Genomic DNA, 71,071 nt, shown 5'->3' with positions numbered 1-71,071 from the left:
AACAAATTATTTCAAATGGAAGGGGCCCTAAGAGTCATTCAGTCAACCCACAGACACTTTTCACACATGGAGACGCTGAAGGCCAGCAAGGGAACCACCCTCAACTCAAAGTCTCACCAGAAACAAGGAGCCAAAGCCCGAGAAACCCCAGAGAGCCAAAGAAGCTGGGGCCACAGGACTCCTGGGAGACAAGGACGCCCATGGGCAGTGCAGTCAGGAAGGCTTCCTGGAGGAGGGCATGGGAACTGAACTTTGAGTGAAAGAGCGGGGTCACATCTGGGCAAACCCAAAACAGAGAGGAGGAGCCATTGCTTACAAAGCCCCCTACATGGGCTCCCCAAGGGCCGTGATGTGGGTGGACTCTCCCCCAGGTCCTGGGCCGTTGACCGTGGCGCTTACTCTCAGGTGCCCCCCCTCCCCTCCTCCCCTCCTCCCCTCCATCTGCCTGTCTTCTTGGGGTCAGCCTCTGTCTTTGCTGAGGTCTGTGGTCTCATTCTCTGACCTGGGGCAAGGGGCCGGGCGGGGGGTCTCCTCCCTGGATCTGCACTGTGGGTCCTTGTCTCACTGGGCCTCTCAACCTCCTCAGTTTCTCTGCCGCACAGCATGCCTGTGGGTTGACTTGACTGTCTGTTTGGGCCTGTTTCTCCAAGTCTCTGTCTCTCTCTGCATCTGAGTATGTAAGAATGGGGGCAATACACACCTGGGTTTCTTCATCTCAGAGTCTGTCTGTCCATCGGTCTGTCTGCCTGACTTCTCTCTAGACCTCTCTTTAAGCTGGTGATTCTCAGTCAGGAGACCAGAAGCATTTCTTGGAAATTTGATAGATATACATATTTTCAGCGCCTCCTCCCCACGAAGATTCTTTCTTTGACCAAACTCTATTCACATTCCTTTGAGCTCGTACAACTGAGCTCTTTCCCAGTGGTTTCCACGTTCATCTCTGCATTGTCTGATTTTAGCAAGAATCCTGCTAAATCAGTTTAACCAGAAGCCCCTACTCTCTCAATAGATACCTGATCTGTTTCCTCATCCTCCACCATCCCCCACGGGATGTCTGATCACCCTGGCCTGCCACCAGCAAGAAGTCCTGCTAAGTTGATTTAGCCAAAATCTCCGCTCACCCCTGATGTTTCCACTTAGCAATTTTTCACTCACTGACCCCGCCCACTCTGCTCTTTGGCTGTAAATTCCCACTAGCCCAGTCTCCGTCCTTCAATGCAGAATCCCATGCAGCACACTTGGTACCTATCCGGGTATCACCCCCACACCACATCCCAAATAAAGTCTTCCTTACTGTGCTCTAACAAGCAGCATTGAATGTTTTTTGCCTTTAACACCCCAGACAGACTGAATCTGAACGCTGGAGATGGGTCCAAGCAATCTCTGTTTCTATAAGCTCCCCCACCCCCAGCCCCAGGTAGCTGGGGGTGTCAGATGAGTTTAAGCATCAAGTCAATCTTTCTGGCTCTGTTCAGAGTGGGGATTGGAGGCGGGCTCCTCACTCTCGGCCTTGTCTTTCACCGTGTCACTGTCCCTCTAGGTCTGTGTCTGTCACATCAGAGGCCACAACAGGAAGCAGCTGCATCCCCAGGGTGTCCCTCCCTTGCTGCCCCCTGTCCCCAGCGGCTCAGATGCAGACAAAGAGCAGACAGCTGAGAAAAGGAGAGCTGCCCAATTAGAAGCGCACAGCAGCTTGTTGACTGACCACAAAGCCTGGGAAGTCTGCTCTGGATTAACTGGGAGAAACATCCACTGCTCCTTCTGCTGGAGAGATTCACACGCCTCTCTCTGGTCAGATTACCTATTCCAGCTGCAGCACAAAATCACCTGGTGCTTTAAAAAAAACTGCCGGTGTAGCAACATGGACGGACCTAGAGACCGTCATACCGAGCGAAGTAAATCCGACAGAGAAGGAGAAATATCTTGTGACATCCCTTATATGGGGAATCTAAAAAGAAATGATACAAAGGAACTTATTTACCAAACAGAAACTGACTCACAGACTTAGTTGCCAGAGGGGAAGAGACAGTTAGGGAGTCTGAGATCAACATGTACACACTGCTGTATTTAAAAATGAGTAACCAGCAAGGTCCTACTGTATGGCACAGGGAATTCTGCTCAATGTGAAGTGGCAGCCTGGATGGGAGGGGAGTTTGGTGGAGAAGGGGGCCATATATATGTATGGCTGAGTCCCTTTGCTGACCACCTGAAACTTTCACAAAATTGTTAATCAGGCATACTCCAACATAAAATAAAATTTTAAAAATAAATAAATAAAGCTGCCAGGAAAGACTGCTGGAGATTCTGATACAGTTGGTCTGGGCGAAAGGCTGGGCATCAGCATTTTTAAGCACTACCTGGGTGATTCTAACGTGCAGAGAGCAAAGTCCTAATGTAACCCTCATTACCCCCCTTAGAGATGGACATGGGGATCCCCCTTTTACAGATGGAGAAACTGAGGCTCACAGAGGGAGTGCTTGAGCAAAGTCAGGTAACTAAAGTGGCACAGCTGAAGTTTGAACCCAGAGCTGTGGTCCATGGTCTTTATTCCACTCTGTGCTTGCATTTGGCAGGTAAACACTGTCATTCTTTGTGACTCACTCACTTCTGGTCTCCCAGAGTGGCTGTATGTTCTCTTTCCAGCCAAGACAATGGCACCCCCCCACACACACACCCCACCACAGTTCTCTGCCCTGGCCCTGGACAACCAGCTCTGCATCTCCGAAACAGCTAACCCCTCCCAGCAAGTGAACTCTCCTCGCTGGGCTGTTTGCAAGATTATTATTTCCCCACCAGGGAGATTTCCTTCCTGATAACTCCTGGAGTACCTTCCTATAGCCCTACTCAAGTAAACACTCTTCCCCAGGCCCAAGCCCCAGAATCTGGCTGGCAGATTTCACTTTATAAAAGGCTGGTGTTTGCTTTCTCTTGGAGTCCAGCACCCCAAGCTTTGCAGCTACAGTACTGACAGCAGCGTGATTCCCTGACAACGATGTCTTAGACCTACCGCAGAAGTGCCCCAACCCACAGGAGCGACCCCAGACCTGCGAGGGGGTTGGACCACAGGCCCTCTTAAGCTCAAAATGTCTTTCAAACCTCATATTTTCTCTTTAAAGCCTTGTCAACTTTGCATTCTACTCCATCATGCATCACAGTTTGTTTCAATATAAAAATCATGCCAATTGATTGAATTCTGACAAGGAACATGTATTACTTTTGTAATGTAAAATATTCCTTACCATCAAGTAAAAGTGATGATCCAGGGAGATGCCAGGTTTACTCTGTGGCTTTATGAATTCCCAACACACCTGGGGTGTACCCAGGGGCATCCCATAATATATTTATTCTTTCTTTCATTGACTCATTCAACAAATATTCTTAGGGTAACTACAGGGCCCCAGGTATGGGGCTCAAGTCTGAGGATATGATGGTGCCTAAAAGAGAAATGCTCTCTGCCTCCAGGGAGCTTCCAGTCCACTCAGGGGACCAAGATGTTACAAAACACACATACACACAAATAAAAGTATAATTAATAACATAATAAATGCACTGTAAAAAAAAAAAAAAAGGAAAGGATGCACTGAGCAAGAATAATGGAGGGAACTAAACTTATTTCCAAAGGAGTGACATTTAAACTGAGACATAAAAGACGGACAGGAGTTTGGCAGGTAAAAGGGAGTAGTGGGAGAATGTTCCAGACATAGGTAATAGCCCAGGAGAAGAAGGAAAAAGAGACAAACCCAAACCTTTCAAGAGGCTCAGAGATGACTCCTTCATCATCTGCAGCCAGAGCTCCGAGGCTAGAAGCAGGAGCAGGCCCCTTCACGAGCCCTGGGAGACAGCCAGGCACTCTGCCAGCCACAATCCAGCTGCAGTCTCTGGGCACAAGGCCACCTGTGATCACACAGCTAGCTTCCAGCGCCACACCGGCCCTGCAGGAGAACCTCGAACCAGGTGGGGTGAGGTCTGGTGAGACCCATGGATTAAGCCCTTGATGGCAAAGCACAGGACTGTATCAACTCTAGATCAGGACCAAACCCAAAAGAATCCTAGGGGCTTCCCCACATCTTATCTGAAGTCTGACAACAGTATCTCCAGGGCACATGGATGTAGGTAAACAACCTTTAGGAACCATAGGACCAGCTGCCCTCTGAGCCCAGGTCTGGTCGGAGGTTCCGTCTGTGGCCAAAGTCATCACCTCACCTTGTGTTCCAAGTGTGGACCTTTGGCCCCTGGTCCTGATTTGCAGCCCTAATGAATGAATGAAAGTCATTTAGTCGTGTCCGACTCTTTGCGACCTCGTGGACTATACAGTCCATGGAATTCTCCAGGCCAGAATACTAGAGTGGGTAGCCTTTCCCTTCTCCAGGGGATCTTCCCAGCCCAGGGATTGAACCCAAATCTCCCACATTGCAGGTAGATTCTTTGCCAGCTGAGCCACAAGGGAAGCCCAAGAATCCTGGAGCGGGTAGCCTATCCTTTCTCCAGTGGATCTTCCCAACCCAGGAATCAAACTGGGGTCTCCTGCATTGCAGGCGGATTCTTTACCAACTGAGCTATCAGGGAAGCAGCCCTGATACACTCCCGGCAAACCTGCCCAAGTAGGATTGGGGGCTGCCCCCGTCCTGTCTGGGCCAGACCTGTGTCCTGAGCGCTCAGAAACCACAGCAGTGATGGGGTCCTTCGGGGGGTCGGAGCTGAGTCCAGTTGCTCAGGGTGACTCCCACAGCTACCCAGAGGCCTGGCTGGTTCCCCTCCAGGACCCTGGCCGCCTACCCGCTGGACTACTGCCCCAGCTTCCTGCCTGGATTTCAGTTTCCATCATGCTGCCTCCCGGAGCCAGAGTGACCTTTCTAAAAACACACATCTGATAGTGTTACTTCCCTGCTTCAAACATTTCTGTGAGCTTTACATCACCTTAGGATAAAGTCCAAGCTCCTTGGCAAAACTTAGGCAAATTCTGCACCCCCAGCCCACCCCTCTGCTCCCATCTTCCACAAAAAAAAAAAAAAAAAAAAAAAAAAAACAGACTTGTAAAGGAGGAGAGGACACAGGAGAAGGCTGAGGGGAGCATGTAGGAAAGCATTCAGAGGCAGGAGCACAGGCTGGAACGTCCCAAATCTTGGGCCTGAGAGCCCCTCCACCCACCCAGCTGGCAGCCAAGAATGGCTCCTCTGCCGGCTCTGATGGCGACCAACCTGGGCCTCTGCTGCCACCCAGAGGCTGAACGGATCATCTCATGCAGGTGAGCTGGTCACAGCGACCCAGAGGGGAGCCCCTCTCCCCAGGACTCAGCGGTGAACAAGGTCAGGTCAAGAGGGCAGGGGAGGAGGCGGAGGGCAAAAGCAATGGTCTCAGTCAAAGGTGACAGTGTCAGGATCCAGCTTAAAGGTCCTAAGCACAGTTCTATTATGCATCTGCCATAATGCTTTGTAATATACCTGTTTCCACATCAGAAAGAGAAGGGGACGACAGAGCATGAGATGAGTGGATGGCATTACCGACTCGATGGACATGAGTCTACACAAGCTCCGGAAGTTGGTGATGGACAGGGAAGCCTGGCGTGCTGCAGTCCATGGGGTCGCAAAGAGTCAGACACGATGGAGCCACTGAACTGTTCCCACATTTGACTCCCCCACTAGACCCTATAATTTGAGGTCTCTGCTCACAAAATAATCCCCTGCCCTCTCATCATCCAGCCTCCCCAGCCTCTCCTGCCCTTACCACTCTGCCTTTTTCTTTCCAAACCCGAGGATCCTGGGGAACCGTCTCAGGACAACTAACTCCAGTCTAGCTTCAGGCTGTCCACACACCACCCCACCACCACCACCCGCCTGCCTGAAGTGGTTCCTGCCTCTCTCACCACCACCTGTGGTCCTGTAATTTATTCATTCGGAGTGACCATGGTGAGCAGATAGACAAGGCGCCCCTCTTGTGGAGCTTACCTTCCAGCTGGGGCAGACAGACAAATGAACAAGGTAATTTCACGTGGTGATACATCGAGTGATGAGTCAGAGTACTAGGAGAGTGCCCTTGAGGAGATCAACTGTGGTTAGGGAAGACCTCTCTGAAGCCGGGTGTAATTTTTTTTGGGGGGGGAGTATAATTGCTTGGTAATATTGTGTTAGTTCTACTGGACAACAAAGTGAATCAGCTATATGTAAACATATATCCTCTCTTTCTTGGACCTCTCTTCAAACCCCCCATCCCACCCTCTAGGTCATCCCAGAGCACCAAGCAGTTTCCCACTAGCTACCTGTATACACATGGTAGTATATATATGTCAATCCTATCTCCCAATTAATCCCACCCTCCCCTTCCTCCCCTAGGTATACATGTTCATTCTCTATTCCTGCCCTGCAAATAGGTTCATTTGCACCATTTTTATAGACAAATATCACATGTTAACACATATATGTGGAATCCAGGTGTCATGGTTTTACAGTATGTCCACAAAGCCTATGAAATATTTCCACTGCTTTCAAAAAGTAGAATCTCTTTGATGGCTCATTTCTAACACAAAGAATATGGCAGAAGAATGTGCTGACCACGTATGACTTCCAAGACAGGGCATAAAAGGCACTGTGGATTCCTCCTGACATGACTCTGTCCTGCTCTTGTTTTCATCCTAGGGGACCAGCCAGTCGTGAAGATGCTCAGGGAGGCCTGTGGAGAGGCCCAGATGGCTGGGACCGGAGGCCTCCTGCCAACAACCGTGTGAGTGCACCATCTTGGAAGCATATCCTTCAGGTTCAGTCAAGCCTTTGGATGGCTGAAGCCAGTGCCAATATCCTCACTGCAGCCGCGTGGGAGACCCTGAGCCAAAACTACCTGGCTAAGCCACCCTGGGCCAATTCCACCCCTTGACACAGCAGGCACAGTGCCCGGGGCCCACAGTACTTTCTAGGACCCACAAACATGTTTTCATTTCCATTCAAGTGAGGAGGAAGAAAGAAATTTTAGGCCAAAAAAAAAATGCTTTGATATATAATATGAAGGTAGCTATCTTTACATCAACACAGTCATAAAATGTAATTTTTAATATTCTTTGAAGAAGGACAGGGTCAACAAAGACAAACATCATAATGTGGTGCTGAAGCTGCCCTCGAATTCCTGACCACAGAAACTTTGAGATAACAAATATTTGCTATTTTAGGCTACTAATTGGGAGTAATTAGGCTACCAATTACTAACATGTAATTTGTTACATGTCAAGAGAGCACTAATATACTAGCCTCTGGAAGAGCACTGCAAACAGGAAAGAGCAAACATAAAGGCCCCTGGGGTAGATGCAATCTTGCTCAAAATGAGTTACTTAACCCCTATTGGCCTCAGTTTTCTCGTCTGTAAAATGGGGATGATATCATCACAGCTCCCCATTAGGTTGTTGTTGGGGATTGAATGAACAGGATCTGGCACAAAGTAAGTGCTCTATGTTTGCTGTTATTATTCAGCCTCCTCCTGGCCTCTTTTCCTCTTTTCATGTCCTGCTTGCCCCCGATATCTGAAGGCCTGAGTCATCCTCTTACCTCCCACCTAGCCTTCTCCCATCCTGATCTCCACCAACAAACACATCCAGCAAAGAGGTTTCCAGATGGGATTTTGAGCTAGGAGAAGTAGCTGTTCCACAGATGGGGATGGGAGACATTCAAGTTTTGCAGTTCAGTCCTTAAATCACTGCCTTCTTTGCCCATTACCCACTTCTTTATTAACTTTTTTAAAAGTAATTTTATGTATTTATTTATGGCGGTGCTGGGTTTTCATTGCTGCAACTGCTCTTCTCTAGTTGCCGTGAGCAGAGACTACTCTCTGGTTGCAGTGCATAGGCTTCTCACTGCAGCAGTTTTTCTCGTTGCAGAGCAGGGGCCCTAGCTCATGGGCTTCAGCAGGATCAGCTCCCAGGCTCCAGAGCACAGGCTAGGTAGTCATGGTGCATGGGCTTAGTTGCTCCGCAGCTTGTGGGGTCTTCTGGATCAGGGATCGAACCCGTGTCTCCGGCATTGGTAGACAGATTCTTTACCACTGAACCATCAGGGAAGACCCCACTTGCTAACTTACCCAGATCCACTGAAAGTCTCCTACAATCCTAGAAAATTCCTGACTCTCAGGCAAAGCCCCTACTTTCACTAAAACCCCACTGTTCCCCCACACATCCCCCTGTGATTCTTCCACCACTGTGACAGCGTAAAGGCCAAAGCAGGGCCACAGTCCAAGGTCCCAGACACAGTGGTGGAGAGTGGGTCAAAATTAATTTACAGGGACTTCCCTGGTGGTCCAGTGGTTAAGACTCCACACTCCCAATGCAGAGGACCTGGGTTCAATCCCTGGTCAGAGAGCTAGATTCCACATGCCGCCACTAACACTTGGATAAATGGATAAATAGCAGCCAAATAAGTTTTTTTTTTAAATAAGATAACATAAAAAAAAAAAGTTTACATATATCCACACACACTCCTGTAACCAGAAAGAAGGCTGAACTCCCCCTTTGCTTAGGACGAGTCCTTCACACAGGATCACAAACAGGTTAGATGGGAGGGTACTGTCCCTGGTGGACTGCCTGGGTGTGACAGATGGTGCATCAAGGTTTGCCCCACTTACTGCCCCTGCTCAGTAAACACACCATATTCTATCACAGTAATAACAACAGTAATAATAATCAGTAGTCTGAGAGTGCTGCTTCTACACCAGGCACCATTGTAAGGCCTTTCTATGCCCTCAGTCCTCACAGCAGCCACTTGGGGAATGGACCATTATTACCTCCAATGATAAACTCAGAGTACAGAAAGGAGAAGTAACTTGCCCAGCGTCACACAGGGGCCAAGTTGGGATTCACAGCCAAGCACTCCATCAGCAGAGTGCAGCCTGAGCCGTACCGCCTGCGTGCCCTGCCGGTCTAGTCCTCAGTTGCTTGGGCCCCAGGGTGGCCAGTCCACAGGAGGAGGAGCCGAGTCCACCAGTCGCTCTGTTAGCTCAACTGGCAGCAGGGGGCACAGAGGTCACGGGAGAAGCTGAGCCTCCAGGATGTGGCGGGGACAGATGACCTCTGGGGCCTGGTGTCAGAGGACTGAGCAGCAATGCAGACAAGAGCCAAGATGGGATGATGCAGGAGCTAGCGGGAGAGGAGCCTGAGACGACCTCAGTTCTGCAGCCCCCAAGTTCCAGGCCGCTGGAGGCCTGGTGCTCAAGTGCTTCTGCACTCGGAGACCTAGAAACAGGAGGGAAGGAGACAGGGCACGACTTTTGAAAGAATGAAACAGCTCACGGACACAGCATAAACCAGTTAGAATCAAATGGGTCCAAGATGGCAGACAGGCCAACTTCAACTAGACCTTGATCCTCAATCAGCCAGCTGAGTGACACATCCAGAGATGCCGAGACAGTTCCAAGGCACCCTCAAAAGACCAAAAAGTGGGCTGGCCCAATTACGGAAATTCTCGTCTCCCCAAAACAGTTGAAATAATCCTCCCACTCATTGGCCTGTGAAATTACTTCACTTCAGTTCAGTTCAGCTGCTCAGTCGTGTCTGACTCTTTGCAACCCCATGGACTGCAGCACACCAGGCCTCCCTGTCCATCACCAACTGCTGGAGCTTACTCAAATTCACGTCCATTGAGTTGGTGATGCCATCCAGCCATCTCATCCTCTGTCGTCCCCTTCTCCTCCCGCCTTCAATCTTTCCCAGCATCAGGGTCTTTTCAAATTGAAATAACTTAGCCCTTAAAAACTAACTACCCCACATTTTGGGGGCTGCCGCTCTCAACCTCTACAATGGCCCACACTCTGTCTGCGGAGTATGTTTGTCTCCAAATAAATCTGCTTCTTACCTATCACTTTGTCTCTCACTGAATACTTTCTGCAATGAGACATCAAGAACCTTAGCTTCATTAAGTCCTAAAACCAGGTACTGTGAAGTTTTGGCTGGATTTGAGTCCCAGCCTGGGGTAAACAGTTTCACATCTACAGGAAATCCCCTTTGTGAGGCGAGCTAGGGAAAGTCTCCCATCCTGGCTCTCCGAAGAGCTCTGGCCAGAACATACTGTGTGACCTTGGGCAAGTTACCTAAACTGTCTGAGCCTCAGACTACTGTGTGGGATGGAATTTTGTGAGAACTCAGATACTGTGTGTGGAGCAGCTTAGGAGGTGGCCGGCATCTGGTAGGTGTGAAGTAAATGGTAGAGACTTTCAGATTTCTGGTGTTTCTCCCCCACCCACTCCCTTTTAGGTCTTCCCTGGTAGTTCAGACAGTAAAGAATCTGCCTGCAATGCGGGAGACTCGGGTTCGATCCCTGGGTTGGGAAGATCCCCTGGAGGAGGGCATGGCAACCCACTCCAGTATTCTTGCCTGGAAAATTCCATGGACTGAGGAGCCTGGTGGGCTACAGTCTATGGGGTCGCAAAGAGTTGGACACGACTGAGCAACTTCACTTTCTTCCTTTACCATCTCCAGAAACCAAAAGCCCTTCCCCAGGTAGTGGCCTGGGGGTTCCTGCAGACCCGTTTCCCAGTTACTTCCCAGTGAAGACAAAGGCTGAGCCACAGAGGGACCAAGACTGGGCGCTCAGGAAGCAGACAGACCGGCCAAAGGCCAGCTCTCCCTCACTGCTGCGTGACTCTGATCAGGTGACTCAGCCTCTCTGGGCTTCAGTTCCCTTGCTCTTTCCTTCCCTCTCTCTCCATCCATCTCTCTTTCTGACCCTACTTTCGCGAACTCTGTCAGACTCAGCGGCTTCCTGTCTCTAGTTCCTCTCCCCTCAGTCGCCCCCAGCCTTGGCCCTCCCCCCATCTCAAACCCCTTGGAGTCCCATTAATTTTGAGAGGCTGTCTGTATGGATTGCTGCCTGGCCCAGTCCTGGGGCTCGGAGAACTGTGTAATTATCCACTTGGAGCCGAGGGGAAGCGATAACCAGTTCTTCCTCCCTCCTTCCCCGCCCGCCTTATGCTCATCCATTTCCCCGCAAACATCCCCAGGGAAGCTGATTACAGAGAAGCCGGAAGCTGATTACGGGAGAAGCCCACTGGGCCAGGCGGGGTGGGGTCCTCATTAGGTTGTAGAAGGTCAGAGGAAGTAAACAGGGGCATCCCTCCCACCTCCACCTGGACCACGGTCCTGTGTCCCTCACCCTCCACCCCACCCGCTCCACCCCCTGCCCTACCCCGTCCCCCCCCGAGCCCCCACCACACCCCACCCCACTGCCCCCCCGACCCCCAGCCTGGGCCATTTGTCCACCTGATCATCACAGCTTAATCTCTAGACCATTGTCTCCAGCCTGGAGCTTTCCTGGGTTCCAGCCTCACTCAGCCAGCCCTCCCTGGAACATCTCCGCGTGTACATTCCACTGGCCCTTAACTCTCCAAACCTGGACACCCTGTCCCCCCTGCTTCCCCCACACTGCTCCCTCCTGATGTCCCGAAGCACCAGCCGGCGGTTCTCAGTAACGCATCCGACGTCATTCTTGCCCCCCTCCCCTCCGCTAACCCTCAATAAGCACCCATTTCTGTTTACCACAGACACCAGCACCAGTTTCCATGTCCTAAAAGTCCCCTGGGAACAGACCCCTTTGTCTGGACAGCCTGGGGTCCCTTCAAACTGGCAATGCCCAAGTCTGACCAGATCATCTTCCCCCCTGATCTCTCTGCCTCTATCCAGGGCACCCGTTCTTCCCAGTCATTGATCCCAAACCTCTCTGCCGCCGCCTCCTCCTCCTCCCTACCTGCAGCCAAACATTCCCTGTGTTTTGACAGGAGAATGAACTTTGGGGTCGGTAAGAACTGAGCTACCATCCCAGCTCCATCATTTCTTAACTGTCTGACCTGGAGCAGATGGTTTCACCTCTGAGCCTCCGTTTGCTCAGCTGTAAAATGGGACCAGGGGTACCCACCTTGCAAAATTGTTGGGAAGATGAGTTGTAAATGTCCAAAATTACCATCTCAAATGACTGTAGAGCCGGGCAAGTCCCATACAGGAGTGAAGAGGCCTGTGGGGTCAGTTCAAACTGGAGAGCAGAGGCCTTGTCAGAAGGGGGCTGTGCGGTGCAGTCTGTCAGCTGCGTCTGCCTCTTTGGGCCCCATGGACTGCAGCCCACCAGGCTCCTCTGTCCACGGGATTCTCCAGGCAAGAACACTGGAGTGGGTTGCCACACCCTCCTCCAGGACTTTAAACCCAGGCACAATGAAAATATTATGCTTAATGTTAATGACTCTTAGACATGTCTATATTAGATTAGCAAACAAACATTAATACTAGATATTTAATATTGAATATTTCCCAGTTCACATGAACCTGGAATTCATTTAGGTTAATTTCTCTTGTATTCAGAATACAGAAGGAGGCAGCCATTCGTAACTCCAGCTACTGATGCCACAGGGGATATGGACCCCGTGTTGCTAAACTTCTAGTTTTTCAAGAGCATCCCCCAACCATCTTTTCACGTGGTATCTCCAGATTTGTATACATTGGCAATTAGTGAAATGTTTCTTTAAGGTCTGGGAAGGCCAAACAAAACATTTGCCTCCAGGTCACCAGTTGGTATTCTCTGATGTGTGCAAGGAGTTGGACCCAGTGCACGTCCATAAGTAAGAGTCAATAAACATTAATTCCCTTCCCCACCCTGCTTATTGATTCTCTCAAAAGGAAAAAAAAAAATCATTCCCAGCTGCTCTTCCCACTCTGCTCCCATCAGCATCATTACCTCCGAGCAGTTCTCACTGGCCGGCAGGCGCTGTCCAGTCACAGACAAAGCAGGACTCTGAACCCTCGCCCAAGATGCCTCCTGTACCCAGCTCTTCCCTCCTAACCCTCGCCTCCCCACACCCCTACCCCCAACCCTCACCACCCCCACTCCACCACCCCCACTCCACCCCTGCCAGTCTTCTGGGCAGAAGGGAGCTCTTTGCTTCTTTGCTTAGGTCTGATCCTTCAAAGCTCTCTCCCTTTCGTTGTCTCAGTTATCCTTTCAACAATTTATAAAGTAATTATTATTGACCCCAATATGCAAATGTGGAAAATGGGTTCCGGAGAGTGTCTGTCAGTCAAAGAACACTAATCGAACACCTACAATCCACCAAACTCTGTTAAATGGCAAACCCAAGGTCACACAGAGTATTCTTGGTTGCAAATGTTGTTGTTATTGTTCAGTTGCTAAGTTAGGTCAACTGTCTATGACCCCTATGGACTACAGCACGCCAGGCTCCTCTGTCCTCCACTATCTTCCAAAGTTTGTTCAAATTCATGTCTGTTGAGTCAGTGATGCTATCTAATCATATCGTCTTCTGCTGCCCTCTTCTCCTTTTGCCTTCAATCTTTCCCAGCATCAGGGTCTTTTCCAATGAGTCAGCTCTTTGCATCAGATGGCCAAAGTATTGGAGTTTCAGCTTCAGCGTTTCCTTTAGGACTGACTGGTTTGAGCTCCTTGCAGTCCAAGAGTCTCAAGATTCTTCTCTAGCACCACAATTCAAAAACATCAATTCTTTGGCATTCAGCCTTCTTTATAGTCCAGTTCTCACATCCATTCATGACTACTGGAAAAAAGGAACTCTAAATTAAACAGACTTGGGCAAAGGAACACAACACTGGGTTCCAAAGACAAATGCAGCCAGGGACACAAGTGCCTTCCGAGCACTCTCTTGCTCTACTTTTGTTTCTGCTTTCCCCTCTGTCCCGGGATTATCATCTCACCCAGCAGAGCAGCATTTCCAAACAACAGCCCGTCAGCAGGTCCAGAGCCTCACTTCTCAATGAGCATCCTTGGATGGACACGTTCCCTGCCCATGTTCAAGCATCTCAGGGAAGGACCCTTGGTAGATCGGCGTGGGTGATTGTCACACTGGGCTGACCCACTGAGCAAGGTTAAGTGTGACTCATGAGCTCAGTTTCAGGTCAGTTTCACCCTGAGCCAGTCCACAGTCCACAGAAGAGCAAGCTTATGAGGCTTGCTGGTGAGTGTAAGGATGGCAGAATCGAATCGGGCAGGAATGAGGCTGCTGCTTGTTAAACAACAGATCTCTTAGTTTGAGCCCCCCAAAAGGCAAGTCTGAGATACAGATTTGCAAGCAAGTTGCTTTTTAGGGAGGTGATCCCAGGAAATATGGGCATGGGAATGGGGAGTAAGGCCGAGAAGGGTAGGAAGCTGGTGAAGGGTATGTAATTGAGTGAGCTTCTGTGAGCAACTGGACTCGGTCATGCTGGGGATTGAACTCAGCCTGGGGAAGACTAGGATGTGGTTGAGCTAGCACTCTCAACCCATGGGGGAAGAGGCTGGAAGAATCATTCCCTGACTTCCATCCATCATTATTTGAGGGCTGTGCCTGGGGAGGCATCAACCCCCTGGTACTTCCAGGTTGCCCCATATGCAGGCAGAGGGATCCCAGAAGCCAAGAGAGCCTCAGCCAAGAGGTGGATGCTGGCCACTGGGCGCTGGGGGTCCTCCTGCTATAAATCACCAGGCTTTACAAAGGTCCCCTCAACCATCAAAACAAAGCATGTGAAGGAGAAGTGGCCTGGTTTCTGACAGCACTCACTACCTGCACTGACCACTGGATGGAACAAAATTTAAATTCAAATCTGTCCAATTGTTTGCAATAAGCCATATGGTCCCCACACCAGGCTGTGACTGCGCAGAGGTGCTCAGCATCCAGGCCAGAGCCCAAAGGGAGGTCCTTGGCCCTGGGATGCCAGCACTGGGGAATGTGGTGACCAGTGGCCAAAACGGCAAGAACTGTACATCGGCCTCCCCACCCTCTGCGAAGGAAGTCACACAAGCCGCTCAAAGACAGCAGGGCACCCGGTGATTGGGGCCATTAGTTCAGTCCTACTGTGGGCCTGGCTGGAGGGATGAGGAGCCGTGGAAGCCTTGGGCCCCCAGCTTCAGCTATTGCGGGTCTCACTGCTGCCAAGATTCAATCTTCCCAGAGTCACAGAAATAGTAGAGAGAGGCCAAGGGGCAAAACCAGCTCCAGCCCCCTTAGCTGAGAATGGGACCATAGGGAGAACTGTCAGAGGGGCCTTCCGCCAGCAGTCCAGTGGTTAGGACTCTGCTCTTCCAATGGAAGAAGTGCAGGTTCAATCCCTGGCCCAGGAACTAAGATCCCCCAAGCTGTGCAGCGTGGCCAAAAAGTAAAAGTTTTTTTTTTTCTCTCTCTCTATTAAAGAAGGTGAAGAACCGGCAATGGGTCTAGGGCCCCAGGGGAAGAGCATAGCTATGTGCCCACCTGGGGCCAGAAGAAAATAAGAATATCCACCCAACCAACCAGATAGCCAGAGTCTACAGAGCAGGAAGAAGGATTGCTGGGGTGGGAATTAAGGCAACTGAGTTTCATAGCCTGAGCTCTCAAAACTGTATCACTTCAGCACCCTCGTGCCCAAGGATTTGGCAGTGTTCTTGGCTTTTTTACTTTCAATAACCAGAATCATTCATCCATTCATCTTCAAATGTCCATAAAGCACTTACTGTGTGCCAGGTGGTGGAGATGGACCAATGAGCATGGTTCCCATGGCCCAACCTCTGGGCCTGGGCCTTGTGAAGATCATAGTCTAAAGGAGAAAAGGACATGAAACCCACAAGCACACCGATAACTCCAGGGATGCAGCTGTGATAGGGACACAAGGGAGAAGCACATGCAAAGAGAATAAAAAGCAAAGAACCTGCCCTAGTTACAAGGATTGAGGATGGCTTTTCTGAGAGTGACGCTTATGTCTGGAACTTGATGGTAACTAGCTTGTTCAGCCACTCAGTCGTTTCTGACTCTTTGAGACCCCATGGACTGCAGCACGCCAGGCTTCCCTATCCTCCACTGTCTCCCAGGGGAGACTCATGTCTCAAACTCATGCTCAAACTCATGTCCGCTGAGTCGGTGATGCCATCCAACCACATCATCCCCTCCTGCCTTCATCTTTCCCAGCCGTCAGGGTCTTTTCCAATAGGTTGACTCTTCACATCAGGTGGCCAAAGTATTGAAGCTTCAGCTTCAGTATCAGTCCTTCCAATGAATATTCAAGGTTCATTTCCTTTCAGATTGATTGGTTTGATCTTCTTGCTGTGCTAGGGACTGTCAAGAATCCAGCACCACAATTCAAAAGCATCCGTTCTTCAGCACTCAGCCTTCTTTATGGTCCAACTCTCACATCTGAACATGACTACTGGAAAAACCATAGCTTTGACTATATGGACTTTTGTCAGCCAAGTGATGATGTTTCTGCTTTTTTTAAGATAGTGTCTAGGTTTGACATGGCTTTTCTTCTAAGGAGCAAGCATCTTTTAATTTCAGGCCTGCAGTCACCATCCTCGGTGATTTTGGAGCTCAAGAAGATAAAAATCTGTCATTCTTTCCACATTTTCCCTATCTATTTGCCATGAAGTGATGGGATCAGTTGCTACGATCTTAGTTTTTTGAATGTTGAGTTTTAAGCCAGCTTTTTCACTCTCCTCTTTCACTTTTATCAAGAGACTCTTTAGTTCCTCTTCACTTTCTGCCATTCGAATGGTTTCTTCATATATCTGAGGTTGTTGGTATTTCTCCCAGCACTCTTGATTCCATCTTGGGGTTCATCCAGCCTGGCATTTCACATGATGTACTCTGCATAGACGTTAAATAAGCAGGGGGACAGTATACAGCCTTGATGTACTCCTTTCCCAATATTGAACCAGTCCGTTGTTTCATATCTGGTTCTAACTGTTGCTTTTTGACCTGCATACAGGCCTCTCAGGAGACAGGTAAGGTGGTGTGGTATTCGCATGTCTTTAAGAATTTTCCAGTTTGTTGTGACCCACACAGTCAAAGGCTTTAGCATAGTCTAAATTAAGCAGAAGTAGATGTTTTTATGGAACTCTCTTGCTTTCTCTATGATTCAGCAGATGTTGATAATTTGATCTCTGGTTCCTTGCCTTTCCTAAAACCAGCTTGTACATCTGGAAGTTCTAAGTTCACATACTGCTGAAGCCCAGATTGAAGGATTTTGAGCATTACCTTGCTAGCATGTGAAATGAGCACAATTGTACAGTAGTTTGACATTCTTTGACATTGCCTTTCTTTGGGATTGGAATGAAAGCTGACCTTTTCCAGTCCAAAATTTGCTGAGTTTTCCAAATTTGCTGACATATTGAGTCCAGCACTTCAATAGCACGATCTTTGGATTTGAAGTAGGTCAACTGGCATTCCATCACCTCCACTAGCTTTGTTCTTAGTAATGCTTCCTAAGACCCACTTGACTTCACACTCCAGGATGTCTGGCTCTAGTTGAGGGCCCACACCATCATCATTATCTGGGTCATTAAAACCTTTTTTGTATAGTTGTTCTGTGTATTCTTGCCACCTTTTCTTAATATTTTCTGCTTCTGTTAGGTCCCTACCATTTCTGTCCTTTATTGTGCCCATCTTTGCATGAAGTGTTCCCTTGGTATCTCCAATCTAGTCTTTCCCATTCTCTTGTTTCCCTCTATTTCTTTGCATTGTTCTCTTAAGAAGTCTTTCTTCTCTCTCCTTGCTATTCTTTGGAACTCTGCATTCTGTTGGGTATGTCTTTTTCCTTTGCCTTTCACTTCTCTTCTTTTCTCAGCTATTTTAAAGTCTCCTCAGACAATCATTTTGCCTTCTTGCATTTTTTTTTTTACTTTGGAATGGTTTTGGTCACCGCCTCCTGTACAGTGTTATGAAGCTCCATCCATAGTTCTTCAGGCACTCTGTCTACTAGATCTGATCCCTTAAATCTATTGGTCACTTACACTGTATAATCATAAGGGAATTTGATTTAGGTCATGCCTGAATGCTCCAGTGGTTTCCCCTACTTTCTTCAATAAGTCTGAATTTTTCAGTGAAGAGTTCATGTTCTGAGCCACAGTCAGCTCCAGGTCTTGTTTTTGCTAACTGTATAGAGCTTCTCCATCTTTAGCTGCAAAGAATATAATCAGTCTGATTTGTGTGTTCTAGAAGTTCTTATAGGTCTTCATAGAACCATTCAACTTCAGCTTCTTCAGCATTAGTGGTTGAGGCATAGACTTGGATTACTGTGATACTGAATGATTTACCTTGAAAACGAACACAGATCATTCTGTCGTTTTTGAGATCGCACCCAAGTACTGCACTTCAGACTCTTTTGGTGACTATGAGGGCTACTCTATTTCTTCCAAGGGATTCTTGTCCACAGTAGTAGATAAAATGGTAATGTGAATTAAATTCACCCATTCCCCTTCCATGTTAGTTCACTGTTTCATAAAATGTAAATGTGCAAAATCTAACACATTCATAAAATTTCACTGTTCACTCTTACCATCTCCTGCTCGACCACATCCAATTTACCTTGACTCATGGATCTAATTTTCCAGGTTCCTATGCAGCATTGTTCTTTACAACATCAGGCTCGGTTCTTGAGGTACCAGCCTGCTCTGTTCCCCTTTGCCTGGCAAAGTAATAAAGCCACTCTTTACTTCTCCTCCATAACTCTGTTTCTGTGTTTCTGTTTGACATGGATGCACAGAAAGCCAAGATTTTGGCAACAAACCTGGAGGCTCGTCCTGGATCTGATCATTGGCAGGCGGCCCCTCAGGGCCACTCAGCTTGATTGGATGCTTGGGGATTTCTCTCCGCACCAGCTTCCTCCGGTGGAGTAGAAGGTTGGAGGATTTCTCTGAGGTCAGATTGTCAGGGTTCCCCTGCTGTAGGGCTGGGCCTTGATCACACCCCATCCACCATCTTGGCAGCGGAACCCCGAGGCTGCCGTGGAGAATAGGGGAGAGGCTGCTCTAGCAGCTGCCCTGGCTTTCTTTGTCTTGAGGACACCTTCGTTTTCTCTTCTCCGCACTGGCCCAGACGTCCACTCCGAGGAGACATTACTTTTGGAGGATCAGAAAGAGGGTATTTGGTACCTCGCAACACACCCGCCAGCAACTTGGTAAGTCTCCTGGAGTGCTCACCAGGGCCTCTTTGACCTTACCTGATTGGGGGAACTTTGATTCCAGTTCGGGGAGTTCTCCCTGTGAAAGGCAGCTCCATTTGTAAGGTGCGCGTTGGACAAGGTCGCATGTCTAGTAGGTCTGGGAAGTCACATTTGGGGGCATTTGTGCCATTTGGCTTTTGATTTCTGGGCATCTCTTTGCCATCCATTTTATTTCTCGTGACTTCCAGCTGGTGAGGTTTTGGTTTGGTTTGGTTGGCTTGGTTTGGTTACTTCGGTTTGAGCCTGCAGGTTGGTTTGAGCACACCGACATCTGGTACAAGCTGCTTGAGCTAAAACGGGAAGCACTTCCTCTAAGGTCCCACTCCCCAACGTGAGAACCCCTTTGGAAAAATTTTAAATGACAGGTAGACGTATAGCTATGATCCAATGCCAAAAAAAAGGCCTAAAAAGACCCTCTTACAATTAGATCTTTATTGCCACAGTATGAGAAAATAGACTGAAGTTCCCTTAGGTTCAGGACTCTTCTCCTATAATTAACAGTCTGGGGCTGGTCATACCAAGATCCCACCTCCCCAGAGGAAAAATCCCTTCTGGGACAAGTCTGCTCTTGTTATCAGGGCCAATCTGAGCACTATCTGGTCTAAATTTGGGCTGTGAAACTATGACCACAGAAAAAGATGATTTTTTTTTTTTTTTTACTGTGTTGCCACAATATTCTGTAGACTCCAGAGAAAATTGGTTAGAATTTTTATGAAATTGTCCTACTAGGAGAAGATACTTTTCTCTCCTTGTGTCTTGAGACCATGGATCTCAGGGACATTCATCTAAACCATCTTTAATTCCTAAAAATGAAAAGAAAAAAAGAAAAAAACAGGAAAAGAAGCCTTTAAAATTTTTTCTTATTCCAATTGCTATTTATAAACTATTGTTTTATATTATGATATCTGATTCATGACTAAGTTTAGAAAACAAAGTTATGAGATCTCTTGTTGTGTCTATTTGGATATATGTATATCTCAGTATGTATCATTGTCTCTGATTATTACTTCTGAGATTAATTTGTAAATGAGCTCTTTAATTGACTTAAAGAAAAGTACATGCATGCTCAGGTGCTCAGTTGTGTCCAATTAAATGGGATCCCATGGACTGTAGCCCGTTAGGCTTCTCTGCCCATGGGATTTTCCAGGCAAGAATACTGGAGTGGGTTGCCATTCCTTTCTCCGGGAGATCTTCCTGACCCAGGGATCGAACCTGTGTCTCTTGAGTCTCCTGCATTGGCAGGCAGATTCTTTACCACTGGGAGGTAGGCACTTAAAAATCAAACAATTCTAAGTGCAAGGGAAATTAAGCTAAAGAATTTCAGGTTCATGTGAACTGGGAAATATTCAGTATCAGACTTGATATTACTGTTTGTTTGTTGATGTATGTGTCAGCACTTACAATGACTTTGGTAAATATTAGTAACAAGACAGGGCTCACATGTGACAATGCCATGAAATCCTTCCCTGTTGCTTCAGGCTCTGCCTGTGGTGAAAAGGTGGTTGGTATTTTCCCTCTTTGACCAGCCTTGTTATGGGTAAGCTTTATCCCATCTTGCAGCCACCACCCCTTCTGGGTATTTTTTTAAGACTAGGAGATCTTCAACTATGCCCCATGAAAAGCAATTGGTATTTCTCTCCCTGTGCCCAGGCCCTCAGGAGAAAAAAATAAATAGAGTGGGGAGCGGGGAAAAGCCTTCTGAATTCAAAAGGGAAAAAATTGAGATTTCTCATTCAGTCTTTATGTAAAAGTTATCTTGTAAATGGACTGTTTTAATTGACTTGAAAGTAAGCACTTAAAATTAAATCTATAGAAAATTGGCCAAGATAAATTTTGGGACCCATGATCTGGGAAATATCTGCTATTGAAGGTGGCTTAAACTTGTTGGTTTGATTAATATAGAAATGTCCTTAGAGTTATCAATGTTAAGTATAGTATTATTATTGTACCCAGGTGTACTAGAGGTCAAATAAAACCTTATTCCATCTTTTACAGATTTGTCAACAAGAAAAGTAACTCAATGTAAAAAAACAAAAAGAAAAACTTTTAAGAAAAGTAAGATATGTGTTTTCAGTAGAAGATGTAAGAAATAAGATATTGAATTAGGCATGATCAGGATTCTCTGAGATTGTCCCAAGTTTAGTTGGATAAATGGACTTTTTGTTAGAAATGGACTAGAACGAGACTGGATTTGGTTTCTCCCTCAAGTATTCTTGAAACACTGCTTTTGATGACAGACCAAGTGAGTTTCTTTGCCTTTACGTGATTTGTATTATTCGCCTTTGAGATCTGTGGTTACTTTGGTTATGGACTGAGTATTGTCTCACAGTGACTGACGATCTTAACCAAGTGTTTTAAAACTTTTTGACAAGCGTCCCAATATCAATTTTTAATTAAAGTTCTTTTGGTTTCCAGCCAGCTTTAGGATACATTAGATGGCCCCCAAGTTGTCTTAAAGAGAAACATTTAGCTAGAATTATTTTGTATGTTAAATGTGATCATTCATAATTCTGGCTACTGTAACCAGGTTTCTTTATCAATTAATCAGATGTTTAACCATACCTTTTTGTACTCTGATGCTGTTACAAAAAGTGTTTCATTATCAAGGAAAGTGAAAGTGTTAATCACTCAGTCATGTTTGACTCTTTGTGATCTCATGGCCTGTAGCTTGCCAGGCTCATCTGTCCATGGGAGTTCTCCAGTCAAGAATACTGAAGTGGGTTGCCATTCCCTTCTCCAGGGGATCTTCCCAACCCAGGAATCAAACCCAGGTCTCTAACATCACAGGCAGATTCTTTACCATCTGAGCCACCAGAGAAGCCCTTCATTATCAAAACAATTCATAGAAAGGCATAGAAGCAGTTACAATAGCTCCCATCAAGGTGATGGCTATGTAAGGATTCTAGCCCATACTGACTAAAAGCAAGAGCCTGTCCTGCCCTTGGGGCCCCTAGATCACAGTCCAGAGATTTTTACTCCCTGACAAGTAGAGTCGACACCCCTGCTCAGCCTTGAAGCAGTTACATAAGATGGACATCACCCCTCTGCTTCCAATAAGAGTATGGGAGTAAAATCTCTGTGTGTGGGGGACAGGGGATAAAACAGGAGGGAAGGGTCAGGGCACAGACTTTGAAGGAATGAGGGAGCCTGAGGACATGAAATGGATTAATTAGAAGCAAATCAGTCCAAGATGGTGGACTAGTCCTTGAGCCGCAGCATACATTCTTTATAACACCTCAGCAAGCTAAGTAAAGGAAGTCATTTAGTTTTTGAAGGAGGTTGCCATTATCTTCCTTACCTCCACCATAGCTTGGCCTCAGGTCAAACAACAGGGAGGGAACACAGCTCCACCCATCAACAGAAAACTGGATTAAAGATTTACTGAGCACGGCCCCGCCCATCAGAACAAGACCCAGTTTTCCCCTCAGTCAGTCTTTCCCATCAGGAAGCTTCCATAAGCCCCTTATCCTTCTCCATCAGAGGGCAGACAGAATGAAAACCACAATCACAAAAACTAACCAAACTGATCACATGGACCACAGCCTTGACTAACTCAATGAAACTATGAGCCATGCCATGTAGGGCCACCCAAGACAGACGGGTCATGGTGGAGAGTTCTGACAAAACGTGGTCCACTGGAGAAGGGAATGGCAAACCACTTCAGTATTCTTGCCTTGAGAACCCCATGAACAGTATGAAAAGGCAAAATGATAGGACACTGAAAGATGAAATCCCCAGGTCGGTAGGCACCCAATATGCTACTGGAGATCAGTGGAGAAATAACTCCAGAAAAATGAAGAGACGGAGCCAAAGCAAAAACAACACCCAGTTGTGGATGTGACTGGTGACAGAAGCAAAGTCCGATGCCGTAAAGAGCAATATTGCATAGGAACCTGGAATGTTAGGTCCATGAATCAAGGCAAATTAGAAGTGGTCAAACAGGAGGTGGCAAGAGTGAACATCAACATTTTAGGAATCAGTGAAACTAACACCCAAAAAAGATGTCCTTTTCATGATAGGAGACAAGAATGCAAAAGTAGGAAGTCAGGCGATACTGGGAATAACAGGCAAACTTGGCCTTGGAGTACAAAACGAAGCAGGGCAAAGGCTAACAGTTTTTCCAAGAGAACAAACTGGTCATAGCAAACACCCTCTTCCAACAATACAAGAGAAGACTCTACACATGGACATCACCAGATGGTGATAATCAGATTGATTATATTCTTTGCAGCTAAAGATGGAGAAGCTCTATACAGTCAGCAAAAACACAACTTGGAGCTGATTGTGGATCAGATCATGAACTTCTTATTGCCAAATTCAGACCTAAATTGAAGAAAATAGGGAAAACCACTAGACCACTCAGGTATGACCTAAATCAAATCCCTTACAATTATACAGTGTAAGTGACAAATAGATTCAAGGGATTAGATCTGATAGACAGAGTGCCTGAAGAACTATGGACAGAGGTTCATGACATTATACAGGAGGCAGTGATCAAGATCATCCCCAAGAAAAAGAAATGCAAAAAGGCAAAAATGGTTGTCTGAAGAGGGGTTACAGATAGCTGAGACAACAAGAGAAGCTAAAGGCAAAGAAGAAAAGGAAAGATATACCCATTTGAGTGCAGAGTTCCAAAGAATAGGAAGGAGAGGTAAGTAAGCCTTCCTCAGTGATCAATGAAAAGAAATAGAGGAAAATAATAGAATGGGAAAGAAGAACTATACAAAAAAGATCTTCATGACCCAGATAACCATGATGGTGTGATCACTCACCTAGAGCCAGACATCCTGGAATACAAAGTCAAGTGGACCTTAGGAAGCATCACTAGGAACAAAGCTAGTGGAGGTGATGGAATTCCAGTTGAGCTATTTGAAATAGCTCAAGATGATGCTGTGAAAGTGTCAATATGACTCATATGTGACTCAATATGTCAGCAAATCTGGAAAACTCAGCAGTGGCCACAAGACTGAAAAAGGTCAGTTTTCATTCCAATCCCAAAGAAAGGCAATGCCAAAGAATGTTCAAACTACCACACAATTGCACGCATCTCACACGAGACCAAGTAATGCTCAAAATTCTCCAAGCCAGGCTTCCGCAATACGTGAACCGTGAACTTCCAGATATTCAAGCTGGATTTAGAAAAGGCAGAGGAACCAGAGATCAAATTGCCAACACCCACTGGATCATCGAAAAAGCAAGAACATTCCAGAAAAACATCTACTTCTGCTTTATTGACAATGCCAAAGCCTTTGACTGTGTGGATCACAACAAACTGTGGAAAATTCTTCAAGAGATGGGAATACCAGACCACCTGACCTGCCTCCTGAGAAATCTGTAGGCAGATCAAGAAACAACAGTTAGAACTGGACATGGAACATCGGACTTGTTCCATATCAGGAAAGGAGTACATCAAGGCTGTATATTGTTACCCTGCTTATTTAACTTATATGCAGAGCACATCATGCGAAATGCCAGACTGGATGAAACACAAGCTGGAATCAAGATTGCTGGGAGAAATATCAATAACTTCAGATATGCAGATGACACCACACTTATGGCAGAAAGCAAAGAACTAAAGAACCTCTTGATGAAACTGAAAGAGGAGAGTGAAAAAATTGGCTTAAAACTCAACATTCAGAAAACTAAGATCATGGCATCTGGTCCCATCACTTCATGGCAAATAGATGGGGAAACAGTGGAAACAGTGACAGACTTTATTTTGGGGTGGCTCTAAAATCCCTGCAGATGGTGACTGCAGCCACGAAATTAAAAGACGCTTGCTGCTTGGAAGAAAAGCCATGACCAACCTAGACAGCATATGAAAAAGCAGAGACATTACTTTTCCAACAAAGGTCCATCTTGTCAAAGCTACAGTTTTTCCAGTAGTCATGTATAGATGTGAGAGTTAGACTATAAAGAAAGCTGAGCACTGAAGAATTGATGCTTTTGAACTGTGGTGTTGGATAAGACTCTTGAGAGTCCCTTGGACTGCAAAGAGATCCAACCAGTCCGTCCTAAAGGAAATCAATCTTGAATATTCATTGGAAGAACTGATGCTGAAGCTGAAACTCCAATACTTTGGCCACCTGATGGGAAGAACTGACTCATTGGAAAAGACTCTGATGCTGGGAAAGATTGAAGGCAGGAGGAGAAGGGGGCGACAGAGGATGAGATGGTTGGATGGCATCACCGACTCAATGGACATGAGTTTGAGTAAGCTCCGGGAGTTGGTGATGGACAGGGAAGACTGGCATGTTGCAATCCATGGGGTTGCAGAATCAGACACTGAACTGAACTGAAACTGAAAGCTAAATGACACACCCACCAGTGGGTGGTGGCCCAATTCCATATAAAGAAACTTTTAAGGAAAGAAAATATAAATGAGAAAGCTTTTAGATAAACTGTTAAGAATGATTATGGTTTAGAAATACTTGTCTAAAATAGTCTCTCCAGATTTTTGTAACTTGAAATTCTAGAGTTACACCAAATTAAGTGAGGGAAGTTTATTGAATAGCTGGGTCATTCCCAAATAAGACACTGAAACATTAATTACTGAATATTGGCTTCCTCTTACAGAGAAACTAAAGGTATTTGGGCATCCCTGTTGGCTCAGTGGTAAGGAATCTGGCTACAATGCAGGAACCACAGGAGAGGCAATTTCGATCCCTGGGTCAGGAAGGTCCCCTGGAGGAAGTCATGGCAACCCACTCCTGTATTCTTGCCTGGAGAATCTCATGGACAGAGGAGCCTGAAGGGCTACAGTCCACAGGTCGCAAAGAGTTAGACACAACTGAAGTGACTTAGCACAGATGCAATATTGTTCTTTACATTATCAGACTTTACTTTTACCACCAGGCATATCGTTTGTGCTTTTACCCAGCCCCTTCATTCTTTCTGGAGCTATTTCTCTGTTCTTCCCCAGGAGCATATTGGACACCTACCAACCTGGGGTGTTCATCTTCCAGTGTCATATCTTTTAACCTTTTCATACTGTTCATGGGACTCTCGAGGCAAGAATACTGGAGTGGTTTGTCATCCCTTCTCCAGTGACCTGTCCATCTTGGGTGCCCTGTATGGCATGGCTCATAGCTTCTAGGGTTGCACAAGGCTGTGATCCATATGATCATTTTGATTAGCTTTCTGTGTTCATAGTTTTCATTCCGGAGTCTGTGGATTGTAGTTCTTGCTTCTTCTGTCTGATAGATGAGAATAAGAGGCTTGTGCAAGCTTCCTGATGGGAGGGACTACTAAGGGGAAAACTGGGTCTTGCTCTGGCAGGGCCATGCTCAGTAAACTTTTAATCCAGTTGTCTGCTGTGCTCCCTCCCTGTTAATTGTTTGACCTGAAGCAACCCAATCCTAGGGTCTACGAGCTCTTATTTTGTTATTGTTTAGACTCTTTTCGACCCCATGGACGGCAGCACACCAGGATTCCCTGTCCTTCACTATCTTTCAGAGTTTGCTCAGATTCATGCCTGCAGACTCTATGGTAGGGCTGTTGGCAACCTCCAAGAGGACTTACGCCAGCCTCCCAAGACTGCTGCTGCTGGCGCCCCTGTCCCGGCAGCAGGTGACAGCTGACCCATGGGTCTGGGTCTGGCTCAGTCTGCTGTGGGTCACTGCACCTTTCATTTTTGGTTGTGCTTCATTGCTGCACGAGGGCTTTCTCTAGTTGTGGTGCACAGGCTTCTCATCTCAGTGGCTTCTCTTTTTGCAGAGTACAGGCTCTAGAGTATTTGGGCTTCAGAAGTTACAGAGCACGGATTTGGTTACCCCGCCACATGTGATCTCCCCAGGCCAGGCTTGAACCCATGTCCCCTGTTTTGGCAGGCAGATTCGTAACCACTGGACCACCATGGAAGTCCTGCAATAAGAGATTTTATTTCAAGACAACAGGCGGGAGACTCTGAAAGACCTGGAACATTTTAAGACCTGTTTTACCATGTTTTGCATTTTCCAAAGATGACTGCTGCAAGTGGGCAACATCTTAGAGATCGGTGAGGGAAGAGTGGGCAGTATTACACAGCTGATACATTTAGAGCGTTTGACCCAAGGAGGCATCCAGTGATGAAATTGACATTATTACCCCATCACCCAAGCTCCCCACCTCCTGAGTGAAAAGTGAAAAGACACCACCTTGGCCCCACAGGCCAACCTAGCTTGTTATCCAGGACCCAAAGTATGCCCCTGTTAGGAATAGCAGTTTTAATAGGTAACTGGTGGGGTGTCAGGTCCTGGTGCCTGTGCATTCAGAAGGGAGCCTGGGGGGATAACTGGCCCCCAGAAAAGACTCCTGCTCTCACCTACCCCACACCCATTAACTGGGAGAACAGGTAGGGGTCAGTCCAAGCCAGAAGAACATGTCAGGTGATGACCAGAGTCAGGAATGCCTGGGCTAAGGACTGGGGGGACACAGAGGGCAGAGTAGGAGCCAGGGAACCGAGAAAGAGCAGAGTGGGGAGGGGAAAGGAGGGCAGGTCTATTTGCAGGTCAAGTGGCTCTGCAGCAGCTCCTTTGACATGTCTATCCCATCTCCCCAGAAGAAGCAAACCCTTCTCCAGCCCTTATTCCCCCACCTTTCTCCCTCACTTGCCAGCTTCCTGAACATGTGCAGTCTGCACTTTCCCCACCCACTGCTCTCTGGCTTCCGTCCCCATCACTCTGCAGAAGTCCCTAGGGACCTGACCAGCCTCTCTGACCCTAGGTTGCCTCCTCTGTCTGCCCTGGCTGTGCTTTCTCCTCCAAGAGCATCTTTCTGACCTGCTTCCTGTCAGTGCTCCTGACAGTCACGTGGACTGGACCATTGTCCCTTCTCACTCCACCCCTTCTCCCAAAGTCACCTGGTCCACTCCAGTGGCTCCCACCACCTCCTTGGGGCTCGGAACCCCCAAAGAACCCCCCCCAGCTATTGCTGCCAGCTGCTGGCTATGAACAGCACATGTGACCGTTCTCCACACTCTCTCATCCAGCACGTGGAACACTGAACTCACTAACTCCCGAACATCCGGGAAGAACCTCCCCATCATCTTCCCCTCCCCACCTCTAACAACCTGCTTTCCTCCTGTAAACTGTTTTTTTTTTTTTTTTTAAACGGGTCTCACATGCCTCTTTTCTTGCACAGAGGGAGCTTTCTAAACATACAAGCATCATTGTTTACAGATTCCATATGGGTGAGTTCATCGAGTCACTAAAATTTACTTGTTTAACCCCAAAATCAATACTCGTGATGCTTTCGCTGTCATCTGTGGACAGGCACAGAGCAGTGAAATATTTGAGTCACCTGATGCCCAAGTTCCCAACTGAGGTTGAACAAGCAGATTCTTTGTCTTCTAGTTTCAGCTGATACCGTAAACAAACGTCCCATGGGAGGTCAATTGGTTGGTATTTTTTCACATTTTTGTGCTTGTGGAAGGTGATTCTGCTGTTTAAACTAGCCCCCAAGTGTGGCACTGAAGTGTTGTCTGATACTCCCAAGCACAGGAAAGTTGTGACAGGCCTTGGGGAGAAAAATACCAGTGTTAGATGAGTTTTGTCCGGGGATATTTGGGTCCAGTGGTTAAGATGCTGTGCTTCCACTGCAGGGGGGCACAGGTTCAATCCCTGGTTGGGGAAATAAAATTCCACTTGCCAAGGCCAAAAACAAAAAAAAAGGATAGAAGGATGAGCTTTGTTTAGGAGGGAGCTACAGTGCTGTTGGCTGTGAGTTCAACATTAATGATTCAACACTATATATAAGTAAGGTATCTTTCAAGAGAAACACACATCAAACATGGTTATATATTGATCAATTGATGAAAATGTCCATGGTCAGAGGCTCATAGGAACCATACCCTATATTTCCCCTACTGGCAAACTGTCTGGATTTGCTAATTCAGTGTTTGTGGTGACTTACAGAAGATAACTACCACAAAGAATGAGAACTGACCATACTAATCTGATCATGTAGCCTCCTGCCTTCCCCGAGGCCTCCCTCTGCACATGAGATAATCCAGACCCCTTAGCACAGTGCTCCAGATCTTTCCTGGTCCAGAACATCCTTGGTTTTTAGTTCCCCCATTGATAGGGCCCACATGGGGTCTCATTAATAGGATGGCTTGTTATGTCAACTTCGCAAACAAAGAATAAATCACAGTGATCTGTGAGACTGATCAAATTGCTCAAATGGTATCCTGTTATCTCACTGGCGCCTATCTTCTCAAAGTTGCACCAGATTCCATACCTCTGGCTACATGACATCCTTTCAGAGAGCTTTTCACGGGTGGGGTATAAGAAGGACTCCCTCAGAAAGGGAGGACGCTGGTTCTCCTTAAGAGCTCGTCACCCTCTCCTTTCCCTGTAATAAATTTCCTTTTCTTGCCTGACTGCCCGGCTCGCTCTCTTTTTCTCTGAGCTCCCCTGACACCCACCACTCCCTCCTCCAACCCACTCTCCAAAGCTTTTCCATCATCTTTCACTGCAGGCTCCAAGCCCTCTGCCTCAAAGGCCTTTCCTCCTTGTCGCCTCTTGATGGACTCCTGCACATCCTTCAAGACCCAGCTTAAATGTCACCTCGTCCGGGTCTTCCTCTGGCAGAACTTGGCACTGCCCTCTCTGTTACACGTCTCTCATAGCTCTGCTCACAGTGCCACACCCAACCTATCCATGTGTCTCCTCTCTCCTGCACTTGGTAATAGCTTGGAGGAAGAATGCAGAGGAGGGTAGTTGTGTGTGTCTCCCTTTGCAGAGTGCATGCGCTTCTCACACCATTCATTCCATAAACGTAAACAGAGGCCTAACAGGGTACCTAGCAGGCCGCATACTAGGCATCCAGGATCCAGCGCTGCCCCACACGTGTGTAGCCCTGGGCCCACAGTGTGGCCTGTGTGTGAGAGCGTGAGCGTGGGCTATGCCATGCTCGCTGCGGACCCGCGGTGTTTGTGGCTCTCGGACACATTGTTCATTGAATTCAGGCCCATGTGACCTGCTGATAAAGGACATCTTAGAAGCTAACCCAACTGCATCCAGGCACTAATGAGATACCCTCCAGGGTGCGCCCTGCCTACCCCCCCCCCACTCCCCGACAGTCACTGTCTGATCCACGTTTTGTCTTTTTATCCCTAAGACATCATCCATCCCATGAGATTTTCTCTGGTGAGTCATCTGCCTCCCATCCTTTTTCTGCCTTCCTTCTTCTCAGGGGGAAGAGGTGAGGAATAGGGAAAGGGGGAGGACGCCATATGGGGACCCACCACAGGCCAGGCGTGTACAGACGGCTCACACATGTCAGAGGCAGTGGTGGGAAGGGCCTCCTCTGCGCCGGGCACTGTCTGGCACTGTGCCTCTGTTGGCTGGGCTAATCCTCGGGCCAACCCTCCAAGGTGGGTGGTGCTACCGTCCACTGCACAGACAGGGAACCGACGCCCAGCACGGAGATGCAGCGAGATGCAGCGACCAAGCCGGATTCAGGCCACAAAGCCACCGCCTTGCACTGCACTTACCGTCCTCACACGGCACACCTCACGGGCACAAGATGTCTCATAGTACACCCGAGAAACAGACCTGAACGTACCAGAGGAGAGATTCAAATCCAGGGCTGTGAGATTCCAGATGCAGGGCTGTGGGCCCATATGTAGGGGTGTTTGAGCTCCAGGTGTAGGGGAGTGAGACCCAGATGCAGATGTCACCTGCCGTCAGGCACTTCCTTCGTCTGCCTGCCCCATTAGACAGGGAGGCACCTGCTCTGGACAGGACTTGTCCACCCCGGGTCCTTTCTGCTGGAGCTCACCTTCAAGGCCATTCTTATATCCGTGTGTCTCTGGGCCCCGAGCTGTGTGCCAGGTGGCGCTAGTGGTAAAAAACCCGCCTGCCAACGCAGGAGACACAAGAGACCTTTGTTCAATCCCTGCGTCGGGAAGATCCCCTGGAGGAGAAGGGCGTGGCAACCCACTCCAGTGTTCTTGCCTGGAGAATCCCGTGGACAGAGGAGCCTGACGGGCTGCAGTCCATGGGGGTCACAGAGAGTCAGACACGACTGAAGAGACTTGGCCCACACCCAGGTAGGGAGACCCTGCCAACCTCTCCTGATCCTCTCTTTATCCGTGTAACCTCGCGCCAAGCACAGCACCTGGCACAGAGCCAGATCTCAGGAATGATTCTTACATTTAAAGAATGGGATAGGGAGTAGCTCCTCGGGGCCAGGGGTGGAGGGTGAAGGACAGGCAGCTGTGCAGGGGTCGGGGAGGGGCTCCGTGTACATATTTTGGGGAGAGATGGGGCTGCGTATGTAGGGGACAGGTTGACTTTCTGTGTAACCCTTCATGCGCTCCGTGTCAGGGTGCAAAGACGGAACTAGATTCCGGCAGCAGTGGGAGCCTGGGCCCAGCGACTGTTCCCGGCCTTCTGTGCGGTCGTGAGAGGCTGTGCAGATGATGCTGGACTTAGCAGCTGGTAATTAAGGCCAAGTGGGTGAGTTCCTGAGGGTCTGGGGCTGATCTGTGTTGCATCTTGCTAACAACAAGCTCCTAAAAATGTCCACTGGTGGGGAGTGATTTGCTCATTCAACAGGTGAGTCCCACCTGGAGCAAGTTCAAAAAAAATCAACTATTTCGATGGCATCCGATGATAATGTGAAAGCTCAGGGCCATGGAAAGTTTAGGCCGAGATGAGGCCCTAAGCCATCTGGGGCTGCACAATCAGGGAAAGCTTCCTGGAAGAGTAGGCCAGGCAAGGAGAAAGGTGAGGGAAAGGCATTCAGGTGGGGGCTATTGATAGGCAAGAGCGTGTGGGCTGGAGACAGAATCTGGGACTCAGTTCCACAGGTCACTGAAGCCGTGAGAACGAAAGGTACTGAGGAGTAACTGGAGAGGGAGGACAGTCTGGAGCAGCCCAGAGTCCCAGGAAGTATCAGAAGGACTTTCTGGAGAGGACAGGCCTTGGCTCCTCCCACACAAGGCCAGGGATGGGAAGACAAGCCGGGGGTCAGAGTGGACCTGTGGTTGTCCCCAAAAGGATGCCAGGAGTTTTAGGCTCAGCGCCCTGAAAGGAAGGCAACCTGAGTTTCCTGGGCCTCATGAGAGGCAGTCCTGGGAGGCTGGGGCCCAGCCAAAGGCAGTTCCCCGCCCAGCTGCTCCTCCTCCTGGCCCGGGGCACACCCAGGCTGCCTGCCGAAATTTGCAGGCTCTGTCTAGGTTTCCCCAAACACCCTCCCTGGTTCTGGCATGAGTGCCGGCTGCCGGCCGAGTTGGAGTGCTGGCGGCCAGGACCCGGCGCCCAGAGAGCCCTGAGGAGTTGCTGCTCAGGTAAGGCCAAAGGCCATCTGTGTCCAGAGGTACACCCAGCTGCGGGAAGACTTCGCTGGCTGCGAGTCGGGGGAGTGGCCGGGGCGCATGGCCATCCTGCCGGTGGAGAAGGGAAGGGCCCCTCCCGCCCCTGCTCTGGGTTTTCCCCTTTCTCCTCAGCTGTGAGCAGAGGTGGGAGCCAGGACGAGGGGGAGAGGGGCTCACAGGGGGGCCAGGAGCTGAGCAGGTGGGGCATCCCTGCCTGGGCCTGCGAAACCCCGCCCCCGCTCTGGGTTGGGCTGGGCAGGGAGCCCCTGGGCTGCTGCCTCCTCAGATGCTGCCTGAGAAGCAGCCGGGGGTTCCGCCCACCTAGGCAGGACTGAGCAGAGACCAGCGGGTGAGCAGAGCAAGTTGTAGGTGGTACAGACAGGACGGCAGAGAGACAGGGTCGGGGGCAGAGTCACCCCGGCCTCCCTCCCTGGGGCTCTGTGGGGCTGGGGCAGGGAGTGGGCACATGGGCGGCTTCCCAAAACCTGAGGAAAGGGGCCCAGGCCTGGAGTGTGGGCCATGAAGCTAGGCTGCCTGGGTTCAAACCCCAGCTCTGCAGCTCACCGCCTGTGTTACTGTGGGCAAAGGAACTTTGTGCTCCACTTTCCTCATCTGTCAATGGGGATCAAACATGTGCCCTTCTGTACAGTTGCTGTGTTGATTCATGCCAAATGCTCAGATAACATGAGAGGAGGCAGAGGGGAGGACAGCATGGTGACATTTGACCTGGAGCAGACCTGGAAATAGCAGCAGGAACCCCTTAAAGCAGGAGGCTGTGCAGACAGGCTCCCTCAGGTTCTGGGGAGCCCAGGAGGGTAAGACCATGCTGCATGCATCAGTGGACCCCCCGGAACCAGACAGAGAGTTTCCAAGAGCACACACAGGCACTCCTCATGCTGAACCATAGTCACGTTGCCTAATTGGAGGTAAATCGGATTCCTGTGTGTTCACAAACTGACCAGAGTGGCATTTCTCATTTTGGTGTCTTGACAAGGCTGTCCCACAAGATGACAAAAAGAAAAGGTTCTGTGATCAGAAGAGTTGGTGCAGCGCTACTCTTATTCATGTGAATGTATTCACAGGGTCAAGCAAAGGGACCTGTTTAACTTTGCACTGAACACAGTGCGTGCCTACTTTTCTTAAACATGGAATCCTCTTTGCTTCTGTTGCCAGGCCACTGAGCAGGGTTCCACGGAATGCCAGGTTGGGAAGCACAGAACATGAGGCTCCTCTATGAAGCCTAACATACAAAGAGAATCAATGTTCCCTCCCTTTTGTTTCAGCTGGTTTGCCATTGGCCTTGCTTCAGATGAGTCACACATGAGCAGGACAACTGTCTGGATATTTCTAATGTTAGGCCAGATGGGAGTTTGGGGACAAGGTTCCAACCTTCTCTTTAGCCCTATCTCCCAAGCCAAGTAAAAGGCACAGAACAGGTTCCCCTTGGGAGGAGGCTGTCTAAGGGGAGAGAGCCGTGCTCAGAAAGGAAAAAATGTCATTCCAAAATCTGGACCACTGAGGAGGAGGAAAGGTCAGGGTTAAGACAGAGAGGGAAGGCGGCATTAGCCACCCCCTTAAGCCCTCGGAGGAGCAGGTAGCTTCGCTCACTTTTATGGGGGAGAGTTGGTGCTGGGCTGAATTACCTGTGCTCCAGGCCCACCTCTGCACCTGACCAGGTGTGACCCTGCATAACCCCTCTGAACCTTAGATCCCCCGTCTGTAAAGGCGACAAGGATAGAGCCCAGCTCTGCCATGGCCGTGAGGATCAAAGCTAATGACCCAGTTCTATAAAATAGGGAGAGGCAGTGCTCTCTAAACCTGGGAAATGACCATCATCCTCTCTCTGCAGCAGCCGCCGACGCCGGGGGCCGCCATGAACTGGGGGATCTTCGAGGGGCTCCTGAGCGGGGCCAACAAGTACTCCACAGCCTTCGGGCGCATCTGGCTGTCCCTGGTCTTCATCTTCCGCGTGCTGGTGTACCTGGTGACGGCCGAGCGAGTGTGGAGCGACGACCACAAGGACTTCGACTGCGACACTCGCCAGCCGGGCTGCTCCAACGTCTGCTTCGACGAGTTCTTCCCCGTGTCCCACGTGCGCCTCTGGGCCCTGCAGCTCATCCTGGTCACGTGCCCCTCGCTGCTCGTGGTCATGCACGTGGCCTACCGCCAGGCCCGGGAGAAGAAGCACCAAGAGGCCCTCGGGAAGGACGGCGGGCGTCTCTACCTCGACCCCAGCAAGAAGCGGGGAGGGCTGTGGTGGACATACGTCTGCAGCCTGGTGTTCAAGGCGGGCGTGGATGCCACCTTCCTCTACGTGTTCCACTCCATCTACCCCAGGTACACCCTCCCTCGCGTGGTCAAGTGCCACGCGGACCCATGTCCCAATGTGGTGGACTGCTTCATCTCCAAGCCCGAGGAGAAGAACATCTTCACTCTCTTCATGGTGATCACAGCCCTCATCTGCATCGCCCTCAACCTGGTGGAGCTGGCCTACCTAGTGAGCAAGAGATGCCGGGAGTGCCTGGCGGCCAGGAAAGCCCGGTCTGAGAGCCTGGACCACCGTCTGGACTGGGTCACCGCTTCTTCCAAACAGGGCGACCTCCTCTCGGGCGACCTCATCTTTCTGGGCTCAGATGTTCCCCCTCCACTCTTACCAGACCACCCTCAAGACCACGTGAAGAAAACCATGGTGTGAGGGGCTGCCTGATCAGGCCTGGGTTGGAAGGACCCGGGAGCCAACGTGCAGCCTTGGGGGTGGGGGTGCTGAGCCGAGAGTAGGGGCAGCCAAGAGGGAGAGTCAGGTGGCCTGGGTTCAGATCCTTTCTCCCCAAGCTCCTGCCACCTGCACCAGCTGTGTGGCCTTGGGCAAGTGACCGCCCAGAGCCGAACCTCGGTTTCCTTTTGTATACAATGGAGATGATGAGCCCTGCTGCACAAGGCAGTCGCTGTGAGGAGAGGTTTAATAAGAGAATATACATGCACAATGCCTCCAACGTGTGGGGTTCATGGTCAGGGCTTAATAAAATTCAATTCATTCACTGATTCAAGGTGACCTTTGCTCCTTCAACCTTGGCGAGCCTTATTGACTCCTTTTGTCAACTTCTCGGCCCTTGCACAGGGCTGCACTTGATCTAGCCAGGTAAGAGGACCCCCCAGCACTCCTGGGGGTCTTGCTCCTTGCTTGGGTCAAATCTAGCCTTTATCACCAGGTGCAGTTTTAGGCCCGTGGATTGCCTGCAAAGAGAATGAAGCTTAGTGAATAAGCAGTCGTGTGTCTCAGGGGAAAGTTCATGGACTTCTGAGTCCTAACACTTGACTTTGAACCCAAGTTCCACTGGGACTCTGGGAGAGCAACCACAGCTCTTCTCCAAAGTGGGTTAATAATATCAAGCCAGTGGGATTGCTGCAAGGCAGGATGAGCTCACAGCTGCGGACGAGGTTAGCTGGCTGTAAAAGGCCACATAAATGTTAATCACTGGTATTAGGAAGTGCTCTATAAATGCTTGTGGGAAATGAGACAGAGGAGCCCCTCCCTGGCTGCACATTAACCCCTACCCCAGGCCCAAGGCCCCTGTGCAGCCCCCACCTGCTCAGGCTCTTACTTCTCCAGAAGCCCAGGCCCGTGGAGGGTGGGCTGGGAGGCCATGCCTGGCCCCATGCCAGCTGGAGAATTTCATGCCACAACCTGCATTCCTTGTCTCCACCTGGGCAGCGGTGCCTCATTGAAAGGAACGGAGGGTGGGTGGGTGGGTAGGCCCTCCCACCCCCACATGTCTCACCAGCACTCAGAGAGGTCCTGCCAGAGGCAGGGAGCAGGAAGAGGGGCAGTGCAATCCTGGGCTGAATCAAGGTTGCCCCTTTCCATAGATGCGAGCTGCTGAGGGTCTCAGCACCAGGCTTCCGGAGAAAAGGGTAGGAGAGAGGCCTAGGGACAAGAAGATGGGGACATTTAGGCAATGGCGTGGGAGGCAGAGGCAGGAAAAACGCCACTTGGTGCTGACCTGGGCCCGAGCATGAACGTACCAGGCTCCAGCACCTGCTCAGGCAGTTTCACCCATATACCTGTCAGCCTGGCGAGCCAGACCCAGCCATGCCCACTGAGCTGCCGAGAAGGTGTGGGCCAGCGGAGAAGAGCCACAGGTGTTTGCTCTGAACGTGTGCCCGGGAAGTCCGCCCACCTGCCTGCCTGCCTGCCCACCCGGTCACTCCCGTTTGGCTCACTAGTTCAGAATGCCCCACCCAGCAGGGGAGTGAGGAACAAAAGCTGCCTCCGGGAGGTCCCCAGGCAGACGGGCAGACACGCCAGCCCAGGGACAGGAGAGTGGCTGCTAGAACCACGCAAGGTGAGGACCAGATCGGGCAGATGACTGAGCTGGGAGGCAGAGGCCAGGTGGGCTGAGGATCCCAGGGCACCAAGGGCTGTCGGTTGGGCTCAGGAGACATCCGGGGAGACACGATCTCTGGAGAAACTCCCGGGAAGCCCGAAGGAAGGGGAAGGACTGTCTGCCAGACCAGAGGGAAGACAGGAGATTAGAGATAACAACCCACTCCAGTACTCTCTCCTGGAAAATCCCATGGACGGAGGAGCCTGGTAGGCTGCAGTCCATGGGGTCGCTAGGAGCGTGACTTCACTTTCACTTATCACTTTCATGCATTGGAGAAGGAAATGGCAACCCATTCCAGTATTCTCGCCTGGAGAATTCCAGGGACAAGGGAGCCTGGTGGGCTGCCGTCATTGGGGTCTCACAGAGTCAGACACAACTGAAGTGACTTAGCAGCAGCAGCAAGTAAGAGGCGGGATAAGGAAGAAGTGGGGTTTCAGTTGGGTTGAGCACACACAGAACACACAAATGTCTGTGTGTTCACTGGTCCAGGCTCAGTACTGAGTCCTAGGGAATCAGAGATGAATGAGATATAGAGGCTGCCCTCCAGAAGCTGACAGTCTGGCATGGAAAACAGATACATAGACCATTTAAGTACCCGTGAGGCACTCTGCCAGGACAGATGGAGGAGAGTGCTCAGAAAATGTCCCAAAGGCACAAGGTCTGAAGATGGCTGATACCTGAGTCATGGGCAGGAGAGGGGCCAGAGGCAGAGAGGTAAGACAAGGGGTGTGGAGGATGGAGCAGCAGGACATGGCCTGAATGACACAGTGGCCCACATGGGCAGCAAACAGCCAGCGAGCCGACGGAGAAGGAAGGCGTCCCTGAAAGCAAAGGTAGATGGTGGGGGGAGGACCATGCCAGAATCTTGCCTCTGGTCTTCCCCAGTCCCTCCCAAAGACTGGAATGGTTAGAATTCCAGAGAACCCACTGGGGTCAGGTCAGCCCTCAGGCCCAGCGCCGAAACAGGAGGTGGCAGGATCATACCAAGCCTCCGTGATTCCAAGAGCCTGTTTGCTTTGAAAGGGAATGTCAAGTGGGGAACGTCCTGGAGCCAGAGAGAAGATGAGGGTAGATATCATCTGAGGTCTGCACAGGGCCTGGGTCAGGCTGGTGCTCAGTTGGAGGAGGTTGAAGAATAAAGATACATGTCCCTCAGACTTCCCTGGCAGTCCAGAGGTTGACTCCAGGCTTCCACTGCAGGGGGCATGGGTTCAATCCCTGATTGGAGAAGTTCTGCGTGCTATATGGTGTGGCAGAAAAAACAAAAAAACAGATACACATCCCTCCCCTCCTGCCCAATCCAGGCTGGCAGCTGACCCAACAGTGGATCATCCAACCCACATTTTTTTACTGTTTCTTTAGAAGTTGTGTGACCCGCAGAGCTGAAGGTTGGAGTCAGCGAGGTTGGTAGGCACATCATTACAGGATGATTACCCTTCACGTGTACTGGTTACTTTATAGAATAAAATATGTCCTGATTTTGTAACTGGAAGATGGAAGCTTAAGACCAGCTCTGCCCCTTCCAGCCACGCGCCTTGGGCGGGTGCCGCTCGGGGCTTTAGCTCCCTCCCTCTGAATCTAGGGTGATGGCAATCCCTGCCCCACCAAGTCATGCCCAGTGTGGACATGATAACACGGTGGTTGTGAAATCATGTGCCCGTCACACCCTTAATGAAGGTGCCCATTTCCAGGTTCTTCCAGCCCTGTGACGCCGGGCCGAGATCGTCCACCCAGGGAAGCAAGGCCGGGTCAGCATGAACTGGGCGTTCCTGCGGGAGGTGCTCAGCGGGGTCAACAAGTACTCCACGGCGCTGGGCCGCATCTGGCTGTCCGTGGTCTTCCTCTTCCGCGTGCTGGTCTACGTGGTGGCGGCGGAGGAGGTGTGGGACGACGAGCAGAAGGACTTCATCTGCAACACCAAGCAGCCGGGCTGCCCCAACGTCTGCTACGACCAGTTCTTCCCCGTGTCCCACGTGCGCCTCTGGGCCCTGCAGCTCATCCTGGTCACGTGCCCCTCGCTGCTCGTGGCCATGCACGTGGCCTACCGCCAGGAGCGGGAGCGGAAGCACCGCCGGAAGCACGGGCCCCACGCCCCGACCCTGTACGACGACCCGGACAAGAAGCGGGGCGGGCTCTGGTGGACCTACCTGCTGAGCCTCCTCTTCAAGGCGGCCGTGGACGTGGGCTTCCTCTGCGTCTTCCACCGCCTCTACAAGGACTACAGCCTGCCGCGGGTGGTGGCCTGCTCCGAGCCGCCCTGCCCTCACACCGTGGACTGTTACATCGCCCGGCCCACCGAGAAGAAGATCTTCACCTACTTCATGGTGGCCACCGCCGGCCTCTGCATCCTCCTCAACCTCTGTGAGGTCTCCTACCTGGTGGGCAAGAGGTGCCTGGAGATCCTTGGCCCCAGACCCCGGGGGTCCCGGCGCCGGCCTCACCTGCCGGAGACGTGTCCACCGTATGCCCTCTCCCCCGGGGAGCACCCCCAAGATGGGAACTCTGTCCTAATGAAGGCTGAAATGACCACGGTTGATGCAGGTGGGTTTCCATAACCAGCGAGGTCGGCAGCTGAGACCACCAGAGCTTCTGCCTGCTCCGGAAAGCCACCACCGGGCAGGTGGGGAAGGCAGATGTGGAGCTCCAGACACCCACCCAGGGACCAATGCTAGGAAGCAGTTTGGTCTCTGGGTCCTGAGCCCTGGGGGAGGCAGGTTGATAGCTGATGGGGACTTTTGTATATGGCGATAGGATATGTCAAGTCCTTAATAAATATGATTTTCTCAGTACTTTGCAGATCAGGGATAGGGAGGGATGGGAAGGAAAGTGGGAGGTGGGGGAGGGTCATGATGGACCTTGGAGAGGCGGCCAAGACACTCAGTGGGCATCTGAGTCCTGGAACCTCAGATCCAGGTTTACCCATCACACACTCACACTCCCGCCACACACCCCACAGAGCATGCCCCCAGGAGGTGGTGGGAAACCCAGAGGTTGATCCAGTGGTCTCTGGACTCTGCAACCAGCTGGTCAAAGCAGGAGGGGAGAGATCCTAGGAGACCCTGTGCCAGTATGAGTTGATGACCCTCAGCTACGTGCACATGGCTTCCCGATCCTGGCCTCCCTAACCCTGCCCAGCAAGGTACCCAGGGATGAGACCTTTGAAGGGTGAGGGGGAAGGCCTGGCGTGGGTGGGACGGCAGTGAGAGGGGGTCCTGGATGGGAGCGTCTGCCTGCGTGTTTAAGAGGCCCATCCCCACGGGCCAGGACTCATGGAGCACCTCCAAGCTGACGGTTCCTCACGGATCCTTAAGGCTGAGGGACTTTCCTTCTCTTTACTGAATACACAATCCTTCCACCCTACACACACCACTCAGACCTTGACAGCTCCTGAAACAGCTGGACTAGCTCGAGAGCCAGCACCCACACCAGTTTGAGTCACAGGACAACCCTCTGGGAGACCCCTAGGCCCCTCCCATTCAGCAACCCCTAAGGTGACCATGTCATCTTTCCCCAAACCTGCTCTCCTCAAGCATCACCACCCGACCACCCCCCAACACCCCACCATGAACAACACTGCCACCCACCCAGTTGTCCGAGCCAGGAACTGGTCTGGCATCCTCCGCCCCTCCCCACCTCCCAGCCCCTCACGGCCCGCATCTCAGAGCAGCACCAAATCCTGCAAATTTAAGCCTCTAAAAGTTTCCCGAGTCTGTCTCTCCTCTCCCACCCCATAGCCTTACCCCTCCCACTGGGCCTCTCCCCCTGCCCTTCTCTACAAGGACAGAGCGGTTGTGTACGAATCTGACAACATCATTCCTCCGGCTTTGAAAGTCCTTCCACTATGACCACCATCCCCATTGCCCTCCACCAGGCCCTGTTGACCTCCGCAACCTCACAACACCCCCTCCTTTCTCCTGAAAAGTAAAAGTGGTAGTCACTCAGTTGTGTCCAACTCTTTGTGATCCCATGAACTGTAGCCCGCCAGGCTCCACTGTAGCCCACCAGGCTCCTCTGTCCATGGAATTCTCCAGGCAAGAATACTGGAGTGGGTAGCAATTCCCTTCTCCAGGGGATCTTCCTGACACAGGGATCAAACCCAGGTCTCCAGCATAGCAAGCAGATTCTTCACCGTCTGAGCCACCAGGGAAGCCCCCTTTCTCCTGGTAACACCAATAACACACCAAAGGGCTCGAGGATCCTCAACCAGACACATCACACTGGGTCGTGCCTCCAGCCTTCAGACATGCTGTTCCCTCTGCCTGGAATGCCCTTCCTCCCTCATCTGGGACGCTTCCTCAAACTCCCAGGGACAGCCTTAACCTCCTCCATGTGCCAGCCTCACCTGCACTTCAGCCACTCTCCCCAAATTGGAGGGGTCCATTCTCCCCATCCAGAGAAGTCAATGGCACCCCACTCCAGTACTCTTGCCTGGAAAATCCCATGGATGGAGGACCCTGGTGGGCTGCAGTCCATGGGGTCGCGAAGAGTCGGACACAACTGAGCGACTTCACTTTCACTTTTCACTATCATGCATTGGAGAAGGAAATGGCAACCCACTCCAGTGTTCTTGCCTGGAGAATCCCAGGGACGAGGGAGCCTGGTGGCCTGCCGTCTATGGGGTCGCACAGAGTCGGACACGACTGAAGCGACTTAGCAGCAGCAGCAGCAGTTCTCCCCATCAGTCTGTGAGCCCTTTACACATAGGACGCTGAGTTATCCAGCTCCCCAGCTGCCTTCAATAAATCTTTGTTAAATGAGTAAATGGTCTATGAGCTGCTTGATGGAAGGGACCCTGTCTCATTTATCCGAATCTGAATCCTCCACCACACCTAGCCCAGGGAGCTCAGCAGAGTGTTTCCCTGTTTGTGTGTTTTGTTGTTGTTGTTTTAATTAAGCCAGCCTACAATATTTTGGCCACCTGATGTGAAGGACTGACTCATTGGGAAAGACCCTGATGCTGGGAAAGATTGAAGGCAGGAGAAGGGGACGACAGAGGATGAGATGGTTGGATGGCATCACTGACTCGATGGACAGGAGTTTGAGGAATTTCTGGGAATTGATGATGAATAGGGAAGCCTGGCATGCTGCATTCCATGGGGTTGCAAAGAGTCGGAAACGATTGAGCGACTGAACTGAACTGAAAATTTTTTGTTTTTTTAAGTTAACTCTTTTTGAAAACATATTTTAAAAGCAGTCTAGGAACATTTAGGACAAAGAAATAATAAGGATACCATAATTAAATGAATTCAAGACATCCTTAGGGGTACAGTTTTTACAGCCATCCCTTCGTATCCATGGAAGACTGGTTCCATATTCTTTTTCTTTAATTAATTTTTATTGGAGTATAGTTGCTTTACAATGCTGTGTTAGCTTCTACTGTAGAGCAAAGTAAATCAGTTATATGTATACATATTAATACAGCCCCTCTTTTTGGATTTCCTTCCCATTTAGGTCACCACAGAGCAGTGAGTAGAGTTTCCTGTAGTATATAGTAGATTCTCATTAGTTATCTATTTTATACCTAGTAGTGTATATTTGTCCATCTCCCAGTTCAGCCCACCCCTATCCCTTCCCCCGGTCTAAAGGTTTTTCAGTTCAGTTCAGTTCAGTTTAGTCACTCAGTCGTGTCTGACTCTTTGCGACCCCATGAACCGCAGCACATGGTTTTTATACGGGAGAAAACTTTGGCCTGGAGAGGAGAGGGGAACTTCCAAGTCCACAGGGATGAACTGAATCTGTGGGGGGCTAGGTCCCCCATGACCCCTGGAGAGCCTCCATGCCCACCCCTGATTATGGGACAAGATCAGAGAGTTCCCCCCGTCTTAGGTCAGGGTCCCTGGAAGCAGGGCCAATGGCAGGAGTTTGTGTGCAGGTAAGGAAGAACAAAGGCAGCAGGATAGGGAGAGGGTGGAGCTGTGCAGAGTATTCTGGGAATTCTGGATATTCTGTGTTCTGGGAAACTCAGTCTTGGCCTGAGCCCCATGGCATGAGGGGACCTTTGGATCATAAATCCCATAACACAATTGTCCCCTGGAGTAAAGAGCATCAGATTTTGGAGCTCCCATAGCTGTCAGTCGTTGGTTTCAGGCTATCCCAAGCCAGAGGGCTGGTGAGGAAGGGTTGATGGCGCTCACTCAGTCAAGGTCAGTTCTTTGGGGGCAGCTATAAGCCATGAGTGTATCTCTCCCAGGAATGAGGGCGTGGGTGGGGCACCAAAACCATCCACTGACCACCCCACCCCAGGAAACAAGGTGGCCCCCACCACCAAACCAGACCAGAGCCGTGACCACCCAACCCCAGAGAACAGGATGGCCATCTCAACCAGCTCAGAACCAGACGGCCCCACACTGCTCAGCCCAAGGCAGCTCCCACATGTAGACCTGCAGACCTGCCATAGACAACTCCGTCTGAGATTCCAGGCTCCCTACTCCAAGGGCTTCCAGGTCCAACACAGGCAAGAACATCACAGAACCCTGACTAACCCCACACCAGGCCTTTTCATGGGCACTCTTCCCAGAGGTCTTTAAGTCCCAAGCCACTGAGCCCGGTGGAGATGAAACACCACCTGACCAGCCATCATTCTCTGTCCTTCCACCGCCATCTTCCTGAAAACTCTTCCCTCGCTTTGGTCCTGCCGTCTTTCTCCTCCATCCTCTGCCCACCCCCATAGCCGCACCTGCTTCTCGTTCACTAAGGACTGGAGCATGTGACTGTGGTCTTCTGGTATTCTCTCACAGCCCCTGGCCGCAGGGACCACTCATGTGTCACTCTGCTCTCTTCATTCCATGCCAGCCTCGTGGCCCAGGACCTCCTCCTCCACTCCACTTAGCTGGCCACTCACAGGATCACAACCCGGGCCTGTCTTCCCCCAGAACTGCTCCACCTCTAGAATCTTCCATCCAGTTCAGGTCAGTAACTATTTACTGTTCACTTCTGTGTGACGAGTTCTGTGTCAGTTACACACGATTTGTCTGGGAAGAATCAGGCAACAGTCCCTGACTTCATGGAGCGATATGCTATGAAGAGGATGGCTAATGAACTTGTGACATGCTGGGGAAGCCGGGCGGGGGGGCGGGGAGGGCCAGTGGTGGCTGGGGAAGAGGGAAGAGGGAGGGGAGGCAACATTCAGGCACCCAGGAAAAGCTTCCCTGGGACTTCTTAAACTGACACCTGGAGAAAGACGAAGATCTTGCCAAACAGAGAGAAGGGGATTCCAGGCAGAGGGGAAAGTATATGAAAGGCCTAGCACAGAGATCAAACCTGATGCCAAGGATCGGAAGGAACCCAGGAGGGCTGGAGTCAGGCGAGCAGGCTCATAGTAGGCGTCAGGCTGAAGTAGACAGGGGCCGGACGTGCAGCGCTTTCTCTAGAAGTCTTTGTTAAAGATTTCAGACTTTATCCTAAAAACAATGAAAAGTTACCAGGGCGACTTTGCACAGAAGCCACGTGATCCAATTTACAGGGTCTGGTCACAGTGCGGAGGGGCCAGGGCAGGGCTCTCTGTTTGAAGCCTGATGCAATAGTCCAAGTGAGAAAGAGCAGTGGCCTCAGCCAGGGTGTGCACAGGGGTGATGGAAAGAAATAGCTGGATCAAAGACATGCTTACGAGACAGAATGGAAACGATGTGGTGACTTGGTTGGGTGTGGGGATCAGGAAGAGAGCGGAATCAAAGTGACACCCAAGTTTCTGGCTCTGGGTGGTGGTGCCATTTCCCGAGTGGAGGAGTAGGTGTGAGGGCGATACTGGTAACTTCTGTTTCAAATATGTTGACTTTGAAATACAAATAAGATACCTGCTTACCCCCTCTCATTCATGGACCATATTACACCCCGGCCAGGAAGGCTGCTAAGACACTTATTATGATTCACACCCAAAACCTTGACCTCTCACTTTCTGGACTTCCTTGTTCCCAACAATCTTTTTTTCTCCACCTATCGAACCTCACCACATGCGTGCTCACACCCTAGACCCTGTTTGTACTGTACCCTGTTTGCACTATCTTCTCTTTCTTGTCCCCCTCCAGCAATCTTTCTGCCCCATCTACTGGCCAATAAGCCCACTATCTCAACACCCATCATCCCCTTCACATCCCCACCTTCCCTCCTAACTCCAGTTAAATTCTCCAGGTGGCCCCTGTTTCAAAACATCTGGAGAATAATACCACTGGACTGGCTGGCTTCAGGCACAACTTCTGGTCACAAAGCTCAAGTGGGCACTCCACATGTCTAAGAAATTCTACATTTTCCTAAAACTTTAACCCTATTTTCCAAGATGACTATATCATACCTCTCTTTCCCCAAACCTCAAGCCCCCATTCTCTTAATCCCCCATTTCAGCAGAGAGCCAGGCATCCTATGCCACTGGGCAATAGAAGCAGTAGGCAAGCACCGGCTTATCCCCGTCCACCAAGTCCACCTTCTCCCCTTAACATGGATAAAGCACCCTGCTCCTGGTAGCCCCTGCTGCACGTGGACACTGTCCCCCATAACCTATCACCCACCCCCGCCCCTGACTGTGTTCCACAGCTATTGCCTCACTATTCCTTCTCTGTAAATATATCTTATAACATTTCCCTCTCTTTTCTTTTAAATATCCTTCTCCAGCTAATACCCCACTTAAAACCAAATCCTCTAAAAGTTGTCTACACTTGACATCTCCACTTCCTCATCACTTTAGCGACTCAGGACGGCTCTTATCAAGATCATGAATGGCCAACACTGTTGCCAAATCCACTGGTCATCCTCATCTTTCTCCCTCAGCAACACTTGGCCATTGAGAGCTCCCTCCTTAAACACCATCTCCCCTTGGCTCCCAGGCAGCACCCTCTCCTGACTTCCTGCCATCTCGCTGATGGGTCTTTCTTGATTTCACTAATTGTTCTTGCTGATCTCTAAACGCAAAATGCCCCAGGGCCCAGTTCTCCACCCTCTTTTCTGCTTTATCTGCTCTGTGATCTTGTCCAGAAACACCCATAAAACCATCTCTAAACTGATGATTCTCACATTAAAGTTCACACCTAACCACTCCTCTGAGTGCTAGACTCACTATCCAAAACAGAACTCCTAACCCCCCAAGAGGACAGATTTATATTCTGTCCTGGTCTTCACCATCTTGGAAGATGACATTCCCGTCCACCCAGTTGCTCAATTCAAAGACCTAGATGTCTCTTTCCTCATAATCACATCCCCACTATTAGCAAGTCAAGCTGGATATAATTCCAAAATGTCTTCAAAGTCCATTCCCTTCCTACCATCTCTGAGAACCACCTCATTGAACACTGGATACCTGAAGTGGCTCCCTGCCCTGACTCGTGCTCCTCTGCACTTTCTCCTCCATATGGCAGCCTGAGAGACCTTTCTATCATGTAAATCAAACCAAGTCACTCCCTTCCTTGAAACCCTCCCAGTGACTTCCCATCATGGTTGTAAAAATGACGATAAAATCTTTGCTATGGCCTGCAAGGCCCTACCTGGTCAGGCGCTGGCTTCCGCTCCAAACTCATCTCCCTAAGCCCTCCCCTTCTCGAATGTCACCTCCCCTCCCCCACACCCAACCCCCCTCCCCCACATACACCAGCCTTCTCCTACCATAGTGGAGTCTTTTTGCACCAACGTCTGCCAACCCTCTTCCCCCAGCTTCACACGACTGTCTCCCTGGCATTCTTATCTCAAATCAAACATCCTCTCCTCCAGGAGGCCCTTTCTGACCCATACCTCCCCTCATGAAACACACAGGCCACAGAGTCACCCTCTACCACATGACCCCATTTTATCTTCTTCATGGTGTCTACTGGTATATGACACTTTCTTATTTGTCCACGTGTTTATTCCCTGTATCATCCCACTAGGATGGACTCCTTGAAAACACAGACTCTGTCATGTTCACCCCTTTATCCACCCGCACCCAGGATGGTGCTTGACACACAGTAGGTACTCAACAAAAATGCTTCGACCCACTGAGTGAGTGGTACGCAGGTGAAGACTGGGCTTCACCCAGGTGAAGAAGTAGGCTGTTGGGTTTAAGGAGGGAAAGCCCTGGCCAGGAGATATCAATTTGGGAGTTGTCAGAAAAACATCTGAGTGCTCTCAGACGCTCAGTCGTGTCCGACTCTTTGCAACCCCATGGACTGTTGCCTGCCAGGCTCCTCTGTCCATGGGGATTCTCCAGGCAAGCATACTGGAGTGGGTAGCCTATCTCTTCTCCAGGGGATCGTCCCAACCCAGGAATCAAACTGGGGTCTCCTGCATTACAGGCAGATTCTTTACCAGCTGAGCTACCAGAGAATATATGAGATAAGATTTTGCTCCAGAATTATCTCTGAGGTAGCAAAGACCTGTCTCATATTCCAGTCTTCACAAAGTCTCCCACATCAGGGCGCGCTCTCAATTAGCACGTTTAGAACAACAAAATGCTCTTTGGGGAAAGCTCGTTAGCCTGAAATAACCTCAATCAATGAAGTTTTGGATATGTATGAGGGTCACTTGGTAGAATCAGAAAATAATGCAGGCAAAGACATTTCAATTAGATTCAAATATTATTCCTGGGGTATGACCTTATAATTGCAAGTATTCATCTTTTTAAGCAAGCCATTCTTATAAAAAGTCACTTCAAGAACAATAACGAAAGTGACTATGTTGTGGAGACAACAAATACACACCTACCAGATTTTTTATTTTAGTTTATTTATGCAGCCTAGTACTATGCAATCAGGCTTTTGTGGCAAAGAACAGAGTTTACAGCATCATACACAGATTCAAAAAGCACTATGACATGAATAACCTGGGCAAAAATAAAGTTCATGTGTTCTGTAAAAGGTTCATGATAACAAAGCTTTAGTGATACTAACCCAGGTCTTAAAGAGAAATGTTAAAAGTTTAAATAAAACTGCTTCATAAAATGGGAGGAGGAAAAAAAATAAAATGTCTTGCTACAATGTCTTATACGGTATCTGATTTTTAAAGTGTATAGTGAACTAACTTAATAAAGGACATTATTATTTCAACTACACTAAAAGTTTACGTATTCAAGTTAGCCCCCAAACCTTTTGGCAAGTCTCCTCACTGGGAATCTAGGGGATTGCTTTTAATTTGGTTTTTATCTGCTATCTGGGCCTCTCTGATAGGTGGATACTCGAGCCCTGAGACTGAAAAAAGTGAAATGAAGTCGCTTGCTCAGTCGTGTCCGACTCTTTGCGACCCCATGGACTGTAGTCTACCAGGCTCCTCCGTCCATGGGATTTTCCCAAGCAAGAGTGCTGGAGTGAGCTGCCATTTCCTTCTCCAGGGGATCTTCCCAACCCAGGGATCAAACCCACCTCTCCCGCATTGCAGACAGGCGCTTTACCATCTGAGCCACCAAGCCCTGAGACTGGCTAATACCATACAGAAGCTATTTGGGGGAGAGATAAGAAGGTGCCCTTGGATGGAGGCTTAAAGACCAAATGGAGTGGGGCTGTGGGGTAAACTGATATCATAAAAGCCCAGGGGTTACAATGTCACAGAGGAGGAAGTTAATATCAGAAGCCAAGAGAAGATTCTAGAAGAGTTTCTAAGAGAAGAAGGTGACCACTGGGGCCCAACACTGTCATGAGTCAAATAAAGACCGCTAAGTGTTCGTTAGATTAACAAAGATGGTCATCGGTGCCCGTGGCAGGGGTATCATCCACAGGGAACGGGCTGCAGAAACCAGGTCCCAGCAAACTGAGGGGACAGTGTGAAGGCCAGGCAAATGGTGACAGCAGGAGGGGACAACTGGACGGAAAAAGGGGGCTGAAATAGAAGGGAACAGAATGGGCTAGGAAATGAAAGGATATTGACTGCAAGAGAATGGGGGCAGTCAAGCCATTTATACATACATATATAATGAGAGAGCCTTGGGAATATTTAGAAGTGGTGAGATGAACCCAGTAGACGGGAAAGAAGGTCAGCATCCCCAAGAGAGTCAGAGGGCATGGGGAGAGCCCTTGGAGGCCCAGGCTTCAACAGGAAAAGAACAGGTCGCTATTGTAACAGGAAGGCAGGGAGGGAAGGGCAGGGCAGGGAGGGAAGGGCAGGGCAGGGACGAGTCACCCCACTCTCTAACCGCAGCTTCCCTCAGCCTTCACTCTCCTGCCACATCTGCCCATGTGTGTTGACCTCACAGGCACCTCCTGACCTGACCCTGTGACCCTCTCTCTGTCTGCCAGCCCCTCCTACATTCCTGTCTGTCTGTATCTAGCCTAGACTCCACAAATCCCTCCCGTCACCCTCATCTCACATGGGAGCTTCTAAATAGATGTTTTCCCAACCCCCTACCCCCGCTAAGCAGAGACATTATTTTGCCAACAAAGGTCCGTCTAGTCAAGGCTATGGTTTTTCCAGTGTTCATGTATGGATATGAGAGTTGGACTATAAAAAAAGCTGAGCACCGAAGAATTGATGCTTTTGAACTGTGGTGTTGGAGAAGACTCTTGAGACTTCCTTGGAATGCAAGGAGATCCAACCAGTCCATCCTAAAGGAGATCAGTCCTGAGTGTTCATTGGAAGGACTGATGCTGAAGCTGAAACTCCAATACTTTGGCCACCTGATGGGAAGAGCTGACTCACTGAAAAAGACCCTGGTGCTGGGAGGGATTGGGAGCAGGAGGAGAAGGGGACGACAGAGGATGAGATGGTTGGATGGCATCACTGACTCAATGGACATGAGTCTGGGTAAACTCCAGGAGCTGGTGATGGACAGGGAGGCCTGGGGTGCTGCGGTCCATGGGGTCGCAAAGAGTCGGACACGACTGAGCAACCAAACTGAACTGAACCCCCACTGGTGGCCAACCTCTCCGAGGGCAGGAACACAGTCTGCCTGGTTTGCCAATGTGTCCTTACACCCCGCACCATGCCTAGTGTATAGTCAGATGATAAGAAATACTTGCTGAGATAAAACTGGAGTGAACTGCCATCCCACCAATACCCTCACTGTCCCTCTGCCCCTCCTGCTTGGCCAACCCCCAACCCAGATCCATCCGACCATGCCGTCCCACCTCCATACCCTGTGCTAGGCTCTGCTGGTGAGAATCAAGCCACCAGCGCTAGGCTGCTGCAAATTCATGTTCTCCAGTCCACGTGACTCTCCTCATTCCTCCCTGCTTCACTCTATCTGCTGCTCTTCATGCTGGTAGCCTTCTCAACTTTCTCCACTCTCCTTGCACTTTCTAGCCAGTTCCATCTTGTTTTCATCCTACCTCTCCAAGAAAGGAGAAGCTGTCTGAGAAGAACGCTTTCCTATACACGGTCACCAGACCTACAGACCTACCATATCCATACAGGTCCTTCTCCCCCAGCACAGAAAAGGGGATGAGCTTGCTACTGCCAACACTCGAATCTGTCCCCCTACCCCGTGCTCAGATGCCCTCCCTCCCCACCTCCTCACTCTTTCCTGTTTCTTCAACCTCTGCTTCTTTCCTGGCTCTCTCAGCATCCAAGCATGTTCATCTCTCTCCCATCCAAAAACCAAAATCAAAATCCGTCTTTGAACCCCTGTCTCCTGCGACTTCCTCCTCATCTCTCTCCTGCCTTGCACAACTGCTCCTCCTGAGTCAGAGATCTGCACATACTGTCTCTACATGCTCACCTCCCTCTGATTCCCACCAGCTATGAGCCAGTCTCGGGCCCAGCACCCCACTCAGACCTTCCCTTGCCAAGCACACCTAAGATTCCTTTGTGAGTAAGCCCAGCGGGTGCTCCCGTCCTCGTCTTAAACTGTGAGTCATTTTAGAGATTAAGCAGCCCTTCCTTATTGAGCCTCTTCCCTGATGTATCCGGTCCACTCAGGATTCTCCTCTCCTTCTAATCTGGGGTGCTACAGTGACAAATAGACTCAAGAAATTAGATCTGATACACAGAGTGCCTGAAGAATTATGGACAGAGGTTCATGACACTGTACAGGAGGCAGGGATCAAGACCATCCCCAAGAAAAAGAAATGCAAAAAGACAAAATGGTTGTCTGAGGAGGCCTTACAAATAGCTGAGAAAACAAGAGAAGTGAAAGGCAAAAGAGAAAAGGAAAGATATACCTATTTGAATGCAGAGTTCCAAAGAATAGCAAGGAGAGATAAGAAAGCCTTCCCCAAATGAAAACAAATAGAGGAAAACAATAGAATGGGAAAGACTAGAGATCTCTTGAAGAAAATTACAGATACCAAGGGAATATTTCATGCAAAGATGGGCACAATAAAGGACAGAAATGGTAGGGACCTAACAGAAGCAGAAAATATTAAGAAAAGGTGGCAAGAACACACAGAAGAACCATACAAAAAAGATCTTCATGACCCAGACAATCACAATGGTGTGATCACTCACCTAGAGCCAGACATCCTGGAATGTAGTCAAGTGGGCCTTAGGAAAGATCACTAGGAACAAAGCTAGTGGAGGTGATAGAATTCTAGTTGAGCTATTTCAAATCCTAAAAGATGATGCTATGAAAGTGCTGCACTCAATATGCCAGCAAATCTGGAAAACTCAGTAGTGGCCACAGGACTGGAAAAGGTCAGTTTTCATTCCAATTCCAAGAAAGGCAATGCCAAAGAGTGCCCAAACTAGCGCATAATTGCACTCATCTCACATGCTAGCAAAGTAATGCTCAAAATTCTCCAAGTCAGGCTTCAACAGTACGTGAACTGTGAACTTCCAGATGTTCAAACTGGACTTAGAAAAGGCAGAGGAACCAGAGATCAAATTGCCAACTTCCGTTGGATCATAGAAAAAGCAAAAGGGTTCCAGAAAAAACATCTACTTCTGCTTTATTGACTATGCCAGAGCCTTTGACTGTGTGGATCACAACAAACTGTGGAAAATTCTTCAAGAGATTGGAATTCCAGACCACCTACCTGACCTGCCTCCTGAGAAATCAGTATGTAGGTCAGGAAGCAACAGTTAGAACTGGACATGGAACAACAGACTGGTTCCAAATCAGGAAAGGAGTACACCAAGGCTGTATATTGTCACCCTGCTTATTTAACTTATATGCAGAATACGTCATGAAAATGCTGGGCTGGATGAAGCACAAGCCAAGATTGCCAGGAGAAATATCAATAACTTCAGATACACAGATGACACCACCCTTATGGCAGAAAGTGAAGAAGAACTAAAGAGTCTCTTGATGAAATTGAAAGAGAGTGAAAAAATTGGCTTAAAACTCAACATTCAGAAAACTAAGATCAGGCATCTGGTCTCATCACTCCAAGGTAAATAGATGGGGAAACAATGGAAACAGGGAGAGACTTCTTTGGGGGGCTCTAAAATCCCTGCAGATGGTGACTGCCGCCATGAAATTAAAAGACGCTTGCTCCTTGGAACAAAAGCTATGACCAACATTACTTTGCCAAGAAAGGTCCATCTAGTCAAGGCTATGGTTTTTCCAGTAGTCATGTATGAATGTGAGAGTTGGACTATAAAGAAAACTGAGCACAAAAGAACTGATGTTTTTGAACTGTGGTGTTGGAGAAGACTCTCGAGAGTCCCTTAGACAGCTCAGAGAGCCAACCAGTCTATCCTAAAGGAAATCAGTCCTGAATATTCATTGGAAGGACTGATGCTGAAGCTGAAGCTCCAATACTTTGGCCACCTGATGTGAAGAACTGACTCATTGGAAAAGACCCTGATGCTGGGAAAGATTGAAGGCAAGAGGAGAAGGGGACGACAGAGGATGAGATGGTTGGATGGCATCACCGACTCATTCGACATGAATTTGAGCAAACTCCAGGAAATAGTGGAGGACACAGGAACATGCTACAGTCCACTAGGTCACAAAGAGCTGGACCTGACTTAGTGACTAAGCAACAACAACATTCTATTGTATGGGTAGACCACATTTTGTTCATCTGTTCTTCCTTTGATGGACACACAGGTTGTTTTCAAACACTTGGCCACTGTGAACAGTGCTATTGTGAACGTTCATACCAGGCATTTGTCTGAGTCTCTGCTACCAGATCTTTCAGGTATACACCTGGGCTGGGACTTGCTGGGTCAAGTGGTAATTCTATGCTTAACTATTTGAGGACACACCAAGCTGCTTTCAGCAGAGGCTGCGCCATTTTGCATTTGCACAAGCCAGCCATGAGCATTCCCACTGTTCTTCTCTTTCCTGAGGCCCAGGCCCATGCATCCGGCTGCCTCCAGAGGCCCATGCGCATGTGTCCCCAGGGGAACTCAGACCACCCGGTAGGGCATTTCGCTGCAGAGGACAGCCTGGCTGTTTTGAAGCAACCACTCCTGAGCACACCCCAGACCTGAGGCCAAGTGTTGCAAGTTCAGTGAGGTTTATGGATGGAGTAGGGGATGCGGGCGAAACTGCCTTCTATGGGCAGTTTCATCATAACAAAGGGTTTCTACAGGCCACATCAGAATGTACCAACAGCCCCTGTCAAAAGATATGCATCAGAATATCATCACAAATACCATTCAGCAAATTCCAGGTGCAAGGTCACTACCACTGGCCTCTACCCACCTTTTCTGCTCCTCTCGTGCTCCCAGCTCAGCTAATGGCCAACCACCTATCTAGGCACCTAGGTCACGTCTTCCTCAGTTTGCAGGAACAGTGAGTTCAGGAACCACAGTCCTGCAACCCAGACCCATCCTAGGCTCTAGTCCCTGGCGCCCAATGCCCATCACCTCCTTGACCCAGAATCAAGGTTCCCCAAGCTCTCACCCTGCAGGGGACTGGCTGACTTCAGGCATATTGCACCTATCTCACCCCAGCTAGCTTCACCCGGCCCCCAAGAAAGGACCCACCTGACCCTTGAACACCAAGGGTTTGGGCCTGGTGGCAAGAAGAGAAGGAGACAGACAAGGCTCGGTCAGTAAAAGCTTCCTGGAGGAGGGAGCACGGTCAGAAAGAGACTTCTGGAGGGCCAGAGGTTGGGACCGTAAGCTAGAAGGGGCTCATTAAACAGTGGCCGTGTGCTGGCCCAGGATTGGGACTTATTGTGTTTTGATCTACAAAGTCCCAGACCCAGTTTCAGGCACTGGGAATGCACCAGTGGACACAAGACAAAAATGACTGTAGATTGTAGTGATGGGGAGACAACTAACAAGAAGAATAAGCAAAATACAAAATACGCTACATGATTTTAGTGCTAAGAAGAAAAATAAAACAGGAGAGGAAAGAGCAGGGGTGTAGGAGGTGGGTTGCAACGTGAATGGGAAGGCCAGGGAAGGCCAGGGAGCAAGCCAGGCAGAGGTGTGTGGGGAAAGTGTGTCAGCTAGAAGGAAGGGTGAGTTCACAGGTGCTGAGGCTGGGAAGACCCAATGTGCACCCAGGACAGCAAGGAAGTCAATGAGGAAGGGCAGGGGGGAGCCAAGAGGCGTGGGGGGATGAGGCCAGAATGTTCCAGTGAGGCCTGAATAGGATCAGCTCACATAGGGTCCTACAAGCCATCCTGAAGCCTTTGGCTGTCATTCTGAGTGAGCGAGAAGACAGTGGATCATTTTGAACAAAAATTACTAGCTGTGTTAGCAGTAGATGCACGGGGCAATGGATAAAACAAGGTGACCAGCTGCAAGACTATTGTAATAATGCAGGAAAGAAATGATTCATGGCTTTAATGTTGGCAGAATAACACTAATGGAGTCAGTGAGAAGTTTCTCAATTCTGAAAATAATCTGAAAGTAACAACAAAATAATTCACTGACACCAAGAGTTCGTGCTTTTTGAGAATGAGCCACCTGTTCTTGCTCAGCCTTTGCAATAAACCTTTCTCAGCTCCAAAAAGAAAGAAAGGAAAGAAGAGGGATTAAAAAAAAAAAAAAAAAGATTCACTAACATTGAATGTGCAGTGTGAGAAAAAAAAGTCAACGTGACTCCATCTGAGGCCTGAACAGGTAGGTGAGTAAAATTGCTGTTTACTGCAAGAGTTCATGAGTAGAGAAGGCTGAAGAGGAGTCTAAGGAATAGGTTGCCAAATACAGGACACCCAATGACGTTTCAGTTTCAGATAAACAACTGATTTTTTTACTTTAAGTATGTCTCATGGACTATCTGAAATTCAAATTGAACCGAGTGTACTGAGTTTGGGTTTTTGTTTTTGCTTTCCTTTTGCTTTGTTTCTAAATCTGGCAGTTCTGTTAAGAAACAAATTCAGCTGAATTTGGGAGGTGATAAGTTTGCAATACCTGTTTGACGTCCAGGGGGAGAGGTTGATCTGGAATTCAGGGAAATGGTCTGGGCTGGAGATAAGTATTTAGGAGTTGTCAGCCTAATTGTGATGTTTTGAACCCTGAGAGGGATGACATTACCAAGAGAGTGAGAAAGGACAGAGAAGGAGTCCTGGGAATAAGCACCCCGATATTTAGAAGTCAGGGAGATCGGGGGTCGGGGGAGGGGGGTGGGACCAGCAAAGGAGACATAGCAAGAAAGACCAGAAAGGAAGGAGAAAAGTCAGGAGACTGATGTTCTGGCCGTCAAACGCTGCTGGGAGTGCAAGGAAAGATACACGCTGAAACTTGACTGTGGGGTTGAGCTATGGAAACATTGGTTGGAATAATGTGGAGTAAAAGCCTGATTAGGGTTCCAGAGAGAGAGTAAAAGGAGATGAGGGATTAAGACAACTCATCTGAGAAGTTTTGCTATTAAAAAAAAAGGAAAGAAATGAGGCTGAGGGTGGAAGATACGCGGTCAAGGGAGTTTTGTTTGCTAGGCTGCAGAAATACCAGGATGCTTATTGTCATGGGAAAGACTGGGTAAAGAACAAAAGGGTGATGACCAGAGGAGAAAGAGGGTGAGAGGTCCTGGGGGGTGAGAAGGGACGGGATCCCAGGACACATGTAGATGGCCTGAACCCTTCCCCAACTCAGAGAAGCTCCGGATTACCTCTATTTGAGGGTCAAGTTGAGCAGTAGAAGTTCCAGGTCACTCAGGAAGTCCTGAAAGGAAAGCAGCATTCTAGCCCGGCTCTGGGACTAGCCCCTTCCTACCCACAGCCCCAGACATGCGGCAGCAGGACTGGAAAGCCCACACGCTTCCTCCAACCTGCTTTCCAGAGGGTTCTGTCTGCCACACCTCTGTGCTCAAGGGTGGAGAAGGCCTTCAGGGCTGCCCACAAACACAAGAAAACCCCAGCAGGAGACCGAAGCCCCCCGATCGGGGCCCGGGCAGAGCTGCAGACAGGGGCTCCTGCCCGGGGGCATCAGCAGCTGGGCGCAGCCTGGGCAGGAAGACCACGGTGGCAGACTTCGGGCCTGCCGCCCCCGGAGACCAGGTGCAGGCCCGCAGGGGAGTGGGGGTGGCAGGGGCAGCTGCCAAGCCCGGGCGCAACACAGCCCCACCCTGAGACAGGAGGCTGGCCTAGATGGCCTCACACACACTCCCCTCTGCAGGAAGCAGATCTTGGCGTGGACAGCACGGCCTGGAGGTCCTCCTTCTGGAACGGGGACCCTTGCAGCTCACTCCAGAAACAGCAAGGGCATCTGACAAGGTCAGAGTGATAGGACCTGGGCAGTCCAATCAGCTGGTTACCAGGGCAGAATAACGCCACCACACATACAGCCACACGTGCACACAACCTCACAAAACCCTACCAGTCACCTCCACGAGCACACACAGTCACAGCCACACACACACCAAACCTGCTAGCTGTGCGCCAAGCTCCCCCGGACACACAGCTGCCCCACCTCACCGAGCAGCCGACAGTCCTCACACACAGCCTTTCACTTTACAAACAGGAACTGGCGTCGGCATCCAGGGAGCTCCCTGATCTCCTGGAAATAATTCCAAGGGATGTTCTGGAGAGCGAGTGCTGAGGAAGTGGGTGAGGTCCCCTCAGATGGGCTGACCAGGGAATACCCCCGTGAGAAGCTGAGACCTGAGTGAGGAGGGGGACGCTGCCCAAGAGCAGTCCACGCAGAAGGGAGGACTGACGCGGCTGCTGCAGAACAGAAATTAGGCCAGGGTGACGGCAGCAGCAGTCCGGGAAACGTGAGGGCAGATGAGGCAGGACTAGGTCACGCGGGGTTTTGAGGTCAATGTCAGGAGAGTGGGTGTCAGAACAAAAGTAATGGTACGTCTCTCTAAGCTTTTAATAGGGGAGCAATGTGATCTGATATATAGCATTAAAACACTACTTTAGCTGGAAGAAACCATGGGAAAAGAACTTTTTCCAATTCTCAGAGTGGGGAAGGCATGTCTAATTATGACCAAATCCAGAGGCCATAAAAGACAAGATTGATACACTTGGCCACACAAAAAAATGTTTAATTCTGCATGGCAAAAACCCCATGTGCAAAGACAAAATACAAGTGTCAGACTTAGAGGGGAGGGTAACATCCTTGTTATTTGCATTATAGACAGAGAGTGTGTTTCTTTCATATGTAAAGAGCACCTAGGAAATCAATAATTTTAAAAACACAACCACCAAAAAAAAATAAATACATAAAAAAATTTAAAAAAAAAATAAAAACACAACCACCCAACAGAAAAAATGAGCAAAAGCAAAAGACAGTTCACAGAAAAAGAAACACAAGTGGCCCTTAAGTGTAGGAAAAGATGCTCATTCTCATTCATAAGAGAAATGCAAAATAAAAATACAATGAGATACTACTAGCAAAGATCATAAAGTTTGCTAATGCTCTGTATTGATAAGAATATGGGGGAACAAGCACTCTGATGGTAGCATAAACTGATACATCTATGGAGGAGATTTGGCAATATCTATCAAATTTTGATTTTTTTATTTTTTTTCTATCAAAATTTTAAATGAGAGACTTCCCTGGTGGTCCAGGGGTTAAGATTTTGTCTTCCAGTGCAGGGGTTGCAGGTTCAATCCCTGGTCAAGGAGCTACGATCCCACATGCTAGCAGCCAAAAAAACAAAACATAATACAGAAGCAATATTATAACAAATTCAATAAATACTTTTAAAATTTTTTAAGTAGCATACTTTAACTCCAAAATTCCACTCCTAAGAATATCCTATAGACACAATTTTAAAAATGTGTTCAGTGATGTTTGTCTAACTGTACTTATCGCAATGATGTTTACAATGGAAAGAAATACAAGGTTGAAAACATCCTTAATTTTCATCGATACAGGAGTGATTAAATATATTACAACACATATGCTATTCAGTTGTATTTTTTTAAGAAACAGCTTTACATACACTATAGGGGAAAATGAAATACTATTCAAATATTTTCTTGATGTGACAACTCTATACCTACTGACAGAGGAAATGTCCTATATTTTGTTACATGAAAATAGCCAAGTGCAGAACTATGTACCCAGCATACCTCTATAGGGTAAACGAAAAAAAGAGGAATATCTATCAAGCGGAATATGCAGTTGATCTTAAGAAGGAAAAAACAATAACTAGAACTGGTCAGGAGGGCAGCCCTGGTGTATAGTCTGGTGCCCAGGGGGCGTCGAGACTGGCACTAGAAACATGAGACTCGGCAGCCGGCAGATAGCACTGCAGCCCTGGGTGGACGGGCTGAATCCACCCAGGAGAGGAGAGGCTGGAACCAGGACATGAAGCACAAGGAAGCCAGGAGTCAAGGAAGCCAAGGGAAGAAAGCGTTTTGAGAGGAAAGGAGCGGTCAGCTGTGATACAGCTCCTCCTGCATCTTCAGGTACTTCTAAAGACGCAGGAGGAGGACAGAGACATGCCTGCAGGATTTAGCACCTGGGAATCCGTGTTGCCCTTACAGGGCTGTCTTTGGTTACACAGTTGGGAGGCGACATTGTTCAAAAGGACGGAAGAGGGACTAGGAGGTGAGGAAGTGGAGAACAAGGTTTGCTCTGAAACGCAGCCCCAGAGGTGGCAGGGTGCTGTTCAGTCTCAGCAAGAATTCTCAGAGTGGCCTCTGATGGCCTCGGCCCTGTGGGTTTGCCCGACCCAGAAACTCAACACAGCCGCAGCCTCCAGAGCTGGCTCTGCTCCTTCTTGGCTGTGTGACCCTGGGCAAATCACCTAACCTCTCTGTGCCTCAATTTTCTCTTTCCTAACAGTGGGAAGGATTGTACCTTCCTCTTCTGGCAGCGTGAGGACGAAGGAAAGCCTGCCCGATAGTGCTTGGACCAAAGATGTCTCTGAGCCCCCAAGGCAGTGATAGTTTTCTACAAGGAGTAAGTAAGTAGGGTGATGGTGTAATCCATCTTCCCAAGTTTGGGGGTACTTTTGAGAGTAAGAGGGGGTGCTGTTAATTACACCAGAGCCACAGGCCTAAGCCAGTACAGTCCTGGGGAGAAGCCATAAATAGTCACCCTCCTGCTAGCAACATCATCTCAGACAGGGAGTCCTTGGGCCCTTTGGTGACTAAGAGGCAGACTCCCCAGGAGGCCGGAAACCCTGGAGGTTCCCCGACAAGGCCGAGGCCCAGGGGCTCCCATAGGTTCCTAGTCATGACACATTAGTCAAGCAGACAAAGCAGCCTTGTCTTCAGAGCCCAGCCCATCTCAGCCCAGGCCAACCCGCGGGCCCCGCCCGCTCCTCAGGGGGTCGAAAGCCCAGGCTAGGCGCCCTCACCTCCCGCTTAACCACCCCCACCCCCGCCCCCCACCCCCGTCCCCCCCATCCCAGCCACGCACACACAGACAGGATCTGCCCCTTGCAGTAACTCCAAGTAACAGCCTGCCCCCATCCCACCCTCACCCCTGCACAGAGGACCCACCCCGCTCCACCTCCTCTCCACAGCAGAGCGCCTCTTCCTGCTGCGGGCACAGGGCCCCTGCCCCCACTCCAGGACGCGGAGCCTGAGCCACGCACGTGTGCAGGGACGGCAGCCGCCCACGCAGGGCCGAGGCCACGGACCAGGCGGGGACAGTGACCCGCAGGGCGCGGACGCAGTCGCCGTGGTAACGCACGTGGGCGAGTCCGATTGCAGTCGGCCCGGGGACCACTTGGCACTTAACAGTGTGGAGCGCTTCACGCCCCGAATCTCATTGGAGCCTTTGCCACACAGCCCTGCCCAGGGCCACCGATGCCCCGGTTTCGCTCACGAAGGAGAGACCGAGGCTCAGAAGAGCGAGCGTCGAGCCCCGACGAAGGTCGCCGGAGGAGCCCGGCACAGCGTCGGGACGAGAACCCGACCCTCGCCGCGGGCGGCTCGCGAGCTCCTCCCCCGACTCGCCCTCCCCTAAGCCGCCCCCGGCCGTGCTGGCCGCCACGCGCCTCCCGGCGACTGCAGAGACGCGGCTCCCTCCCTGCTCGCGCGTGCTTCGGCTCCTGAGGACGCGGGGTCCTGGCTCCCCGGCTGGCCGTGCCGCTGCGGGTAAGCTGCGGGGTGCCTCCCCACCCTGCGACCACGCGCGCTGAGCGCCCCCGGGTGACCCAGGGCGGGGCTGGGGCTTGCTCCTGCCTTCCGGCCACGCTGAGCCTGGGAGGGGAGAGCCGGGGAAGAGATGGAGGGACCTCCCCCACCCCACTCCCCAGCTGCCTTCTCACCCCCTCGGTTCTGGGCGGGGTTGGGGCTCCAGCTGCTGAAGGTTCCTGGACAACCCCCTCCCACGTCGCGCAAACTTAATGGAACGGACGGGAACTGGGGGTGGCGGGTGGGGATAGAGGGGTTCGGCCCCGGGGAGTGGGGCCGGCCGGTGGGCACTGTGGAGTGGGCAGTGAAAGCTGGGTTCGGCTGGGTCCCGGGGCATGGGCAAAGCGGACCGCAGGGAGCTGCTGTTGGGGACGGCAGTGGGGACCGGAACCGGCTCCACCAGTCCCCAACCTCGGCTTGGAGGGAAATTCTTTGCCGGTGAGTCGCGTTCCTAGGGCGTGTCAGGCAGGACTGGGCAGACAGGACTAGAAGGTGGAAGGTGCGGGCCAAGGAGGGACAGCCCCCAGGTGGGCTGTCCTGGGATGGCTCAGGTGGAGACACCTGTCTGGGCCCCTCTCCTCCCCGGACTGGCAGACGGGGTTCCAACCTCCACCAGTTCTTCTTGAACTCCCACCAGGTGAGTGGCAGGCTGAGGAGGGAATGATCTTTTATGATCCTTACATCCGCTCAAGAAAGTGGGAATTATTTTCTCCCTTTGGTGATAAGGCAAGAACGTCAAAGAGATTACCTGGGAAGTCACCCAAGGAAAAGGGGTAGGGCTGAGGCTTGAATCCAGATGTGGCTCCAGGCTCCATGTACATCCCACTGCCCCTCTCTAAAGGTCTGGGAAGGAACTGGGGAGGGGGCCGGAGAATGACACTTCCATATGCTGTTTTATTGTATGCTACTGCCAGTGCATATACAATGATTGCCCTTGTGAAACAGAAATTCATGAAAATTCAGAGAGGTAGAGGATTAAACAAACACTTTAATTCCTAATTCCCTGGGTCGGCAAGATCCCCTGGAGAAGGAAATGGCAACCCACTCCAGTATTCTTGTCTGGAAAACCCCATGGTTGGAGGAGCCTGATAGGTTACAGTCCGTGGGGTCACAGTCGACACAACTAAGTGACTTCACTTTTTCACTTTAATTCCTAATGGTAATTAAATTCTAGGAAGAAAATAAAGGGGGCAGGAGAAGAGTGACTGAGAGGGCAGGGCCTCCAGGTATCTAGGGAAGCCTCTAATTAGAAGATGTTTTAGCAGAGGCCTCAGCGATGACTAGGTTCTGGAGGAAGAGCACTCCAGGCAACAGGGATAATTACAAAGCCCCAGAGGCGCTCATTAGCGTGTGGAAGAGTAGGGTGAGAATGTAGAATCCGGAGTTTTATTCTAAGAGTATGAAAAGCTAGCAGAAAGTTGTTATTGTTGTTGTTATTGCTTTTTTGCTTTGCCGGGTCTTTGTTGCTGCGCAGGCTTTTCTTTAACTGTGGCAAGCGAGGGGCTACTCTTGCAGTGCGCAGCCTCCTCATCGTGGTAGCTTCTCTTGTTGCAGAGCACAGGCTCTAGGACTCTCAGGCTTCAATAATTATGGCTCTAGGGCTCAGTAGTTGAGTTTCCCAGGCTCCAGAGCGCAGGCTCAGTAGTTGTGGCACACGGGCTTAGTTGCTCCGCGGGCATGTGTGATCTTCCTGGACCAGGGATCAAACCCATGCCCCCTGCATTGGCAGGTGGCTTCTTTACCACTGAGCCACCAGAGAAGCCCTAGTAGAAAGTTTTAAACAAGGGAGTGCCATGATTCAACTTAATGAGCTCCAGGGGCCCAGGAGCAGACACTTTGGCCAGCCAAGTGAGTGAAAGTGCCTCAGTCGCGTCCGACTCTGCAACCCCATGGACTATACAGTCCGTGGAATTCTCCAGGCCAGAATACTGGAGTGGGTAGACTTTCCCTTCTCCAGGGGATCTTCCCAAGCCAAGGATCGAACCCAGGTGTCCCGCATTGCAGGCAGATTCTTTACCAGCTGAGCCACCAGGGAAGCCCAAGAAGCCTTCTAGGCCAGCCAAGAGGCTGTGGCAATAATACCAGCAAGGGTGACGGTGGCTGGGAGCAGGGCGGTGGAGGGGTGAGAAGCAGCGATACAGGGATGGTCCTGCAGTCATCGTGCACGCTCAGACGCAGCTCCAGGAGCTCTCAGCCCCACATGTACACACGGAGAGGCGTGTGCTCCTACACCCTCTAGGCAGATACTAGGTGCACTCAGGCAGACCCACCTGTCCACACCCTCTGAGTCACTCCAGGACTGGTAGGAAAATGTGTGATCCGGGGACTTAAAGCATGGCTCCCCACCACAAAGCCCTGGCATCCCGCATGGCTGGGGTGGCTGGGGCTCCCTCAGGCTCCAGCACAGCCTGCAGCGGGTGTCCCTAGATTTTCCCTGGAGCTGATGCCCCCAGGAACCAGACCATTACCCTCTCCACGCACTCTCCCAGCATGAATTGGTCTCCCGACTTCACAACCCACTGGCTGTGAGACCTTAGGGAGGTTGATTTCCCCTTTCTGAGCCCCAGTTTCCTCTCTGAAGAATGGGCTTCATGACCCCAGTTCCCAGGAAGGTAGTGAGGCAACAACAAGGTCAGTTCTGAGAAGCTGGTCTGGGGCAGACATCCATCGGAGAAGGGGAGAGAAGGTGGTAGAGAGCCCAGCTCCGAATTCAGTTCTAGTTTTAAATGAGTGACTTGACCACTCTAGATTTCACATCACAAATGAGTAGCCAGCATTTACTGAGCACTTACTGTGTACCGAGTGCTTTGCAGTCATTTTCTCATTTGATTATCAGTTTCTTCATCTGTCAATGAGAAGCATAACAGTACCTACCTCACAGGGTCATTATAAGGATTAAATGAGTTCCCTGGTGACTCAGACGGTAAAGCATCTGCCTGCAATGCAGGAGACCCAGGTCCGATCCCTGGGTCGGGAAGATCCCCTGGAGAAGGAAATGGCAACCCACTCCAGTATTCTTACCTGGAAAATCCCATGTAGCCTGGTAGGCTACAGTCCATGGTGTTGCAGAGTTGGACACAACTCACTTCACTTTCACTTCATACATAAAGTGTTTAGCTTCTGGCCTGGCCTCATAGTAAGTGTTCAATAAGTAATAATTATTGTTAGCAAGCAAGTGTGCATTCCCTTCCTGCCAGCACACTAGTTCTGTTACTTTGGGCAGGCTACTTGACCTGTCTGTGCCTGTTTCCTCTCTGTAGCTTAGTAAGAATAGCCCTGATGTCTCAGAGTGGTTGGGATGAGCAAACGAATCCATCCACACAAAGAGCTTAGAAGGCGTCTGGCACACAGTAAAAGCTCTATGTGTGTGTGCTAAGTCGCTTCAGCCGTGTCCAGCTCTGCGACCCTTTAGACTGTATCCTGCCAGGCTCCTCTGTCCATGAGGATTCTCCAGGCAAGAATCCTGGAGTGGCTTGGCATGCACCGCCTCCAGGGAGAAGTTCTCTAGGTGTCTGTCGCCTATTGGTGGTTCACACAGGGGCTCTCCTATTCTGTCAGGTGGGCACGGCCCCGGCGCCCCGCCCCAGGCACCATGGACTGGAAGACGCTCCAGGCCCTGCTGAGCGGAGTCAACAAGTACTCCACGGCCTTCGGGCGCATCTGGCTGTCGGTGGTGTTCGTCTTCCGCGTGCTGGTCTACGTGGTGGCCGCGGAGCGCGTGTGGGGGGACGAGCAGAAGGACTTTGACTGCAACACCAAGCAGCCGGGCTGCACCAACGTCTGCTACGACGAGTTCTTCCCCATCTCCAACATCCGCCTCTGGGCCCTGCAGCTCATCTTCGTCACGTGCCCGTCGCTGCTGGTCATCCTGCACGTGGCCTACCGCGAGGAGCGCGAGCGGCGCCACCGGCAGAAGCACGGCGACCAGTGCGCCAAGCTCTACGACGACACGGGCAAGAAGCACGGCGGCCTCTGGTGGACCTACCTGCTGAGCCTCGTCTTCAAGCTCCTCATCGAATTCCTCTTCCTCTACTTGCTGCACACGCTCTGGTACGGCTTCGGCATGCCGCGCCTGGTGCAGTGCGCCAACGTGGCGCCCTGCCCCAATACCGTGGACTGCTACATCGCCCGGCCCACCGAGAAGAAGCTCTTCACCTACTTCATGGTGGGCGCCTCCGCCGCCTGCATCGTGCTCACCTTCTGCGAGATCTGCTACCTCATCTTCCACAGGGTCGTGCGAAGCCTTCACAGGAAGAGCCAGCGCGGGGGCCGCGGCCACGCCGCCTCCGCCAGCCGGGCCTCCACCTGCCGCTGCCACCACAAGCTGCTGGAGGCCGGGGACCTGAGCCCGGACTCCCGCGACAACAAGCTGTGTGCTTCGGCACCCACCATGACCCCCATCTGACACGGGGCCGGGGGGGCCATCCTGGGGCTGCCCGTGGGGACAGAAGCAGGGTCCTATGGTGCCGGTGGAGGGGTCCTACGGGTGCTGGGTGCCCCCACTCTGACTTCACTACACTATGCAATTTCGTTTTTAGCAGATTTTTTTCTTTTGAACGCTGGACACTGTGCCATCTATCTGGTATAGGTCACACCGCAGGCCCAGTGGCGGCCCTCCTGGGAGACAGACGCTGAAAGAAGCCGGTTAACTGCTGCCTACAAGGTGACGCTTGGCAGGGCTTCCCCTAACCCAGGAAGGAGTGATCAGGAGAGGCTTCCCCGAGGGAGGAATGTTTAAGGGAGTAAGATGAGCTTCTTAGCAGGGGAAATCTAGTGCAGATGCCCAGAGGCCATAAAAAGATGCTTGCCTTGGGTTGGATGCACCAAGCCAAAGGGCATCTTCCTTCCGGCACCCAGATTCCTGGGGTGGAAAGGAAGTGTCCGCCCAGTGGTGGAGGGCTGGAGGCTGAGAGTGAGCCTGGGAAAAGGAGGAGGCAGCTCTGGTGACACCCAGAGACCCTCTGGGCCGCCACTGCCCTCCAGGAAGCCCCCACGCCCCCGGTCATTCCTCCAGCTTCAGGCAGCTTTGCTCCCATCTTCCTTCCACACCGTGGAAGTCTGGTGCCAGCCTCTCAGGGACTTGAGGTGGATGTACTGATAGGAACATCCCCAAGGAATTTTTCTTGAAATCAATAAAGGCTGTGTTTTATACAGGTCGACTCTCCTCTTTTCTCCCACGCTCCCACCTACTTCCCTGGTGGCTCAGACGGTAAAGAATCTGCCTGCAATGCGGGAGACCAGGGTTTGGTCCCTGGGTCAGGAAGACACCCTGGAGAAGGAAATGGCAACCCACTCCAGTATTCTTGCCTGGAAAATTCCATGGACAGAGGAGCCTGGCAGACTACAGTTCATGGGTCGCAAAGAGTTAGACATGACTGAGCGACTAACACTTTCCGGGATCATATCTCCAGCCCAAATCTCCCACCAAATGCCACCAAGCAGCTCTATTTGCATGACCCCAGGCACAGCAAACTCAACACACCATAAACCCAACTAAACCATCCCACCCACAAGACCTTGAGGGCAGAGAAGGCAGCCCTCAGAAGGGGACAGAGCTCCAGGCTGGGGCTGGGTTGACCCAAGTGCGAATGGAACCTACAGATACGTATGCTGCAATTGCACATGTGGTCACAAGAGGGCGCTGTGCTCCCTCTACAACTGGACCGCTACTTTACAGCCAGACCCTGCCCTGAGCACACACAATCACAGCCCTCTGGTTGTAAAGACAAACCACACGGCCCTCCTCTGTAACCTGATCATTGTCATCCACAACGGGCAGCCCCACCCTATGTACACAAAATCCCTGTTACTCATACTTTTCACTCCAGGCTTCTCCAACGGCATGCAGCCCAGCCTCACCCAAGTACCGTCCAGCTCCTTCCGCCGCCCAGAGCATTTTCTCCATCCCAGCCTCCCCGCAGACACAAGGACTGTGCAGGGGAGCAGGATCTGAGCCCAAGGAGCTCAGAGTCTGGGGGAGACAGATGCACTCATCCCCCGCACTAACCAAGCTCAGGTGGTTCCCAGTCCTACTCCCGGCACCATGTGCTGACCTGAAATTTAGGGAACACCCAACGTCCAAGCCAGGTCAGGATGGAAAGCAAAGGGGGGTGCAAGGTTATACTAACCCAGAGGAACATTTAGTAACTATCAAAGCCAAGGCCAGGAGCCAGAAATCCAGGAGGCAGTGAGCCAAGAGCTAATGCAGGCGGGGAAAGGGACCCGTGGTTGTGTCGACAGAACAGGCTGGGGTTCACCTTTGCTCTCCTGTGTGGCCATTACCGGGGTGGATAAGCCAGCCAAGTTTAAAGGACCCAGGGCTGGGCTGACACCCACCTCCCAGGTTGAATCATAGCTTAACCACTTCAGGACCACAGCTTCACCATATTGCACCTCAAGCAGGCTTTCAGAACCTCAGTCTTGTCATCAATACAATGGGAATTGTATCAGTCAGTCAGGGTCTCAAAGAAATAAGATGGCACATTCAAACCAAGGAACTGCAAAGAGTTTTCCTTGAGGGACCATTTTTGAAGGTATGGGCCCTGTGTGTGTGTGTGTGTGTGTGTGTGTGTGTGTGTGTGTGTGTGTGTGTGTGGAGTGTTGGTTGCTCAGTCGTATCTAACTCTTTGTGATCCTATGAACTATAGCCCGCCAGGCTCCTCTCTCCATGGGACTCTCCAGGCAAGAATACCGGAGTGGGTTGCCATGCCCTCCTCCAGAGGATCTTCCCAACCCAGGGATCGAACCCACGTCTCCTGTGTCTCTGCATTGGCAGGCGGATTCTTTGCCACTAGCACCACCTGGGAAGCCCCAAAGGTATGGCATGATTAAGGAAACCCACAAAGGGAACTCTGGGGCTAGTACCAGGGTGGCAATGATGGGGTTGCTACACAGGAGCTGCAAGGATGCATAGAAGCACAGCAATCAAATACCACGGCTTCACTCCCATCTCCTGCTCACCCAACATGCTCCCCCTGAACCAACACAACCAGAAACAAGGGCAAGGAAGCCTATTGAGGCAGTGCAGCTCAGGCTCCCAGGGCACAGAGCAGATCTGAGGCGCAAAAGGAACATGTTCAGCCCGGTCTCAGAATAGTATCCACTTCTAGGATTGTTGTAGAGATAAAAGGAGACAGTGTCAGTAAAACATTAGTTCAGTTCTAACATATCCAGTAAATATCCAAGCACACCCATGCTTAGGAAAGTCTGCCTGCCACCTAGGCCATCTCCTGTGTCAATCCCAGCTTGGACTGGATGGTTGCAAAGGTCCCAGGGAGGGGTGATCTCCACCTCTTTACTGCCTTGCATTGCAGCACCTTCCAGGGCCTGGTTAAGGGTGTCTTGGAGGTCAGAGCAACCAGAGAACACCACCAGTTATTCCAGCATGGACTGAGCCTCCAGTCCTGGCCCCGCTTCTCCAGGCTTCAGGCCAAGACCACAGATGAGGGAATATTCCAGCCCTGACCATCCCACCTTTGGCCTGAGAGACGACCCCAGCAGTGCCATTCACACTTTCCATCCAACGTGTGTTGAGTTACCATTCACCATCCAGAGTCCCCAGCACACACCACCATCACAAGGTGACTCTCAAGCCTCCTGGCCTTCTCTTCTGAGGGTTCAGTTCAGTCACTCAGTCGTGTCCGACTCTTTGCGGCCCCACGGACTGCAGCACGCCAGGCTTCCCTGTCCATCACCAACTCCCAGAGTTTACTCAAACTCATGTCCATCGAGTCAGTGATGCCATCCAGCCATCTCATCCTCTGTCATCCCTTCAATTCCTCTGTCATTCCCACCTTCAATCTTTCCCAGCATCAGGGTCTTTTCCAATGAGTCAGTTCTTCCCATCAGGTGGCCAAGGTATTGGAGTTTCAGCTTCAGAGTCAGTCCTTCCAATGAACACCCAGGACTGATCTCCTTTAGAATGGATTGGTTGGATCTCCTTGCAGTCCGAGGGACTCTCAAGAGTCTTCTCCAACACCACAGTTCAAAAACATCAATTCTTCTGTGCTCAGCTTTCTTTATGGTCCAACTCTCACATCCATACATGACTACTGGAAAATCCATAGCTTTGACTAGATGAACCTTTGTTGGCAAAGTAATATCTCTGCTTTTTAATATGCTGTCTATGTTGGTCATAACTTTTCTTCCAAGGAGCAAGTATCTTTTAATTTCATGGCTGCGGTCACCATCTGCAGTGATTTTGGAGCCCAAGGAAATAAAGTCTATCACTGTTTCCCCATCTATTTGCCATGAAGTGATGGGACCAGATGCCATCTTAGTTTTCTGAATGTTGAGTTTTAAGCCAACTTTTTCACTCTCTCCTCTTTCAGTTTCATCAAGAGTTTCTTTAGTTCTTCATTTTCTGCCATAATGGTGGTGTCATCTGTATATCTGAGGTTATTAATATTTCTCCTGGCAAACTTGATTCCAGCTTGTGCTTCATCCAGCCCAGCATTTCACATGATGTACTCTGCATATAAGTTAAATAAGCAGGGTGACAATATACAGCTTTGACATACTCCTTTCCTGATTTGGAACCAGTCTGTTGTTCCATGTCCAGTTCTAACTGTTGCTTCCTGACCGGCATATAGATTTCTCAAAGGCAGGTCAGGTGGTCTGGTATTCCGATCTCTTGAAGAATTTTCCACAGTTTGTTGTGATCCACACAGTCACTCTGGCATAGTCAATAAAGCAGAAATAGATGTTTTTCTGGTATTCTCTTGCTTTTTTGATGATCCAACGGATGTTGGCAATTTGACCTCTGATTCCTCTGCCTTTTCTAAATCCAGCTTGAACATCTGGAAGTTCACGGTTCATGTACTGTTGAAGCCTGGCTTGGAGAACTTTGAGTATTACTTAGCTAGTGTGTGAGATGAGTGCAATTGTGCAGTAGTTTGAGCGTTCTTTGGCACTGCCTTTCTTTGGGATTGGAATGAAAGCTGACCTTTTCCAGTCCTGTGGCCACTGCTGAATTGTTCAAATTTGCTGGCGTATTAAGTGCAGCACTTTAACCACATCATCTTTTAGGATTTGAAACAGGTCAACTGGAATTCCATCACTTCTACTAGCTTTGTTCCTAGTGATGCTTCCTAAGGCCTACTTGACTTCACACTCCAGGATGTCTGGCTCTAGGTGAGTGATCACACCATCGTGATTGTCTGGGTCATGAAGATCTTTTTTGTATGGTTCTTCTGTGTATTCTTGCCACCTCTTCTTAATATCCTCTGCTTCTGTTAGGTCCATACCATTTCTGAACTTTATTGTGGCCATCTTTGCATGAAATCTTCCTTTGGCATCTCTAATTTTCTCAAAGAGATCTCTAGTCTTTCCCATTCTATTCTTTTCCTCTATTTCTTCCGAGGGCACACACCTCTGTGTCCTCCTCCCCCACCAGGTAGATTCACTGCAAGCTTTCTTCAATAGCGCTTTTGTTGATGATGTAGGTTTCACACACACACTTTCAAGTTTACACCTACTGCATGGTGTGACAGCCAACCTGCAGCCCAAGGCCAATAGATTATTTTGTATTCATCACCCTGATCCAAGCCCCTTGATATGGACTAAATGTTTGTGTCCTCCCACAACTCATTTGTTGAAATGTTAACTTCCAGTGCCAAGGTATTAAGAGGTGGGGCCTTTGGAAAGTGATGGCTCATGAGGGTGGATCTGTGCTCTGATGAGAAGAGACACAAGGGGGATGGTCTCTCTCTCTCTCTCTCTCTCTGCCATGTGAGGACAGACTAAGAAGACAGCCCAACATACACCAGGAAAACGGCCTTCACCAAGAACCCAACCAGACTGGCACCCTGATATTGGACTTCCAGCCTCAGAACCATGAGAAGTAAAGTTCTGTTGTTTAAACCACCCAGTCTGTGTGTGGTTACAGCAGCCTGGGCTGAGACACCCCCGTTCTCTCTCAGGGATCCCTGCAACAGTCTCCCTGCTTCCTGCCCCCCGACTCTGCAGATGCTGCAGAAGAGTCAGGAGAGCAAAAGAGTGTCAACAGAAAGGGGAGGAACAGAACCGAACCACAGTCTGTGGGAGCTCTGTGTCCATCAGACAAAGGCAGTGGGGGAGAGGAGTCCCACGTGGCATGGAAATGGCCCGACCCTTGACCACACTTGGCTCAGCCGTGGCCCGGGGCCACTCCAGCAGGGCCTGGCCACCTGCGCCGCTGAGACAGACCTGCGTGCTAACAGCTGGGGACTGTCAGCAGACCGCGCTCCGCACAGCTGGGCAGCGAGTCCTCTGTGAGGCCGTCTGCATCCACCACCCACTCCTACAGTCTAGTCCCAGGAAGGCGGGCAGAGCGATCCCCTAAAGCCTAAGTCAGGTCGTCACTCCTACGCCCCAAACCGCTAAAGGCATCTCGCACAGGCCTGTAGAGACCTACGAGATCTGCCCCACCTGTTCCCTTTGCAAACCCATCTCTTCTCCTTGCTGACCTCATGTTGACCTTGCTGTTCCCTCAAGCAGGAAACACCAGACACCTTCCTGCCTCAGGACCGCTGCTCTCTCTTTCCCTCTCCCTGGCATGCGCTTTCTCCTAGAGAGCCACTGGGCTCCCCCTCTTCCTTCAGGGTCCACAACAAAGGTCAGCTGCTTTGGAAGAATTTTGCACCTCTCCTGTTCAAAATCCAAGCCCTCCACCCTCCCCCACCCCCCACCACCACGCCCTGATCCTCCTTTCCTGCTTTATTCCATCTACCAGGTATCCTCCTCTATCACCCTCTAACAGGTTCTATATTCTGTCTGTCTCCCTCCAGCTGGAATGTAAAGCCCACAAGATGGGGATTTGTGTTACTGCTGTTCCCTGGTTGAGCTCCAGTGTTTAGCTCAGTAAATAATTTTTTGGATTCACAAACTTATATACGAGCCTGGTTCCCTACCGGGTGCTGGGCATGCACACGGGACTCAGTCGCCGGCCCTCAAGGGGCTCACAGCCCACCAGCGGAGGAGTGACAACAAACACAAGCAGGCAATGCACCCTGGGTGGGAGTCGGGGAGATGGGAGTGTTCCATCTCTAGAGATTCCGTTTTGCAAGAAGAAAATGCTCTGGAGATCCATTGCACAACAATGTGAATGAACTTAACACAACTCAACAGTGTGCTCAGGGGCGGTAGGCGAGCCGCCGTGGGCACGCCTAATCCAGAGGAGGCCAGCAAGGGGACCTTCTAGAAGGGA

At 50.3% G+C, this 71,071-nt stretch overlaps 3 protein-coding genes across 3 annotated transcripts; all 3 read left to right on the top strand.

The window, feature by feature from the left end:
• Positions 1-34,104: 34,104 nt before the first annotated feature.
• Positions 34,105-34,926, top strand: GJB5 (gap junction protein beta 5). Its single transcript, XM_065930456.1, has one exon. The coding sequence runs from the start codon at positions 34,105-34,107 to the stop codon at positions 34,924-34,926; it is 822 nt and encodes a 273-aa protein (XP_065786528.1).
• A 3,383-nt stretch (positions 34,927-38,309) lies between these two features.
• GJB4 (gap junction protein beta 4) lies at positions 38,310-39,171 on the top strand. Its single transcript, XM_065930442.1, has one exon. It carries the CDS (start codon positions 38,371-38,373, stop codon positions 39,169-39,171), a length of 801 nt encoding a protein of 266 aa, XP_065786514.1. The 5' UTR covers positions 38,310-38,370.
• A 20,339-nt stretch (positions 39,172-59,510) lies between these two features.
• GJB3 (gap junction protein beta 3) lies at positions 59,511-66,447 on the top strand. Its single transcript, XM_065930427.1, has 2 exons — positions 59,511-59,847; positions 63,445-66,447. Exon 2 carries the CDS (start codon positions 63,479-63,481, stop codon positions 64,289-64,291), a length of 813 nt encoding a protein of 270 aa, XP_065786499.1. The 5' UTR covers positions 59,511-59,847; positions 63,445-63,478; the 3' UTR covers positions 64,292-66,447.
• The last annotated feature ends 4,624 nt before the right edge of the window (positions 66,448-71,071 follow it).

This window comes from Muntiacus reevesi, chromosome 1 (genome assembly GCF_963930625.1).
Source record: "Muntiacus reevesi chromosome 1, mMunRee1.1, whole genome shotgun sequence".
Classification (NCBI taxonomy): Eukaryota; Metazoa; Chordata; class Mammalia; order Artiodactyla; family Cervidae; genus Muntiacus; species Muntiacus reevesi.
This window is presented reverse-complemented; position numbering and strand designations above follow the sequence as displayed.

Coding starts and splice junctions, on each gene's coding strand:
- GJB5 (XM_065930456.1), top strand. CDS start 34,105: ATGAACTGGGGGATCTTCGAGGGGCTCCTGAGCGGGGCCAACAAGTAC.
- GJB4 (XM_065930442.1), top strand. CDS start 38,371: ATGAACTGGGCGTTCCTGCGGGAGGTGCTCAGCGGGGTCAACAAGTAC.
- GJB3 (XM_065930427.1), top strand. CDS start 63,479: ATGGACTGGAAGACGCTCCAGGCCCTGCTGAGCGGAGTCAACAAGTAC.